The 60,948-nt window shown below is 39.2% G+C and overlaps 4 protein-coding genes across 4 annotated transcripts in view; 3 read left to right on the forward strand and 1 right to left on the reverse strand.

Moving 5' to 3' along the window:
* LOC116308450 (collagen triple helix repeat-containing protein 1-like) overlaps positions 1-6,805 on the forward strand; it is a 7,457-nt gene extending 652 nt beyond the window's left edge. The window contains exons 2-4 of the mRNA XM_089034156.1: positions 514-619; positions 3,816-4,091; positions 6,253-6,805. Coding sequence (XP_088890282.1) covers positions 521-619; positions 3,816-4,091; positions 6,253-6,624 — 747 coding nt within the window. The 5' untranslated portion in view covers positions 514-520 and the 3' untranslated portion in view covers positions 6,625-6,805. The remainder of the gene's footprint in view (positions 1-513; positions 620-3,815; positions 4,092-6,252) is intronic.
* A 2,954-nt stretch (positions 6,806-9,759) lies between these two features.
* On the forward strand, positions 9,760-14,347 carry LOC116308451 (collagen triple helix repeat-containing protein 1-like). The gene is made up of 4 exons (XM_031718871.2): positions 9,760-9,905; positions 10,389-10,493; positions 13,344-13,664; positions 13,858-14,347. The coding sequence occupies exons 2-4, from the start codon at positions 10,395-10,397 to the stop codon at positions 14,209-14,211; spliced, it is 774 nt and encodes a 257-aa protein (XP_031574731.2). The 5' UTR covers positions 9,760-9,905; positions 10,389-10,394; the 3' UTR covers positions 14,212-14,347.
* Positions 14,348-23,438: 9,091 nt separating this feature from the next.
* On the forward strand, positions 23,439-25,957 carry LOC148909504 (collagen triple helix repeat-containing protein 1-like). Its single transcript, XM_089034157.1, has 3 exons — positions 23,439-23,474; positions 23,873-24,193; positions 25,389-25,957. Exons 1-3 carry the CDS (start codon positions 23,439-23,441, stop codon positions 25,743-25,745), a joined length of 714 nt encoding a protein of 237 aa, XP_088890283.1. The 3' UTR covers positions 25,746-25,957.
* Positions 25,958-33,385: 7,428 nt separating this feature from the next.
* LOC116308446 (collagen triple helix repeat-containing protein 1-like) lies at positions 33,386-56,129 on the reverse strand. The gene is made up of 4 exons (XM_089033526.1): positions 55,992-56,129; positions 36,824-36,946; positions 35,461-35,565; positions 33,386-33,915 (listed from the first exon to the last, which is right to left on the reverse strand). The coding sequence occupies exons 2-4, from the start codon at positions 36,938-36,940 to the stop codon at positions 33,565-33,567; spliced, it is 573 nt and encodes a 190-aa protein (XP_088889652.1). The 5' UTR covers positions 36,941-36,946; positions 55,992-56,129; the 3' UTR covers positions 33,386-33,564.
* Positions 56,130-60,948: the final 4,819 nt, after the last annotated feature.

Here is a 60,948-nt window from a genome sequence, read left to right on the forward strand (position 1 = left end):
TTTTTTGTGATTCTCAACATGCATTTTTAAACTTCAGTGCCCTTTCCATTTTTTTTTTTTTTTTTTTTTTTTTTACTTTAGTTTATTGTCTTTTATTTCAGTGTGTGGTAGAAGTTATAAAATAGATAACTAAAGACCAAACTGGTGCTAGAGGTTTTTGGCTCTCCGACTGAATTCCTTCGGAAATATATGGCCCAATCTAATCGAATGAAACAAGCAAGCTGTTGACGGGTCCCTATCAGCACGAATTCCGTTTTGCATTCGTTAAGCTTCAATTTATCGGTTAATATCTATGCCCTGATGCATTTAACACGTTGTTCCTATTTCTGTAGTCGAATTTTCACTCAGCATACAGTCAATTAGGCTGAAAAGATAAATAAAGCTGAGTGTTTATCATGAGCATAAAGATGTTTAAGATGATGCTGTACATGTTGTTAATATGAGTCGTTAACGTTGGACAAGGCAGAAGTTGTAAACCTCTTTTAATCTATTTAATCGAATTTTCATTCACAGTACAGAAATGAGGTTGTTCGTGGTCGTGTTACTCGTGTCCTTATCTGTGTTCGTTTCTCCCGCCATCAAGCCGGCGCGTGGACAGAAAAACAAGCCAGTCGGACAGGTAAGCTGATGATGTCATTAACAATTAAAATTGAAGCCCGAACGATTGGCTGTTGACTTGAAGACCAGGAGAGCGAGAGGTTCATTGTTTAATTCAGTCAAAACGTACTAATTAGTAAAATATATGGATTAAAATAATTGTGAAATTAGGTTCAAAATGTGACTTTAAAAGGACGGTGCCATGAGTAGTATAGGTCGCATGGCACGGGCCGGAGTTTCGGTGAGGATTTACTAATTTTGGGTGAGGATGGGTGAGGATGGTTGAGGATCGGTGAGGATTTAATTATGTTCTAATACGTCACGCATTACGTGTATCATATGCGGTGGATTTAATTATTTTTATTACTTATTACCATAAAATGACGGGTAGGTATTGTGAAGTTGCCATGACGACCAATTGACGCCATGAGTTTATTGTTTGACAAGTTTGGACAAGTCTTTTGTTTACCAATCCAATTTATAGAGCTCGGGGATTTTGAATTTTTAACTCCAAAACTCAACCAAGCAAGCAAGCAAGCAAGACCTAAAAAAAATTACTTTTGAGAAACGCAATGGCTACGTTATTCCTGTTAGGCTCTCGAGGCTATCACGCTACCGTCAATGAATTCAAAGGACTAATGAAAATTTGATGACTATTGTATCCAACACAATGCACTTAATGACTCATAAACGATAAACACAATAAGACCTACTAAGTTCTTCCTAATTATGCAAAAATCAGCTGAAAATGATTAGTTCTGTTATCTTGTTCTATATTATATAAACAGCGTTCATTCTATTTCATACTGGACCGTAGTACAATGACTCTAAAATTCCCTAGCATTCAAGCTTATCAATGCTGTCATATCTCTTTTCCTTCAATCATTTTTGTCACGTGATAAACAAGACACGGCATCAAAACAATTTTATGAATGCACAAATCTACAGGAAGCCCATATCCGATTTAGTTATTGAAAAACACAGAAAGCCCATGGACAATTCTTATTCACACAGGCAGCCCATCCGATTTAGTTATTGTAAAACACAGGAAGCCCATGGCCAATTCTTATTTCCAGAGGCAGCCCATCCGATTTAGTTATTGAAAACACAGGAAGCCCATGACCATTTCTCATTTCCACGGCCAAGACCATTTGAAATACCAAAATTAATAACTGATTTTATAATAATCTTATATCTGCTTATTTTTTCTTTGATTGAGGGTCAATGAAAGGGCGATGAGAGGTCGATGCTAGGTCGATGAGAGGTCGATGAGAGATCGATGTAAGATTACCTCCTCTCCTCCTGCTATCAGGCTATCCATAGCTTAGCTATCAGGCTATCGATAGCTTATTTAGCTATCAGGCTATCAATAGCTTAGCTTCTTGGCTATCAATAGCTTAGCTATCAGGCTATCGATAGCTTAGCTATCAGGCTATCAATACCTTAGCTATCAGGAGGCTATCAATAGCTTAGCTATCAGGCTATCAATAGCTTAGCTTCTTGGCTATCAATAGCTTAGCTATCAGGCTTTCTGTGTTTTTCAATAACTAAATCGGATATGGGCTTCCTGTAGAATTGTTTTGATGCCGTGTCTTGTTTATCACGTGACAAACATGATTGAAGGAAAGGAGATATGACAGCATTGATAAGCTTGAATGCTAGGGAATTTTAGAGTCATTGTACTACGGTCCAGTATGAAATAGAATGAACGCTGTTTATATAATATAGAACAAGATAACAGAACTAATCATTTTCAGCTGATTTTTGCATAATTAGGAAGAACTTAGTAGGTCTTATTGTGTTTATCGTTTATGAGTCATTAAGTGCATTGTGTTGGATACAATAGTCATCAAATTTTCATTAGTCCTTTGAATTCATTGACGGTAGCGTGATAGCCTCGAGAGCCTAACAGGAATAACGTAGCCATTGCGTTTCTCAAAAGTAATTTTTTTTAGGTCTTGCTTGCTTGCTTGCTTGGTTGAGTTTTGGAGTTAAAAATTCAAAATCCCCGAGCTCTATAAATTGGATTGGTAAACAAAAGACTTGTCCAAACTTGTCAAACAATAAACTCATGGCGTCAATTGGTCGTCATGGCAACTTCACAATACCTACCCGTCATTTTATGGTAATAAGTAATAAAAATAATTAAATCCACCGCATATGATACACGTAATGCATGACGTATTAGAACATAATTAAATCCTCACCGATCCTCAACCATCCTCACCCATCCTCACCCAAAATTAGTAAATCCTCACCGAAACTCCGGCCCGTGCCATGCGACCTATACTACTGCCATGCTAATTGAGAATCAATAATATTTTTAAATGACTATGTGAATTGTTTTAACCTATCAAAGGGTTGTCAAATTCTGGTTAGAAAAGTAGGGATCACCATGCATTTAAAAAAAAAACAAGCTTAAAGAATCGTTAAAAAGTGATGACGTCATGATTTTACTAACACGAGAAAAAACGATTTTTTTTCAAAATAATTTAATAATTTTTTCATTTTAAATCCACCTAAATGACTGACAATTTGTTTCTTTACTGAAATATACCCCTACTACCATGACTCTGACAGTTAGCTTGAAAATATATAGCTTCTTAGCTTCGTGCTCCCTATTTTACGATCATTAGGAACATACAGATTGTGCCCATATTCTTTTAAAAAGCAATTATTGAGGTTAATTAAATAATAATTTGGCATTCACCTTATAATTTAATCAACGAAAAAATAATAGTATCCAGGTGTTTTTAAGAGATATTACGGATAAGTCTTATACCGAATGCGTGACAAGCGTTACATAGCATACAAAACGGCGTGACAACACTGCTTTTGGCGCGTTTGCACGTCAAGCTAAAGCATGACGCTTCTCTGCCATCCAAGCCAAAAACACAGAAAAAAATCTACATTTTAAAGCTTTAAAATTCCAAGAAGACTATTGGGTTAGAAGTGAAGTTACTGTTGACTTTTTACTTTAATGAAGAATGGAATTTTTCAAATATTTAGTACGTAATAAGGTAGTTTGAAATAAAATTGAAATCGACCGAGTTTTTTCCTCATATTCGGAATGGCTAATAAATACAGCGGTTGTCGGATGCGCAACGAACTCGGCTTCGCCTCGTGCAATGTTCAGCGCGTGCGTGTATTTGGAAACAAAGCACACTCACATAGCAGTCTCTAACGCATAATCAAAACATGAGCATCATACTTTTTAGTCAACGTCAAATTTTTCATGTCTGGCGGGTCGTCCTGGTATCCCTGGACTCCACGGTACACCCGGTGCTCCTGGACGAGGCGGACGAGATGGCAGACCAGGTACTCAAGGTAAACAAGGTCCTCGAGGGTTTCAAGGGACTCCAGGCAAGCAAGGACCTCCCGGAGCTCCTGGTACACCCGGTAACACTGGTCCTCAGGGTCTTTCAGCCTATTCGAACTGGAAAGAATGTTCGTGGACAAACATCCACGAAGGAAAAGACAATGGTCTGATCAGGGTATGTATGTAAATTTCATGAAAACATGCTCTTTTACCTAGTATTAGATTTAACAACCCTTCCTATGTTTTTCCTTTGTTTGCTGTGGCTTTCTTCACATTTAAGAATCCTTTATTAGATTCAAAGTCTTTTTGATTAATATTTGCGTTGGTGTTTATCTGACACAAAAGCAGTGTCCATCTCTTATACTTTGTACGTAAAGCCAGTATATTCCCAGATCATGAGCCAATGCCATTACTAGGAGCATACATACATACATACAACTTTATTTGTTTCAGCAGGTCTAAAAACTGGCAGCTATATAGCTGATGTGGACCTGCATGTCTAACTAACTATTTAAGGTGGCTGCCTACTTTTGAATGTTCGATTTGAGCCCACGATGTGCGCGCGCTCAAAAACCGCTGAAAAATCTACAAGATTTTATTGAAGAACCATACGCGTTTTGAGTTTCAACAGGGCAAAACCCTCAAATTTTGCACGAGACTCTCTATTTTTTAATAGCTCATTTGAAAAAAACTCCTAAAAATCTATGTTATATTAACATTTTAGAAAAGTTTAAATTAGTAACACATGAAAAAATAGATTTTTGTAGGGATTTTGGTTCGAGTTTATGAGATTTTTTTAAGAGCACCGAAACTACAAAATATGACAAATCAATGTATCTCTTTGTCTTTTTGTCGAAAATATCCATGTATTATTGTAGAATGATTGACTAGCCTTCATTCGTGCAATCATATAGTCGGCAAATAACTATTATCTTATGAATCTTAATTTTTTTCTAATCACTCCCGGTGGCGCAATTTGTACTCCAAAATCTCGTGCGTAGGCTTCCATTAAATGCTGATTATCTCGAAAACGAGCTTGGGACACCCTATTTTTCTTTAAAGATTTGGAGTCAGCATTAAATTTTAATTCGGAAAATTGAAGTTTAAAAAAAAGTTTAAATCAATTTCCAAAAGTAGGCAGTCACCTTAACTAACTATTTAAGATAAAAAAATCTAATAATTAATCTATAATAGAATTATAAAATATTCAATTTAAAAATGATATTCTACAAATATGACAATATCCTATGAAAAAGATAAATATATATATTAATAATGAAGAATAAATGAATGAGTAAATAAATACATAGAATTAATTTAGTGAGAATATATTTCGAAAATTATGCTTGATTTAATAATCAATAATATATATAACTATCATCTTTATTGTGATTAAAACAAGTTCCCTTAGAAAAAGTTACCTGGTCAATTATTTTCTTATTATTCTTAAAAACCTTTTTAAAAGCATTCAGATCTTTAATGTGGCAATCTTTTTTGTGACAATCTATGATCAGACTCTTTGATCTTAAAGACCTCTATTGCTATTTTACGTTTATATAGATATCCTAGATTCTGCCACTTAGATAGTTTTAGAATTTCCCAATCCATTGCCTTAGTAGATATCTTATGGATGATTCTCGCAGACTTAATATGAAGATCTTCTAATCTATTGAACATTGCAAGAAACAATTTCCCCAAACCCCAATCCCATATGTAACACATGGTATTATTGTTTTAAAATATATATCCTCTAATAATTGGGATGGCAAATATCTTATATTTCGTAAGGCACAAATTTGCTTGTTATATGATGTACAGACATTATCAATATGATCTCTCCATGTTAATCTGTCATCTATAGTTACACCTAGACATTTTGTTTTGTTCCTATATCCAATTATTGTAGTTCCAAATATGACGGGTAATAGGGGTCCTGTAAATCTGTTCCTTTTTATTATCATTGCATCAGATTTTCCAGAATGGACAGAAAGTTTGTTCGTAGTAGTCCACTGATACACTTCCTCAGAGACAGCATTGAGTTGACTGACTACATCATCGACATTATCTGCAACAACAAAGATAGTTGTGTCGTCCGCATACAGATGAATCTCTCCTTTTGTGACAGCGTCACAAAAGTCATTTACATATATGGAGAAGAGCCGAGGTCCCAAAAGTGACCCTTGTGGAACTCCATAGGTAACAGCACACATATCAGACTGCACACTATCTAGCATTCCTTTCCCATGCATACAATGTACTTGAGGCAGTGTATTCCCAGATAAGGAGCCGACTTGGTATGTAGAAAAACTTTTCAAACTTTCCTATGAACTTTTTCGTTCGATACCTTTATACACGATTGTCTTTTCTACAAGAATTTCACGGATTCCATCCTCCATATTTACTGGAATGGCGATTTCAGAATTAATAATTGTAACAAATGCTGTAAGCGCTGGTTCTTCACGTTCAACGGTGCTGAATGCAAGACCCCTCGTGCTATTGACGGTACCTTGTACATGGCAAAAGGAGTGGGTCGCAACATTCACCGTGTCCGCCATATTGAAGGTCACTGTGACAAGATCCACAAGGGACACGTTCGTGTGGGCTTCAATGTCGGGAACTGTGCCGGGTATGGAAATGCTGACGCCTATACCGGGTGGAATTCAAACAGTCGTCTGTTCGTAGAGGAAGTACCCAGACCTCAGCAGTGAGATCTTCCTTCCTTACCAGTACCTATAGCTAGCTTATCATACAGTATTCAATCAGTCTGGCTGTTAGTTCTATTGATGCCAGACTGAATTAATGGTGAATAAAAGGTCATGTAAAAGGACATTTATTAGACGTGAAACTAAGATAATGACATGTAATGTGATAATTGAAATAAATGACTGATAATGGGAAATAAAGCATAATTTAATCTCGCCTTCATAGTATGTTACTTGGGTTTGGGAGAACCTAAACAACATCCCAATAATTTCTATAGTGTAGTATTGGTCGGTCGGTCGGTCGGTCGGTCGGTCGGTCGGTCGGTCGGTCGGTCGGTCGGTTGGTTGGTTGGTTGGTTGGTTAGCTATAGGGGGATGCTAGGTAGTCTCCTCCTCAGCTGTCATATATCAGTTTCGGTCCCAAATCCTCACAAGGAAGAGAGCCCTTGAGGATCGGAGACCGAAACTAATGACATTTAGATGCGGAGGAGACTAAGGGGGAGGCTTCTACCCTACCTTGTGAATTTAAGGGCATAATTTATGGGGAAACTAAGCCTCTAGGTATTGGACTTCCATATTACAGTCGACCTGCAATCCTTGCTTTACATGGTTCAAATTCAAGTTTCAAGTATCAAGCTTATTATAAGTTAATAAGCATGGAATAAAAACTATCAAAAAGTCAGTACAATTCTAATAAAACTAGAAATGCTCCGAAGAGTTAAACCTTTCCTTGGAACTAATTATTTACTTCAATTACACAATTCCTTAGCAAAGCAAAAGATGGAATCTTGTTGTTGTGTTTGGGGTAACTTTTGTACAGAACTCCTCGACCAACTACTCTCAGCTCAAAAACGAGCGGCTTGGATTATCCTCAACGCTAATTATTATACACAGTCATTGACTTTATTTCAGAAACTTATTTTCATTCCTATTTGCAATACTATGCACTAAAGAATACTGACACAGATCTACAAGTGTTTGAACAGTCCTTAGCCCACCATTTCTGACAAATCTCTTGGGTAAACCAAGTCACATCTACTCAACAAGGGCTACCAAGAATAACATCCTTTCACTACCAAAAGCCAAGAATAAACGATAGGATAAGAAGTTTTGTTTTTTGGCTTCTAATGAAACTGGCATAGTTTTAATAAACAGTAGGTCTTAGATTCCCCTTTTTTAGCTTTAGTATATATATTATTCCTTCTAATAGTAGTTTTGAGATGATTAACATAATTTTGATGATGTTTTTTAAATTCCCCTTATATTATTTATTAGGTTAAGTTATTTCTTAGTGCAGTTTTCGTATGACTATGAAGCGTTCACGGCACGAACACGGTCGTGACACAGCAAGGGATACGCCAGACAAATCACATTGCACGAGAATTTACTCTCCATCCAATCAAATACCCGGAACACGGCATAAACACGGCGCGGACACGGCCACGCCAAGATCACGGCACTTTTAGACCATTCATATTGCGCGTGAAAAAAATCAGCCAATTAAAATTCTAGAAAGTATCAAGGTCACGGCACGTCACGCTTAGGGCACTGAGCTTTTCACAGTCATACGAAAACTGCACTATATGTTAAATATTTGTTTTTAAGTGTAAAGTTTATCGCAATTCAGCCTGCCCGTAGGCTGCAATGATATGTCTAATAAAGCTATCTATTTATCTTTAATAAGAAACTAGTAGAGTGCAAGCAATTAATCCGTGAAACACTAATTACTAAATAGTACAAAATAGTGCTAATTAAACAATAGAAAACAAAGGAATTTGCATGAAATTGTGCTATTTAGTATTACCAAAGTTTCATGGATTTACTGTGGTCACTCTACTGTTAAACTCCTTCTCAGCCTGATTTCTCACTAGATACCAATTAATGATATAACAACTATTTGCAGCTTGACTTGGGAAAGTAGCGGTTCTTTTATGCGGTTCTTTTTATGCTGTATTCAATTAATTTTGCGAAGTTGTATTCTAGAAGGATGAAAATGTCTTTCATCAGACAGACAGACAGACAGATTTTTTTATTCGGTATCGAGTATAAGAAAATACATAGACATTTTACCCGAGTAAATGTATGAAGGCAGTTGTGGACATATTTTGCTACTGCAACTGCTAACATTTTGGGCGGACTCATAAATAGCAGAAACAGCTCGTTCTCATTTAACAAAAGAGAATCATTGTTTATGTTTTTTATGTCCTTGAAGAGTTCTTCCCTTAGATTTGAATATAATGTACAGTGAAGAAGGAAGTGCCTCTCATCTTCTACACTATCTGGACAATGGAAGCACCTCCTATCTTCTGTTGTTTTTTTTTTTTTGTATTCCCTTGAATATCTTCCCTTTTCGATTTCAAGGTCGTGATTACTAATTCTCAATTCTCAATTGGGTTAATGCTTTTCTGCGTTCAAAATTCTTAACTTCGAGTAACAAACGAGTAATCTGTTTTTACCAGACGATATGCCCTTAATTTATTTTTTTGTCCTGGTGGGCCTCTCCTAGTTTTTTCATCGTTGAAGAGTTTCCCTCGCCAGACTTGAATTTCTATATCCGTTAACTCTTGTTTTAATTATTTTGAATGGGTTCTGACTTGAACAATGTTTGTAGTTTATTTCAAGCCAGATATTCCCTAAGCCGCTTTGGTCTAATAAAGATTTTACTTTACTAGACCAGTTATTGTTGTTTATTGCTAATGACTCTCTATATACAATTGCAGACGACAGTTTTTGGCGGTACTCAGGTTTTGTTATGTTTAGCCAGAACTTAACTGATCTTAATTTTTCATCTGTAATGATGAATATGCACCCCACCACCCATCTCCTCCAAAAAAAAAAAAAAAAACGAAAAAAATCTATACGACGTCTGATACTCACACAAAATCCTAACTAGGTTCGGCTTCCTGTAGGGTAATATGGGAAAAAAACAAAGCATAAAATTATCGAAAAATTGCAAATATTCCGACATTCTGCTCTCTAGACTTCAAATTGACTGCATTACTAATTGATATATTATACACTTTTTCCGCGTTGTAAATTAAAAAACGTAGTTCCAAATATAGTAACCAATGGGCGCGGTTGTTTAATGAAATGTATGGGGCAAACCATCAACGGTGTTTGTATTTAGTCTTTACTTTAAACAAACAGTGATGGAAAACTTGCTACAACAAGTATGACCACACGTTGACAATTGTAGTTTTACTTACCAGATGAAGCTAAGTATAGGTCATTGTTTGTTAGGACATCATTGAGTAAGGATACACACTTCACTACAAGACATCTTACTCGTAAGTTATGGGGAATTTCATTTCTTTAGTTGACCTGATAATTAATTTTATATCACGATGTAAGCTAAATATGATCGTCTGGTGGAGGAATACGAAGCATATTTAAAACAGTGTTTGAGTAACTTGACGATATTTATTACTCATTATCTAAGAATGTCTTGTTAAAGGGAAAGAACCATATCAAACAAACGTAACTCACGCATGCGGTTCTGTTGAGCAGCGAGCCCCAATATTTTAACGACACAGTGTAAAATACATGAACGTATCAACGCATGCCATAAACGAGAATGATGATTTTTTTTAGTTGTGATAAAATGGTCAATCGTTTTATGTGTTAGGCGCAATACTTTTTGATTTTTGTTCTCAGTTATAAGAGTGTTTAAGTTGTTATAAAAATTATGTTGTTAAGATGGAGCGTTGAACAAGGCCCAGGAACAATTTGTAAACCTTTTCTTATCTCTTTCACCGGATTTTCATTCACAGTACAAAATGAGGTTCTTCGTGGTCGTGTTACTCGTGTCCTTGGCTGTGTTCGTTTCTCCCGTCATCAAGCCGGCGTGTGGACAGAAAAACAAGCCAGCCGGACAGGTAAGCTAATGGTTTTGTTTGGAGTTATAAAATTGACGAATGGGGTTTCAGATCAAATTTTTCTAATTCATTTATCTATTCATATATTTATAATTCATATATCTTATATTGTGTGAAAACCTAGTTACTTCATCACAATAATCAATTCATTAGTTTTGATTGTGTTCCTTCTAAACTAATACCCGATAATTATAATGATAAAATAATATAAGATTGGTAATAATCGAAACAAGAAAACAAAAGCTATACAAACAAAGTTGAGAGTTGTGAGTTGTGAGTTGAGCGTTGAGCGTTGCGTGCATAGAAAATTGAAGGTAGTGGTATTGTGTGAGTGAAAAGTGTTCCCAATTAGTGCCAAAGCGCTTGAATGACTAGACATTTAAATAAAGATTTCTTTAGATTTTATTATTATTCAGCATGTTCATCCCATAATACATTCGGCTGGACGGAAATAATAATGACGTGACCACAGACAATTCTGTTAAATTTTTTTTCAAAAGAATATGAAGTACAGTATAAACCCGCATAAAAGAGCACCCATTTTTGGAGTTGAGGCTGATTTTGTTCTTATTTTAACGGGTGTTTACTGAAAAATCAGTCTGAAGGTGTTCTTAAGGTGTTCTTAAAATAAATGTTTCTAAAATATATAACAGTATTACTACATATAGCTAGACTACCAATACATGTAGATGATATCAATGTGTAAGTTCAAAAATGTTACTAAACATTTTTTGACTGCAATAATAACTGTATCAAAACAGTAGAAAAATAAATATTGTCAGGTCAGGCTTGGAGTCTGCTACTGGTAACACTGTAATCTAAACCCTCCCCCCATCAGTGTATACATGAGTACTGATGAGGAGGCATTTAATAGTGATTTTTGTTTTTTAAGAACACTTTTTAATATTTCAGGCTGATTGTGTTCTTATTTACATGGTACTTAAAACGCCCAAATTCAGGCTGGGTGTTCTTAACCCGCTTGTTCTTTTATGCGAGTTTTTACTGTACTTCATGCCAAGAGAAAATTAACAAAGAGAAGGAATCCCCGTGCCCCGTCATGAGCATTCTTTGATTGTATTTTTAGAATCTTTCATGCTGTTTTTAATTCAAGCATATTATTAGCTAAGATCTTGGTGTACCTGGTAAAATCAAACTCTTTATGTAATATATATATTTAGGCACTGCCTAAAAGCGGAGCTTCTCGAATGTGAACGAAAATGAAAGGTAAAAATAAGACCGGGAAAAAAATCTTGAATTATTTCTTATTCGAGATGAAGATAATTTCTCCCATTGAAAAACCATGCAGTGACATCGAATCGAAATGCCCTACATCGTTTTTGGTTTTTTTCTTTTCTTTTCTTTTCTTTTTTTTTTTTTTTTCCTTTTTTTTTTTTTTTTTTTTTTTTTTTTTTTTTTTTTTTTGCGCGAGTATACTCTCCCACTTAGGAATTTTGTACACAACTCTCCATCACCCTCAGGGGCTAGTTTTCTTCTTGGAAGATTTTCTTCGACAAAATTTTCCAAGGCCGACAGTTTTAGGCTTTGAATCTCTTTGACTTTTAAAAAAAACAAAAGATAACTACAGATAATCCAATATAATATCAAGTTTAGTGAAATTTACCTCGGATGTCTTTCATGGAAATCAAAAATCTGGAGATTTAGTGCAAATCAAGACTAAAAAACAGACTTGAAAACTGGCGGTTAAGGTGAGCAAAAAATAAGGTTTACTTAATTAGGTCTTTTACAGTTTTCCAAAAACAAAGCTTACATTCATTTAAACTTGACAAGCACAACTGAGACAAAATAGAAAATAATGCAAAAGGCAATGCAAAATACAAAATGACTAATTTCTTTGTAAGTAATATGGGGTTTGTAAATGTTTTTGAATATTTTTTAGCTTTTTAAAGTGAAAGTCTAGGTCTATACAATAACATCTCTCAACAACACAAATTTAAGCTCATTTTTATAATCATACTTGCTCGAACAGCTTTTAAGCTGTTAAAATAAACAGTTGAATATTTGGTAAAAATTTATATTTCATTCAAAAATAAATAAATTATCGGTAGATATATACAAAATTATTGAATGAAAATGTCCTCTTTGTTTTGCCGATGGGACCCCGCTATTAGTTCGTAACATTGCTATCTTTGCTTATGTTTTTTTTTTTTTTTTTTTGGTCTGTCAATTGCGAAAAATGGCCAAAGTTGTATATTGTAAAGGTACAGATTACAGTCAAACAAGCTCAAGCGTTGACCCCTAGATTCGATTAATGAAATCATTAGTCAATTATTCCTTTTATACGTACGAATCGGAATAATGCAATATTGCAATATTCAAATAAAAATTCAGTTCATGATCATTATTCGACTAGTGATTAAGAAGGTAAATCATCTAAATTACAGATACCTTCGAGCAGAAGTCGCTCTCTTATTTCATAAGCATACACACTAGGTTTGTAATTTCCATGCCTCAATCAGTACTTGGAGGATATCATCAGTAATTTTGTAGGGAACGCTCACTCCTTGAGCGAAATGGAGACACAGTTCCATGTCGTCAATAATGTTAGAGTAGTTTCTGGAATCCCCAACTAGACATTTTCAGTTGTCGCGAAATTGCATTATTGGAAAATCCGCTATTGCTGAGATGAACAATTTCCTGTCGAATGATATCAGGTAAAGGCTTTCCCGGCACATAAACCTCACAATGATTCATAATAATTACCAAGTTGACTGTACAATGAATACAACATACTCGGGTCGTTAATTTTACAGTCATGCAGCCCGTACGTTTATTCGCAAATGATGCACCCTTACATCAGTTTCGAAACCATAATTAAAACATTTTCTTTAGCCCAGGTCAGATTTTTCCTGTTTGGCGGGTCGTCCTGGTATCCCTGGTCTCCACGGTACACCCGGTGCTCCTGGACGAGACGGACGAGATGGCAGACCAGGTACTCAAGGAAAACAAGGTCCTCGAGGGTTTCACGGGACTCCAGGCAAGCAAGGACCTCCCGGAGCTCCTGGTATACCCGGTCCCAAGGGTCCAAAGGGTGACGCTGGTCCAAAAGGAGAAAAGGGGGAGCCTGGTGCGAGAGGATTCTCAGCCTATTCGAACTGGAAAGAATGTTCGTGGATCAACATCGACGAAGGAAAAGACAATGGGCTGATCAGGGTATGTATGCTTACTTTGGCAGTAGTTCATAAACCCATTCTTTAAAACTATATTTATTTCAAGAATTGATGTTTGATCCAGAAAATTTAATAACCATATTCCCAATATAGAATGAGAATCCCATATTTATGCTTAGTTTGATAATCTTCTTTAATTGAGAGTTACATTTCTTTTCTTTGACTTTTTACTGCAGGATTGTGTTTTCCAAAAGAAATACAATAATTCCATCCTCCATGTTTACTGGAATGGCAACCTAAGGATACATAATTGTAACGACTGTTGTAAGCGCTGGTTCTTCACGTTCAACGGTGCGGAATGCAAGGGTCCTCGTGCTATTGACGGTATCGTGTACATGGCAAAAGGAGTGGGTCACAACATTCACCGCGTCCGCCATATTGAAGGTCACTGTGACAAGATCCACAAGGGACCTGTTCGTGTGGGCTTCAATGTCGGGAACTGTGCCGGCTATGGAAATGTTGACGCCAAAACCGGATGGAATTCAAATAGTCGTCTGTTCGTAGAAGAGGTACCCAGACCCCAGCCGTAAAACTATCCATTTCCGACAAGACATAAGCCAGACTGATTACATGCGAAGTCTAGTAAAGCACTATAACAAGCACTTTGAGAAGTTGTTTAATCCATGCTGTGTTAGTTGAATAAAATAGAAATAGAACATACGTCAATTTTTGTTATTTATGTCTACTACGCACTAGTATTCTGCCACTACTACTACTACTTTTACTTTTACTACTACTACTACACCTTTTGCTGTTCATTAACCGCAAAGGAATATTCATTCAAGCGAAAAAGCATTATCATTAGCGCGAAGAGGCACACAATAACGCGAACGGAGTTTCAAGAGCGCGATGGAACTTTCATTAAGGAATTTAGCATAACATTGGACAATCATGAATATGTTTGTGCAGGTTCATTAGCGTTTTCGAAGTTTCATTAGCGCCTTTGTGCAATCAATAGACAAAACCACACATTCAATAACTGTTTTTGGACATTCATTAGCGCAATACATTATTACTTTACTTTTTACACGGGAATTGTAGGATTTTAGCTTACTTTACATTTTTTACAACCCATGAATATATAGAAAACATGGCGTTAAATATAAATATCAACTCACTACCTAAAATCCTACAATTCCCGTGTAAAAAGTAAAGTAATAATGTATTGCGCTAATGAATGTCCAAAAACAGTTATTGAATGTGTGGTTTTGTCTATTGATTGCACAAAGGCGCTAATGAAACTTCGAAAACGCTAATGAACCTGCACAAACATATTCATGATTGTCCAATGTTATGCTAAATTCCTTAATGAAAGTTCCATCGCGCTCTTGAAACTCCGTTCGCGTTATTGTGTGCCTCTTCGCGCTAATGATAATGCTTTTTCGCTTGAATGAATATTCCTTTGCGGTTAATGAACAGCAAAAGGTGTACTACTACTACTACTACTACTACTACTACTACTACTACTACTACTACTACTACTACTACTACTAGTAGTACTACTACTACTACTACTAGTAGTACTACTACTACTACTAGTAGTAGTACTACTACTACTAGTACTACTACTACTACTACTACTACTACTACTACTACTACTACTACGACGACTACTACTACTACTACTACTACTACTACTACTACTACTACTACTAGCACTACTACTGCTACTACTACTACTACTACTCCACTACTACTACTGCTACTGCTGCTGATGCTGCTGCTGCTGCTGCTGCTGCTGCTGCTGCTACTACTACTACTACTACCACTACTACTACTATTACTATTATTACTAATTGTGATGGCACCAGCTAACGTAAGAGGGCCCCGAAACTATTGTACCAAGTAGGCCTTGACAACACACGAGAAAATCTTACACATACAAAGTTCTCCTGTCGAAATCTTGACGGCCTTTAATCCCAATCTAAAGATCCACTAAAATACAAAGGACGCCAAGATATCGTATTACACAAAGTTCTATTTCCGGTCTATTATCGGCTGAGGCACACTGGTGCCGTTACAATAATACTCAATTTCAAATGGAAATAATAATATAGCATATTAGTTTCGTGCATCCCCTGAGGATAAAAGGTCAAAAGACGTGGGCACCATGTTGGTTGACATGATTAAAGACTCCAAGACCAAGTATTTGGTCCAAAAGACCAAAATGGCGGATACGACGTCATGTAAGTTGCAGTCCAAAAATAACGGGCATTGTTGTCAAGGCTATCGTTATGATATCATAGACACGGTCCAGTGGGGGGATGGGGGTACTTAATCTTTGAAGGAGTCAGCCTGGTTATAGTACATGGACGAGTGACCTCAACACTACAATGTCAAGTTTTTTTTTCCTTATGTATATCTTATGTATATGAGAATATATATAGAATATATATTTTTGAACTGCGGTGATAATGTATCAACTTGAGTTGATCTGCGCGGTATATCATCAAGTATTCATCAAGTATGTATACGTATCATATCACAAAACACGAACTTACTAAAGGTTGATCCATATAGTTTCTCTGCGCAAGCGCTTGAGAGATACATTGACTTGAAGGATTTCTATTTTAGTGACGTCACCAAAAGGTTTGTCGTAAGCGTTATCTTTCTTGACCAAAACGTTTCCATAATACCCAAATGACCGTTTACATTACAAATTGAATAAGCTCTAGGCTTATCATCTTTATCATCCGTTACCTTTAAGGTCCGAATAGTCAATAAAATAGACCTCCTCGGCTCGGGCGTAATGACCACGTGTCATTCCCAAGAGTATCCTTTCTTTCTTTAACGGTTGCGCTCGGTTGCACATGACACGTGCATGGTCTAAAATGGGACAACATTACACCCAAGGCGAGGAGGCCAATTGAAGTAGTTTTTTTTTTTTTTTTGCAAACAATGGTTCAAGATTCATTATCTTTTATATTTTCCGCTAAAACTCGTTAAGCATATCGTTTTATCTCAACGAAATCGTATCGAAAACTTCGCTTCTATGCTATCGTTTGCAAATTGTTTTCGCCCTTCCACACTAAAATGATCCTTACACAGATAAGATAGAAAATGATGCAATATCAACAACCACGCAAGCGAAAAACAGACTTGCCGGTCTAAATGACGTCAGCGTTTTCAAAAGCTTCAAATGAAACATCGTAGGCAACTGTTTCTTGAAGGTAATTTGCTGCATTTCAAGTCTGCGCTGTTCTAAGTTAAGCTACGCCTTAAATAACATGCAAACATATGTTTGTATACGGCCATCGGGTCTTAGCTGAGATGCCAACGCAATATGCGCATCGGCGCACACCAATACAGGGAGCCCACACAAACCGAGATAAGTCCCCGAATGAGATGCCAACCGTTTATACATATTATGTAAGACGCACTTCAGAATGGATCAGATTGTGTCTTATAAGTAAGGACGTATATTAGGTATTTTTCTATTATTAGCATATTTTCCCTGTCACTAAATGGCCCTATTACAATCTTTGCTCTCTCTATTTCGATCTCTCTCTTTATCAGTCTGGGAAATTTCGATTTTATTATTTTTTTAAGACAACGGTTTTGTTCCGTATACTACTGCTCTTCAACGTACTACCTATAGAAGAGAAAATGAACTAAGAAAAAGAATTCCCGCGTCCCAACATGAGCACTCTTTGGTGTTATTTTTAGAATCATGCAATTGATCGTTTTTTTTGTTTTTTTGTTTTTTTGTTTTTTTGTTTTTTTGTTTTTTTGTTTTTTTGTTTTTTTGTTTTTTTGTTTTTTTGTTTTTTTGTTTTTTTGTTTTTTTGTTTTTTTGTTTTTTTGTTTTTTTGTTTTTGTTTTTTTGTTTTTTTTTTTTTTTGTTTTTTTGTTTTTTTTGTTTTTTTGTTTTTTTGTTTTTTTGTTTTTTTGTTTTTTGTTTTTTTGTTTTTTTGTTTTTTTGTTTTTTTGTTTTTTTGTTTTTTTGTTTTTTTGTTTTTTTGTTTTTTTGTTTTTTTGTTTTTTCGTTTTTTTTGTTGTTGTTTTTTCGCACGCTTGCTGCGCGCGCTCTACCCTGTTTGCTCATGTTTTCTTGTGTTTTTCAACAACAAAAATTAACAATGTGATGACGAAATTTATCGTCAATAGGAGGACAGACACATAAAAACTGATGTCAATTTTTTTTTTACGATAACCAAAACGATAAAAACTTCTCATTTTTAGCGAACAAAACAATCAACAATGAGAGCGCGCCCTCATTGACGTCAGCTTCTCAATCAGCGCGCGAGAAATTTCGAGAAAGTTAGTGTAAGAAAGAACGTTACTGCAACAATACAATGAATCAAAAGTGGCTACTCATTTGAATAACTATTATTGTTCTGCACTGTCACTGACAAGCCTCTCATAACATGTGAAAAAGCTTTTATGTTTCCACAAAAAAAGAAAACAACAAACAAACAAACAAACAAAGCTAGTCAATCGCTAGTCAGTGCAGAACAATAGTTTTTCAAACTGGTCGCCATATTTTGATTCGGTGTATAGCGCACCATAATAATAGGGGAAGAGTCCACAAGAAAAAAATATCCTAATTTTTTTTTTTTTTTTTTTTATTTCTTCTTTGCTTGTTCGATTTTGTCATTAATTTTGAATTGCAAATTTACTGAAGATATTAGTAACATATTTTATCCCTGATGCACGGTTTTGGCTCGCGTCTCAAAAGTTTAAGTAAAGTTTCGTGCTTGATGTCTCTTTTGTTTTAAATGTGGTTGTTTTTACATTCTTTAGGAATATCAAAATGATTATCTTGAGCCAAAATACCCTTTCTTTATTTTTAACCGCCTATAAATCTTCATATTTTCTAAAATTTCGTAAATCATTGCTTTAGCATTTATCATCATTTTTTTCTTAAAGTTGTAATATTGATTATACATTATATCAAGATCCTTATAGATGTTACTACTTAATATACTTAAGCAAGCACCCTGGTTGAACTGAACGGTTAACAGTGAACACAAAGCACCTTCCAGATTACTGTGATACTACTTTTAGACAGAATGAAAACTGCCCATATTTTTAGTTTAGCTAATGCATGTGCCCTTTGCCTTGTTACAGCCCTGCAGAGGGGTCTATAGTGTGGAAGTAGTGCGCGAGTAAACGAAGTGCTTTTTCCGCATCAGTCCACAGCAACTTCAAACTTCAACATTGAAATACTCCTGGAAAATACAGGTTTCAAGAAGTATCAAGAACAATTGATAAAATAACTGTTACAAATTTTGCTTGTTATTGGTCGAGAAGCGTGCTTTAATTAGAACGTCTATCCTTATTAGTAATGTATTAAGAAAAAGGAAAATAAATTTTAAGAACGTCGCTTCGTCGTGCTTTTGCATATAAGATGCTTGACTCATTTAATGCTCTGCACTTGTTGAGTACTTTATAATTCAGTGCACAAAGTACAGCGGCTCTTTTTCTATTTTTTTAATCGACAGTGAAATTTGTATTATATCATGTGCTTATACAGAAGTTTATCTAATTCTAAAATTATTTTCTCATTATATTGCAAAATTAATCTTCAATTTTCATAAATTTAACTGCATTTAGGCATTTTCTCAGACACTTCAAGTGCTTTTTTCCATTCAGACCACGTGTCATTGCCTTGAGAATATTATAATATTATTTGTTCGAATTGTATCCATATTCATGTGCCTTCTCATGCGCAACAGTTAAACAAACAAATGATACTCTTTGGCGGGAAACAGCTTCATTGTTAGATGTCACCATGAATCAACCAATGAGCGCGCGCATTAAAGGGAAACATCCCAGCCATGGCGAAGGCAGAGGCAAATAATTGCATGCGAGATACTAAAAAATCACGATATTTTCTTATAACCGAGTTCAATAGTTGTTTTATCATTCAAAGTTATTCTTTTCGCTCTCTCTTTAATATGTGCTTTGTTTTGTTTTTACTGCGCATGAGTAGAGTATTAGTTTCAGCAAAACGGCTTTGCTTCATAATGCAAATGAGCAGAATGTTGTTTGAAGGTCTTTATTTTGCTGTTCTCTCGGCCAAACAGAACGACGCAATAAAAAAAAATTTGAATGATAATGCTTTTTATTGGAGTTTCTCGATGTACCACTAAGGTACGAGGCAACAGAACGTTTAGTTATTCTTTGTGATAATATCTCTTCACACAGTAGAAACAAGGCAATAGCACCAGAAACCTAATTTTTCAGCTAATCGTAGACGGACAGCTGAACAGCATGACTCTAGGTCATCCTGCAGCCGGACCCTCTATGACGGCGTTGCCTAGTAACATACGGATATATGCTATGACCCAGAGATGCATGCTCTAAGCTGGATGGCTTCTTCTTTTATCTGGTCTGCGTACTTCATCAACTGGCCTATAATTCATAATGACATACATAGTTTGTTATTATCGGTTATTATCAGCAGAACAGAGCTGAATAAGCGCTCTTCAAGTGTATTATCATTGCCAATAATATTTATGTGTGTGTTGGACACGTTCGTACATGAACGGTATGAAAGCGGAAAAACAACACAGTAGGGAGGATGCAATAAGTTGGAAACTATCCACGGGAGGCCTGACATTTGACAAGACGAATCATACATCTTTTGTTCGGTGATGTATGACTTTGGTCCCTACCCCACCCCCCTCATGAATGTTGAAATCATTTATGCCAATTAGCTTTCAAAACTCAGAAAATAAGTTCAACTTGACTTTCTTTCCTCCTTTACTACTAATGATATGACAGAACATGTTACGACATGTAAGGACTGGAGCTTCAAGCTCTTGTTAGTCTTTACTTAACTGACTGTCCGCTTGAGAGAAGTTCATTCAGTACCTTGGTGATCGACAACAGAACAAGATACTTCAGAGTAAAGAAACCACTTGAAGTCGTAGCAGGTAGGTCACAAGTTTTTTTTGAGATTCGTTAAAAAAAGGAATTTTTAAGAAAAAAAAGTTTCGTCACCTTTACTGCTTGAGTTTTAAAATAAAGGTTACACTGAGTACTAAACTCGTTCTCGCATCTATGACTTCGTCTCTGCATAGTTGATGAGAGAAGAGCAGCAGGAACTTAACATTTTCACAATAAATTTTTATGCCATTTTTTTCTCCTTTTACTGTTTTTTTTTTTTTTTTTTTTTTTTTTTTTTTTCGGCCGTTACGTCTCTTAAACGAACAATTTAATTAAATACTTAATATTAGAGTGGGTGAATTTTTTTTTGCTTCCATGTTTTTTAACAGTTTTTCCCTCACGCCTTTTCTAAATCAAATAATGTAATTGTATTTTTAGCTGCATGAAATGTTGGTTGACTAAAACGTTAAAATACATGCACATTCGAAATGGCCATGAGCGAAGAGAAACGGATCAAACGGGAAGAAAAACTGTTTTTAAAAATATTTTTCTTTTCTTGGAGTCTCTTTATTTCGTGACTCTCAACATACATTTAACTTCATAGTGCCCTTTTCATTTTTTTTTTTTTTTTTTTTTTTTTTCATTTCTTTAGTTTAATATTGTCTTTTATTTTAGTATGTCTTCGAAGTTATAAAATAGATAACTAAAGACCAAACTGGTGCTAGAGGTTTTTGGCTCTCCAAATGAATTCCTTCGGAAATACATGGCCCAATCTAATCGAATGAAACAAGCAAGCTGTTGACGGGTTCCTATCAGCACGAATAACGTTTTGTATTCGTTAAGCTTCAATTTATCGATTAATATCTGTTGACGCATTTTCACTCAGCATACAGTCAATTACGTTGAAAAGATAAATAAAGCTGAGTATCATAAGCATAAAGTTGTTTAAGAAATTCTGTACATGTTATTAATATGAGTCGTTAACGTTGGACAAGGCAGAAGTTGTAAACCTCTTTTAATCTATTTAATCGAATTTTCCTTCACAGTACAAAATGAGGTTCTTCGTGGTCGTGTTACTCGTGTCCTTGGCTGTGTTCGTTTCTCCCGCCATTAAGCCGGCGTGTGGACAGAAAAACAAGCAAGCCGGACAGGCAAGCTAATGATTTCATTAACAATTAAAATAGAAGCCCGAACGATTGGCTGTTGACTTGAAGACCAGGAGAGCGAGAGGTTCATTGTTTAATTTAGTCAAAACGTACTAATTTCACATATATGGATTAAAATAATTGTGAAATTAGGTTCAAAACGTGACTTTAAAAGGACGGTGCCTGCTAATCGAGAATAAATAATATTTTTAAATGACTATGCGAATTGTTTTATCCTATCGAAGGGCTGTAAAATTCTGTTAGAAAAGTAGGGATCACCATGCATTTAAAAGAAATAATAAAGGTTAAAGAATCGTTAAAAAGTGATGACGTCATGATTTTACTAACACGAGAAAAAACGATTTTTTTTTTCCAAAAGATTTTGATAAATTTCCATCCTAAATCCACCTAAATGACTGACAATTTGTTTCTTTACTGGAATATACCCCTAGTACCATGACTCTAACAGTTGGCTTTTAAATATATAATTTCTTAGCTTCGTGCTCCCTATTTTGCGATCATTAGGTACATACAGATTGTGCCCATATTCTTTTAAAATGCAATTATTGAGGTTAATTAAATAATAATTTGGCATTTACTTTATAATTTAAACCGGAAAAAAATTGGATCGGAGTATCCAGGTAGTTTTAAGAGATACGAATTTTTAAAGAATATCATTAGGGATAAGTCTTATACCGAATGCGTGACAAGCGTTACATAGCATACAAAACGGCGTGACAACGCTGTTTTCGGCGTGTTTGCACGTCAAGCTAAAGCATGACGCTTCTCTGCCATCCAAGCCAAAATTACAGAAAAAAACCTACATTTTAAAGCTTTAAAATTCCAAGAAGACTATTGGGTTAGAAGTGAAGCTATTGTTGACTTTTTACTTTAATGCAGAGTGGAATTTTCCAAATATTTAGTACGTAATGAGGTAGTTTGAAATAAAATTTCCGATGCAGCTCAAATGAAAACTCATGTTAAAGGCGAAATATGGCCATTCGCGGAGTTTTGATTCAAAAAAGATCCATAACATTTCATATGGGCCTTAATAGCAGCTAGTGCCCAAGCTCGCGCGGCCAAAACATCGAAATCATGAGATTTTTCACACCTTTTTAGCTTATAGCCCCGAATACAGTACGGTGACACCCAATTTTTTTTTCCAATTTTTACATTGCACATAAAACAATCTTTTAAATTCTTGATAAAAAATTAAATGTCCTTCCAAGGCAAAACATGGTAATTTTGACTTTTTTTGAGGTGATGTATACAAGAAATTCATGGAGTACCACTTTCAAATCTCCGTGAAATAGCTCAACCCATGCTGTCCCAGTGGAATAAATTGATGAAAAATATAGCATGAAGAGTATTTGGCTGGAATCATAAAGCAAATTAATAAAAATCATATACACTTTGTCGCGAAAGTTTTTTTCTGGAAATTTGATGTTCTATTTTTTAGCTCAAATAGGGCAAAAATTAGTCTCCCCCACAGCCGCTTTCAGTGTCGTCACGCAACGCTTTCTCCCCTGAATAGCTACTCAGGGGAGAAAACGTTACGTGACGACACTGAAAGCGGCTGTGGGGGAGACTAGGCAAAAATTGGCCTAATACCAACCCCAACAGTTCCAGAATGAGCACGGTGACCCCAATTTTTTTTCTTTTTCTTTTTTTTTTTTTTTTTTCATTTTTGACTATTATATATGTTAGTCTTTAAGTAGAAAAAGTTTTAAAAAATTCTATCGAAGCTAGGGAAGTGTGAGTGCCAAACTACCTTAAATATGATAATTTTACCTGGTTCAAAACAAAGACATTATGTAAAAAGCATCGGCGTTATACTCATGGTTTTTACAGTGTTTATACAAAAAAATACATTAAAGATCACTAGTATTTAGCTAATCCGAGCTCGAAGAAAAGACTGGGTCGAGTTGGTATTGCAGTACCTTCTTGGGCAGTTTTATGTGAAATATTTTCAAGATGGTGGCTATTTCGTCCCCAAAATTGTCCAAAAAAAAGGACACTTCAATGCCAACTCGACCGAGTTTTTTCTAATAAATAGGCTAATAAATGTCTAATAAATACCGCGGTTGCCGGATGTGCAATGAACTCGGCTCTGTATCGTGCAATATTCAGCGCATGCGTGTATTTGGAAACAAATCACACTCACATAGCAGTCTCTAACGCATAATCAAAACATGAGCATCATACTTTTTAGTCAACGTCATGTCTGGTGGGTCGTCCTGGTATCCCTGGTCTACACGGTACGCCCGGTGCTCCTGGACGAGACGGACGAGATGGCAGACCAGGTACTCAAGGTAAACAAGGTCCTCGAGGGTTTGACGGGACTCCAGGAAAGCAAGGACCTCCCGGAGCTGCTGGTCCACCAGGTAACACTGGTCCTCAAGGTCCTAAGGGTGACGCTGGTCCAAAAGGAGAAAAGGGGGAACCTGGGGCGAGAGGATTCTCAGCCTATTCGAACTGGAAAGAATGTTCGTGGACCAAAATCAGCGAAGGAAAAGACAATGGGCTGATCAGGGTATGTACGTAAATTTAGGAAAACATGCTTTTTTACCTAGTATTTAACAACCTTTCCCATATTTTTCCTTTTTCTACTGTGGTTCTCTTCACATTTAATTAGCTTCAAAGGCTTTTTGATTAATATTTGTGTTGGGTGTTTATCTGACACAAAAGGATCATCCACCTCTTATACTATGTATGTAAAGCAGCGTATTCCCAGATCAAGAGCCAATGCCATTACACCATTTGCTGTTCATTAACCGCAAAGGAATATTCATTAAAGCGAAGAACCATTGTCATTAGAGCGAACAGGCATACAATAAGGCGAACGGAGTCTCAATAGTGCGATGGAACTTTCATTAAGAAATTTAGCATGGAATTTGACAATCAAGAATATGTTTGCGTGGATTCATTAACGTTTTCGAACTTTCATTACTGTTTTGGTGCAGACAATAAAATACAACACACATTCAATACAGCGTTTTGGACATTTATTTACGCAATACAATATAAGTATATTGTGCTTTTACGATTGTACATTTTCAAAAACAAAAAAGTGAATTTATCCTTGAATGTGTTCTCTATTTAAACATCTTGGACGATATGTTTGCATGTGGTTGTACCATTTTATGCATTTCTGTGGATCTTCATAGGCTCTTACAAGACGCTATCTGACTTTATTTGGAATTTGGTTTCTTTGCTGAGCCATTGCAATATCCAAAAAAGAGGGATTAAAAAACTCAGAACTGACTTGATATTTATACCTGACGGCGCTTTGTTTGTGCGAAGTCATATTCACGGCTTGTAAAAAAAATGAAAAGACAGTTAAAATCCTAAAATTCCTAGAGGAAAATATACTTATGTTGTATTGCGTAAATAAATGTCCAAAACACTGTATTGAATGTGTGTTGTGGTTTATTGTCTGCATCAAAACGCTAATGAAAGTTTGAAAACGTTAATAAATCCACGCAAACATATTCATGATTGTCAAATTCAATGCTAATTTTCTTAATGAACGTTCCATCGCACTATTGAGACTCCGTTCGCCTTATTGTATGCCTGTTCGCTCTAATGACAATGCTTCTTCGCTTCAATGAGTATTCCTTTGCGGTTAATGAACAGCAAAAGGTGTACTAGGAGCAGTGTATTCCCAGATAAGAAGCCCAATTGGTAGGTAGGAAAATTTTAAAACTTAGTTCGATACCTTTATACAGGATTGTCTTTTCCGTAAGAATTTCACGGATTCCATCCTCCATGTTTACTGGAATGGCGATTTCAGAATTTATGATTGTAACGTCTGTTGTAAGCGCTGGTTCTTCACGTTCAACGGTGCTGAATGCAAGACTCCTCGTGCTATTGACGGTACCTTGTACTTGAGAAAAGGAAAAGGCACTGAAGATATTCACCGTGTGCGCCATATTGAGGGACACTGTGACAAGATCCACAAGGGACCTGTTCGTGTGGGCTTCAATGTCGGGAATTGTGCCGGGTATGGAACTGCTGACGCCCATACCGGGTGGAATTCAAACAGTCGTCTGTTCGTAGAGGAAGTACCCAGGCCCCAGCAGTGAGATCTTCCCTTCCTTACCAGTCCCTATAGCTAGCTCATCATACAGTATTCAATCAGTCTGGCTGTTAATTCTATTGATAACCAGGCTGAATGAATAGTGAATGAAAAGTCATGTAAAAGGACATTTGTTAGACATGAATTTAAGATAATGACATGCAATTTGATAATTGAATGCTGTAAGTAAGTTACTGATAATGAGAAATAAAGCATTAATCGGAATTCACAACAAGGGCCACACGCAGATAACCTATAGAAATTTCAAAAAACTTTGATTCTGTCAGCTTCAGAGCTAACCTATGTTCACAAAACTGGGATATTATAAGGTCATTTGATAATCTTAATGATATGTGGCTTGCTTGGAAGAAAATGTTCAATAGCGTAATTGAGAGGCACGCCCCGCTGCGCACGAAACGCGTAAGGGCCTTAAAATCGTCCTGAGACACGCCTCAGTTTTAAAACAGCGTATGCATGAAAGGAGAATTCAAAACATCAAAGCGGTTCGCTCGGGTGACCCTGAAGATTGGGCGACTCTCAAAAAAATCCGCAATTCTGTGAACTCCGAAATAAAAATTGCAAAACAAGCTCATTACAATAACGCTTTCTATGAAAATGAAAACAATTCAAAAAAGACTTGGAGCATCATCAATGAACTGACTTCACGTAAACAAACTAGTTCTCACATCAAATAAATCAAATTGAATGACTTAACAATTACTGACTCCCAGAAACTCTCTGAAGAATTTAATAATCATTTCGCCAGCATTGGACCAAAACTTGCTGCGAAAATAGATTCAAAAAATGCAAACAGTCGTTCTTATTTAGATTTTATTACGAGTCAATCACTTAGTGCTAGTTTTACATAATTGAAACGAACGAACGCCTCCACAGTCTTTCTCCTTTTGTCCAGGCTTTGTAAATCAAAAGCTACTGGTCTGGACAAAATATCTGCTAGGCTTCTTCGTGAATGTCCTGATATAATAGCGGAGGCTTTATGCATAATTTTCGATTGCTCCATCGATACGGGCATATTCCCAGACGAATGGAAATGTGCTAAAGTTCTACCATTATTCAAACAAGGAGAGCGAAGGGACATGGACTATTATCGTCCTATTTCAATAATCCCTATCGTGGCAAAAGTTGTTGAGACGATCATTTACGATCAAGCCTATGTTTTTCTTTCCAATGATAATCTTCTTTCAAATTACCAATCAGGGTTCCGATGCCTCCATTCTACGGTAACTGCGCTTCTTGAGGCCACAAATAACTGGGCTTATAACATCGATCGCGGCAATTAATGTTAATGCGGTGGTTTTCTTGGACCTCAAGAATGCATTCGATACCGTGGATCATAGAATACTGCTTCCAAAACTAAGAGCATACGGCTTTGGAGTCTCTGCAAGTAAATGGTTTGATTCGTATTTAAGCAATCGTAGTCAAAAATGTCTAGTAAACGGACATCTCTCGGATAGCCATTCATTAATTCGTGGAATTCCCCAGGGGACAATTCTAGGGCCCCTGTTATTTCTCATTAACATAAATGACCTGCGAAATTGTCTTGAATATTCCAAGCCACGTATGTAAGCCGATGACACCCACTTAACGTTTGCAAGTAATAATATCAAAGATGTAAATTGCTTTCTAGACCGAGACCTTCAGAAAGTTACTGAATGGCTCGTTGCGAACAAACGAGCTCTTAATCAATCCAAGACAGAATTCATGTTGATTGGATCCCGTCAAAGAATAGTATCGTTTGGTTCACTTCCATTTTTATCAATTGACGGGGTCCCCATAAAACAGGTTTCCTACACAAAATCTCTCGGTGTACAAATTGAACAAAATCTGTCTTGGAAGAACACATCGACAAAATATCCAAAAAGATTGCGTCCGGCATCGGAGCCCTGAAGCGTACAAGGCCCTTCTTCCCAACTTCAACTCTACAGTTTATCTATAGTTCTTTAATCCAGCCACATTTTGATTACTGTTGTGTTGTGTGGGATAACTGTAGCAAAACCCTCACTGACAAGCTTCAGAAACTGCAAAATCGTGCAGCGAGGGTTTTGACATTCTCTAGTTATGATGCTAGTGCCGACCCTCTCTTTCGGAAACTTGGATGGAAAAAACTAGAAGTCCAACGAAAAATACCAAAAGCTGTTATGGTCTATAAATCACTGCATGATCTCACTCCAGTATATCTGAGTTCTGTTTTTATCGATCGTAGAAGCATGACAAATTATTCTTTGAGAAACGTCGAGGGCAAACTAGCTATTCCTAGGCCACGCACCAATTATCTAAAGAACAGTTTTAGCTATGATGGTGCAGTGCTGTGGAATAGCCTTCCATGTGAGTTGCGGCAAGCGAGCACCCTGAGTCAATTTCGAATAGGCTGCAGCAACTTCTTCAATTAATTTTCTATACACGTAGTATATCCGGCACTCTGGCTGGCTGGCTGGCTGGCTGGCTGGCTGGCTGGTTGGCTGGTTGGCTGGTTGGCTGGCTGGTTGGTTGGTTGGTTGGTTGGTTGGTTGGTTGGTTGGTTGGTTGGTTGGTTGGTTGGTTGGTTGGTTGGTTGGTTGGTTGGTTGGTTGGTTGGTTGGTTGGTTGGTTGGTTGGTTGGTTGGTTGCGTTGAGTGTATCATAGCACTATGTTCCTTGCCCCAGGAAGACTACGAAGTCAGTGATTTTAAATAACGTATTTCTCAAAAGAATTGCTCCAGTTGAAGAGGTGGAAACAAACTAAGTCTACCTCGACATCAGTTTCCCACTGATTTTCTACGTGGAGAGAATTAAGGAATGAAAGCTCGAAGAAACGCTCTAAAAAGAAGGATCAAGACGCGGGAGAAACTCAAGCGTATAGCAAGGAATTCTTAGATTCGAGTTTGCTAAGCTATTTTGTTTTTCTTTAGCCTTTCCACTGTTAATTGTTTTGTTGACTTTCCTTTAAAAATTGTTCCTAATCGTTTTGAAAGTAACAATTAAGTTTCTTTCCTGTAATTAGTGTTTGAGTTATGTGTGCCATTTTCTACAGTGTTGTGGGCCGTCAGTCACATGGTACTCGTCGTGTGCTCGAAATTCTTTGACATCCAATTCTCCCTTGTCGTATCGATTCTTAGCTTCTTTCCCTAGCATTTCTTCGAACTTTCATTCGTACACGTTAATGTTTATAATCTCGAATATTTCGATAACCATCTTTCTGCATTCCTTTGAGATCACGGAATTAAATTTCTCCAGTAAAGTTGTAAAAAAAAACTGAACCCTTTATTGATTTTTGACATGAAGAAACTTTCACCTTATTACATCATTTAGCAGTGCTGTAGCACTAACCTGTTATTATTTTAATGGCCTTTTTGATATTATTACCTTTACAAAGTTTATCTAGACTATATATTTTCATATACTCCCTTTCTTCCCCTCGCTTCTAACGGTTAGGCCTTTTGTCATTATTCCCCACAATAACGAAGCCGAGCATGGAAAGGTATTGATTTTAGTTTATAAACATAGAAAGAACCACAATTCCGAACTTTTATATAAGTATAACTGGAACAGCAGTTGCTATAGCAACTGAAGCATGCTTTGCGAGTCACTGCTCCGTCTGCTTGGGACGGATGAGTACCATCCAAATGCCCTAGACAAGCAGTATTGCATTTGTTCATTGTCAAACAGTTGCTGAGCATTCGTTTGCCTGCTTTGCCATCAAATCTGTACCATCCGTCAAGGTGAGCGTCATTTAGAACACCCCCGCCATAAGAATAGTGTCGAGTAGGATCGGACAAGGTCTTATGATTTTTAGAGCGACACTCATCATTTGGGCATGCTAAGAAAAATGATAGTAAATGTTATTTTTCTGCATTTACTTAAACTTAGTACTTTTACAATTAAAATTGCATGACATTAAGAGCATTGGTCTTTCTCCCTTAATACATTCTTGCAAGTAAGCAATTTTCCTGTTTCTGCAAAGTTGACAACTCGAGACGTGACACGACATTTTTTGCGGCTTCCGATCAATCTAGAGATCTTGCAGTTGATAGGTGTAACGATTAAATAGCAAATATTAAATATAATCTAAATAATGTTATTGGGATTAAAGACATCTGACTTTATCTTATTCTTTTTTAATATTTGTACAAACGATTATACAAAAATTACTTAAACCAAAATAAACAAATAATCAAAAATAGGTCAATACTTCAATGGATCGGGTTTACTTGGTTGCCTGTGACAAATTATAAAATGCGTTGATTTTTTCTGTCTTCTGCTCGACAAAATGCAAAAATTGCGCAATACTTCCCATATAAGAATTAGATGACGTGTCGATAGCTTCATGTGCGAGTTCACATGCAGGCTATCTAGGAATCGAATGTGCGTATTCCTTGAGGATATGTGGCCAAAAATTTATATCTTTAGCTTTTTTATCGGGACATGAACAGAGTCCATCATTAAATAAAGTTGGCGACCTCAGTTCAATTCCACGTGGTAGACTTATCTTTCATCGCGGAGTTTTACTAGCAAGTCATTTTTACTTGTAGATTCTCATTCTTGTTCATTGATTCAGTGAGATTAAATGCTATAAGCGAACATAGAAAGCATAAAAAGGTTTGTTCCAGAGTTTTAATTTTGATTCGAACAAACACAAGAATAATTTTGCAAGGGCACTGAATCAATAAGCTTCAAAGTTTTTTGACGGGCTGCCGAACACGTTCAATAACAGTCAACAATGATTTCTTCAAGAAAATAATAAACGACAAATACTGAAGAACAAAAAGAATACCAATTCTCGAATGGAATCATGAGGAAAAATCGGCCTAGCTTACCATATAAGTCAAGCGCTTCTCAATGAACTCTTTGAAGAGTCATACTCTGTAAGATTCAAACATAGACCGGCCAGGCTACTTCACGGATTTTGCTCAGTCGAATTTGGTGTACACCTATTTCAAAAAAACGTCATCGCCAAAGGCGATAGGCGATAGGTCATTCCGACACATTGAATCAGTCTCAACAATAAGGTTCAAGAACTTGACGAGAAGAAGAAGAAGAAAAAGTCATTCCAGCTATTCTTGGATCATGAAATAACCTAATTTCATATTCCTTTTGTCTATCGCCTATAGCCTATCGTCTGTCGCCTTTGGCGATGACAACGTTTTTTGAAATAGGTGTCTAAACTTGTTTTGGGGTCCTAAATGCGATATGGATCAATTTTTGCACACAAAAAAAAAGTTTTACGGCAAGTTTCTTCCATCGGGTTCATTCACAACGGGCAAGTTTGGGCAATTTCATTTTGTCGGGTTATGGCAAGGTCAAGTTAACAAGGTCAAGATAACACAACACTGTTTATTTGCGTTCCACCACTTGATCGACATCAAAAGCGGTCAAAAACTCGATGTGCTGAATAATATAAGTAAAGTAATATCATGATCACCTCGGATTCTTTTGTCTTCCGATTGCTTTACGAACCCGAATTTCTCGCATGCATAGAACATGAGGGGAATTTAGAAGACAAAGAAATCCTTTGTCTTTTACTAAATTTCCCTGTCGCATATATTAAATGTAGGGAAATTTAGTAAAAGACAAAGGATTTTATTGTCTCGTCTCCCTCAGGGACAACTTAATGCCCCTGCAACTGAATCGATTACAACGTATCCTACTTATGATATTACTGCACGGTTTCCATGTGGGACCCGTTCTCAAATCTGCGCATGCTCAGTCATAAGATAAATTGAAAATGACAACTTGTTTTTAGATTCTATTTTTGTTTTATTCCACAAATTTTCCCTCAGGGAAATTTAATCACTAATTTCCCTCGTGCCATGGTATTATTTGCAAACCATATTTTCATTTCATGCAAATGCATTCAAAAGAGAGTTTTTGAATGCTTTCTTTGTTTACGCTTCCGTGACCTAGAAACCCGAACATCTAAAACCGCAATTTTTTCCTCGGTGATCATGGTATTACACCATAAAAACCTTCAAGTAACGAATTGTACGTACGTGCTTGTAATCCCCAGAAAAGCAAGGTTATCAGCGTCGGTATTTCATTTATCTTCATTTACCAGAACCACGAGTTGAATTTCCCACCTTAAATCTTAAATACATCCCAGTATGTTATCAATTGAGTGTGCTTTAGATAGTCATTTTTCTCGAATGACAAAGAACAAGATTTGAATTTTACTCCGCACACGCGATAGCCGCGCGGTTGAACTCCATACATTCCTTCATATGGACCTCACAACTTAAAGATCAAAATGACGGAAATTCCTTTTAAATTTCACAAATATTTTAGCATTTATAGATAACACAATAACCAAACGATTAAAATCCGCGAGTTCATTGTGAGAAATTTAAGTCATAACACCGTGAAAATTTGAACTTTGCTCGTAAATTTACTAACTTGCTACAATCTAGGGAAAAAAATTAGGGGTATGTGACCGAATTCCTTTTATATTTTGCCATGATCAAATACACGGAACACAGCACGAACACGGAACACTGGCACGCCAAAGTCACCAAGGTGATCTCGGAAAGCGCGCAATGCATGATTTTCTGACTTGAAAAAGAATCAATCCCTAACATGACAGCGCGCCTAGAGTCCTGGACGAAACATTGCCGTGAAGGACGCCATTTTGTTTTGAGTTGGATTTGAATATGTATTCTCTTGAAATATAGTGCGAAATATTGGTGAAAAGAAGTCATAGCTGCACGTTTGAAGTCTATAGTAATGTTTCAAGTTGTGTACAAGTAAAATTTTACAAGAAAAGCTTATATCAAGTGTTTATCCCATTTTGTAATTCGTATAGCCAACAAAGTTAACCTTACAAAGTTTTTTGTTGCGAAAATGACTGAAAACTTGATACGCTCAAATTGCTATTTAGTAGTAACGTGTATGTACGTATATTAATATTTTTAATAACAATAAGCATTTTTTGATTTCAAAATGTGTAGTATTTACGTGCTATTCTTATGTTTTATGTTCTTGATTATTACCGATCCACACATATCTTGTTTTTTCTGCTTCTCAAGGCGCGCACAAAGGTCTATTGGGATTGATTCCTTTTCAGCAAACGCGATTCGCAATCTGATTGGCTAATCGATTTCCGTCAGATCACCTGGACGGCACTGCCAGACCAATCACATTGGGTGACAAAAAAAATGCGCCAATCAAAATTCTAGAAAACATCCCTTTTCCAAAGTCATTTGAACTGACTGCTCTATTTTAATTAACAGATGCTTTCGACCAAATGAGCTATGAGCTATGTGGCTTTCTTGCTCAATCAAGAAAGGAATTTTGCCACCAATGAAATATTTTTTGTGGCGACTTTTTTTAAACAAATAGTGCAGTGTATCATTTGGAATCCAGGAAATGCTTTGGGCAAAAATTTCGACTGATAAATCATATTTTCAATCCCTATAGCAGTTTTATTTATAACCCCTACAACTGCTGTGTGAAGTTCAATGGAGCACGCAAGGATAGCCTCCTCCCTGGCAGAAAACGAGAAAAGCAGTGTTTGGAGAACATGAGCATGAAAGAAAGCGTGCTGTGTGTTTACCATATTGGAAATCAGCTAGTGAGTATGTTCCCGCTGTTAAATCATTATCATCATCATTATCACCATCATCATCATCATCATCATCTCATAAACAGATACGTTGACCAATCGGAAAGCAAGATTTATTACAGTTATTATATGAATTACATTAATTTATATTGTCACAGGTTTGTCCACATGATACTAGTTTGACTACATGATGCTTTGATTTACTTTGAAATTATTTTTCTACTCAAACGATCTTGTATCTTAAATCATCATTGACTCGCAATTTAAAAGCCTTCTACGGCTGGGGCCTGGTTACTTCCTCTACGAACAGACGGCTGACTGTGTTCCACCCGGTGTATGCATTAGCATTCCCATACCCGGAACAGTCACCGACATTGAAGCCCACACGAACATGTCCCTTGTGGACATTGTTACAGTGACCTTCAATATGGCGGACACGGTGGAGCCAAAAGGTACCATAACTTAAGTACACAAGGCCATCTATTGCACGAGGCGACTGACATTCGGCACCGTTGAACGTGAAGAACCAGCGCTTACAGCAACCGCTACATTGATTCACACTGAATTCGCTATTCCAGTAAACGTGCAGGGCAGAGTTACTGTATTTCTTTAGGAAAACACAATCCTGTTCGAATTAAGCAAAGCATGTAGTTACTATGCTGGCCTGAGCCAATTATGACGTGACTCGGCTAAGGCTTGCGTTTTCCGGCGCATTGTGGGATACTTTGGGGATGGTAACAATTTTAATTTTTCATTAAAGTTTGTTAAAATCTCGTTCACAAATTACAATTGATGGTAAATGCTAATTAACCGCCAACCTGGTTGGCTCAGTTGGTTGAGCATCGGACTTTCGTGCGGGAGGTCGTGGTTCGAGTCCCGGCCAGAACAACACTCAGGGTCTTAAAATGACTGAGGAGAAAGTGCTGCCTTTGTAATTGCATCAGCAAATGGTTAGACTTTCAATTGGCTCGGATGACCACTTTAAATGGCGGTCCCGTCTCTCCACACTCATCATTACTAACCAACATCAGAGGGACGTAAAAGAACCACTGAGGACGTAAAGAGAAACCCTGGCAGCGACCACCCTCAGTGCCTACACTTCATACTAACCATCTCTCATGCTTGTACATTGCATACAAATATTTCTGTCATTCCTAAATCAATGTAAAGCGCCTTTGATTATATCCATATAGAAAGGGCGCTACATAAAATCATAAATCATTATCATTATTATATTGGTAGCTGATCTGAATTTCTTTTTATAGCCAATCAAAATCGAGAAAATTTGCCAAACTTTGGTGTCATCTAGCTTTCATTCTTTTCAAATTATGGACTTATAGGCCACCAGATGAAAAATATAACGTTGCTAACAAGAGGTTGATAACAGTGACACAAAAACTAATGAATTGGATATTTTCATCCCAATGGTGGACAAGGGGTTTTTATTTTTCTCTGGTAAATTTTCACAGGCTTCAGGACACCTCAGATTTGCAGTGACGCCATTTCTACGTCACAATTTTGTGGTTGGTCTTCTTAAAGTGCTACTCTGACGAAAATCGGTCAAACTTGGATTCAGCTGAAACTTCCTAAGAATACTCTTTAAAGGTCCAATAATCACTGTATGAAGTGTTTTCTCGATATTCAGGACGAAAGTATGATATTTTTACGATTATACACTCAACATCAAACATTGCTACATATATTTCTTTGTATATAAATCCTTAATTTATTCTATTCCTATGAAGCCCAAAGGGTGGCTAATGTGCTTATTTCACATTACATGTGACTATGATTTATATTTTGGGGTGTTTGGATATTTCTTTCTCCCTTTACTACTGATATTTTGATCATAAACTACAAAGAAATATATGGAGCGATGTTCGATGTTGAGTGTATGACGTCACAGACTCCAAAAAATAATCGTAAAAATATCATACTTTCGTCCTGAATATCGAGAAAACACTTCATACAGTGATTATTGGACCTTTAAAGAGTATTCTTAGGAAGTTTCAGCTGAATCCAAGTTTGAGCAATTTTCGTCAGAGTAGCACTTTAACGAATATCGAGGTGATCTTTTCTAAATCCAATCTGCATGGGGTTTATTTTTACACAACTGCTTGATTTAAGCTGGTATACGGGGTTCACTTACCCTATATCATGTGATACCTACTTTGATCAGACCGTAGTCTTTGTTTTCGTTGATGCTATTCCACGAACATTCTTTCCAGTTTGAAGAAACTGAACGGGAAAGGCGTTTTCGTAGTTTCAAAAACCTCTAAAAATAATTATTTATGCAATTTTATACAAAATTAGAAGGGTAACTACACTGAATAGTCAGATTTTGGTTTTATGCTTATTAATTTTCCAATTAAACAAATTTATTGCTAACCTAAAAGCTTATACTCTGCTAATGCGTCGATCTCTCCTCAAAGCTAGGTTTATGATAAGAGATAGCTTAGTATGTGTCAGTGAGTTGAGTTTCTTTGATGCGTTGTTCTCTCCTATGTTGCGAGAATCAGTTTTCTTAAAGTTATCCAAAAATGATTTTTTTGGGTCTGCGATGGTTAAGTACGCTGATGACACTGCAATAGTTTCCCCAGTGTGGAAGGAGAATGAGACTATGATTAATTGATAATAGTACGGCACTAATACGTGATTTTATGAATTGGTCTAAAATAAATGGTATAAAAAGTAACAAAAAATGTAAGGAAATAGTTTTTTTGGAAAGTGAACAAAAGTGTCGACGAGTTTGAAGCTGTTTATAGTATACCACAATGTAGCAGTCTAAAAATACTTGGGGTTACTTTCCAGAGTACTTGTCGCTTCGAAGACTATGTTGAGGAGATATTATACAAATGTAGTAAGACCATTTATGTAATTAGATCATTATGTAGGGAAGAGTATACCCAAAGGGAAGTAGATCTGTTATTTCAAACACTGATACTATCGAGAATTAATTACGCTCTTTCAGTTTATGGTGCACCTTTGCCTGAACTTAAAGGTGTTCAGTATTTTCTCGATAGATGTTATAAACGTCGGTATATTTTACAGCGTCAGGATATCAGAAGCATATTAGAAAATGTAGATAAGAAAATTGCAGCCAAGGTTAAGAAAGCTGACAACGATCCTTTAAAAATATTAATGCCTATTGCCAAAATTAGTTCATATAATTTAAGAAGGTCAAATACCACTATGCCTGCGGTTAACACTGAACGTTTTAAGAATAGTTTTTCTAACAGATTAATTTATAAATATTAGTATTTTTAGTCCTTTTATGTTTTAGTCTCGTAGCGCACCACCTGATTGTATTTTATCAATGCAAGAGAATATTAAGTACTTCATATTCTCTTGATCAATGTGAATAAAGACTTATTATTATTATTATTAGTGTGTAAATGAGTGAAAAAGTGCGAAATTGCTAGAACGACGAGGCAATTGTAAATAAGAAAATTTTATTTGTTTTTCATATACTTCATGGAAATTTTGCAAAACTTTATGCTTCAAGCTAGATTAACGTAGGCGGAGTAACTTACGTCATGTCCCATAGATGTAGTGCTCATTTTGCTGGGCGCTGAACCAACCTCTGGCAAAGCCACGAAGACGGTCCAACAAAACACCAACATGATCGCGTAGATTGTACTGATTCTCATGATTATCTTTGGGAAATAAAATTAAATATCGTTAAGTATGAATAAAAGAAATAAAGATAATTGTTATTAGCTAGACAAGGGCACTAAGACACCAAAAGTGGTTGGTTTATTTTTATTTATATATTTTTCCTTCGATTAATTAAATCAAAAATCGTTTGTGACTCGCATTACTGTGTTTGTATTCCTTATAATTACTGCAAAATTCGGTTGTTCAACCCCAAAGGTACCAGCAATTGAGTCTATAAGAAACTAAGAGAGAGACTAAGAAAAGAGAATAAGAAAAGAGACTAAGAAAAGTCTATCTTCAATACCGACCTAGCTGTTTAGCTTCGTTTTTTAAAAGATAAAGCACTAATACAGGTCTTTGCACCATCACATGATGGCTCTCACCCTCCCCCCCCCCCCTTCCCCTAGGAAACTGAATTCTTTCATACGTAAATCAGATTAGACCAGACTCTCAATTGCTCTCTTGTCATGGCTGCCATCACGTGATGGTGCAAAACATGGTTAATAACAAAAAAATGTTAACATCGGGGAGGTGTGGCTAGCTGCTGGGATTTGATTTCCTTTTTTTTTTAGGTTCTAGTTTGGGCAAATCGACCTTTACCCTCAATAAACCCTTAGTACAATCTATAAAAAAATGAAGAAAATTCTAGCTACATTTTTAAAAAATTGAATAAATTAAGAAAAAAGCATGTTGAATATTTTTTATTAATATCTATCCTATTTTTCTTGAAAAAACAAGCAACAATACGAACTTTGAAACAGTAGACATTAATTTACTAAATACTCTTTTCGTAAATACATTTTTTGCTATATATCTTTTCTTCTTCTAAAATTTGAAGCATTGAACATTGAAGAATTGAAGAAATGTATTGATCAATAAAATAGTAATTTTCTAAATTTTAATTTTTAATTCTATTAAAATTAATTAATTCTGAGATTGTTATAGAAAATGTAAAGCGTTGTTGAACGTCTAGTTATTGAGTCTATATAAAATACCATATTATTAATTATCATCATCATCACTATTATCATTATCATTATTTTTATTTTTATTATTACAAATATTACACAAAATGCTTTAAAAAATCTAGTTGCCAAAGTGAAGCTGGATTTATGGTAATGAGACAAGCTAAATGTAAGCAATACGTCAGCAAAGGATGGCCTATAAAGATCAATAGACTATGAGTTTTAAAAACATATACACTTCGAATTCATGGAAAATCTGCTAAAATTTTATACTTCAAAGAATAAAGTTTTGAATTTTTCCGACAAAAATTTGAATTAGTCTATACAGCAGGTCTAGCAGGTCTATACACATTCAAAATAAGATCAAGAAAGTCTCCTCTTGCATAGGAGTGCAAGTACGATCAGTAGCAGCAGTAAGGGGGACTCGTGGAGGGGGTACCGGGAGGCCCGGGTATTGCCTCCGCCAAGTACCATGCGGCCCCCGCGGGTATTACCCACGCGATGATTCCTTTACTGCTGCTGTGTTTGCGAATCTATGATAAGAGTATATTTTTTTCCTTGTTTCGGGAAGATACGCCAAACTACGTGTAGGGTCGCAAACGAAGGTTAAAATATTTCCTAGATATAGATGGATGACATCAGGAGCATTCGAAACAAAACTATGCGCAGGCTGCGAACTCAGGTGTTGGATCGTTTGGACGCCGACTTCGCCTTCACGACATTTACAGAAGGAGACATAGAAGAAATCATGGACGACGAAAGAGCTGAAAGAATAATCAACTTAATGCCAGAAGGTAACTACCGTCTTGAATTGACGTTCATAAAGTATTTAGATGGCGATTGGGTGATAGAGAGGGGTCGTAATCCTATCCGGGCGTCTGGTAAGCAGAACCTGTTTGTATTGAACAAGGATACGAGACCTGGTGCGATGGTGGGTATAGACGCGTTGTTCTATGAAGTTGCTTATCCTGTTACTGTAGTTATCTACGGCGCGTATAAGAATGAAGAGCCAGACGTTAGAAAGCTCAGGCCGATGAGACATCCCGGCAACTGCGTGGGTAAGTTGGTGAGGGAGTTCTTTGAGGATTCTTCCTGTGGTGGTAAGTTAACCCCAAAGAGAAAAGAAGCCATAAGAAAATGGGAGCATGCTACTCATAGGGCTGGAGCGACGATAGATAACATCAAGAAGCTAGAAACCCTCTTAGAAAGGCGCATACATGTGAAAGATATCACGGATGGGTACATTTATCCTGGGACGCATAAGTATGGCGGTAGGGGTGCTCCTATTGTCATTTACCAACACAATGCGCATGCTTGGAGAGAACTAAGATTTCCTAAGAAGAAAGAGACAAAGGTCTACGAGAATTCTCCATTGGTGGAGTTAATCCATGAGAATTCTATTTGGCTGATGGATTCAGAAGGAAGTCAGTTTATGACGCAAGATGGTACACTTTACCGCCCCGAAATCGAACATCTACGCATCCAGAGCGCCTGCGAAACCCTTGGGGAAGACTTCTCAGATGAAGTGCTCAGCTCTCGCAGCTTGGACTTCTTAGCCGCGAAAAAGAGAAACGGCTGGAAACCAACCCCAAAAGAGTTCAAAGATATCTCCAAGGCCTGCGTAGAACACGGTCATGGAGGTCTTTGGAACATGGAATACAACGAAGACGAGTATGTCTCGTTAGATATGAAACATTGTTGCCCAGCATCTTTCAAGGGTTTTGGGAGATTGTAAGGAATATTACGATAGATACGGACATCCGGACTCTCAATTCTTTAGGGTGTCTCTAGACGGCAGCTACGACGCGCCAGCAACGGGGTTTGTCAGATTAACGTCTTGGAAGTTGGCTAAAGACTTGCACCCCATAATTTACGCATGGTACGGGAAGCATCTACAAGAGAAAGAATGGATACCAGTGCTATTGTTAAAGTTCTTAGAAGAGCGCGAACTCTTATGATACACAGCGCATGAAGCCATACTTTGCCATAGCGCCTACATGAAGTGGCTCCCAGAGCACAACCCAACCGCCCGAATTGTCATAGGCAAATTTACCCAGGGCGCCAAAGAAGGCGAGAAACACATGCAACGGCGTTTAATAACAGACGAAGGAGAGTTAAGCTTCCTCATAAAACGTGCCCACGATCAAGGAACAATGGTGTCTGTAGAAAAATGGGATTACCTCGTAGATGATGAGCTGCATAAATGGAATGCGCTGTGTTATTACCAGGACCATCGACCGCAGTATTACCATTTGCGTGCCAGCATGTTAGCCTACGCGCACATTAACCTTCTCGCAATGCTCTTGCGGTTTAACAAAGCGTAGCCACGGATTCCCTATACGTGAAACCGCACGTATTGGAAAAGATGAAGGAATTCTACACTGCCGATGAACTCGCAGAAAGTGGACAATGGCGCGTTAAAGATGAGGAGATAAGAGCCTGGAGGGCACGTGTAGAATATCACGGAGAACACACCCGCGGTTCCATTACGCCGACGGAAGAGCCACTGCCCTCAGTTGCGGACCCTATTTCCTACCAACGCTTCTCTTACCTTTACGGTACGGGAGGCAGCGGTAAGACGACGCGTGTGTTAGAACTCTTTCCTAAGATAAAGGTGCTAACGCCAACGCATCGTTTGGAAAGAGAACTCTGCGAAATGGGCCACGACGCGCAGACTTACCACAGCTTCTTTCGTTGGAATGGTCAAAAGTGGGTGCCGGAAGCGATACGCGACATACCTCCCGTGATACTTTGGGATGAAATCTGTGCCGTGCCCTTAGAAATCCTGCAGGAGTTCGTAGACTTCCTCCGCGGGAAATGCTAAGTTGTATTTGCCGGGGATCCATGTCAACCACCTCCTATAGCCGGAGAAATGCCTCATGAATGGTTAATAGAAATGGTAGACTATCATGAAGAAATTAACACAGACTACCGTAGCAAGGATCAAGTGAGAAAATTAAAGGCAGAATTAAGGGGCCTTAGCGACGCCGAACAATCTAAGGTGTTACGTAAGAGGGTACGAGCAAAGTCTTACGAAGACTTCCTGTATTCTTGGCATCCTGAGGATTTGGTGTTAAGCAGTAAGCGCGCAGCACAGTCGCGCACACAAAAAGATCTACTGAGAATACACCAGGAGCGGTTCCCTAGTCATTTGGTGCCCGTTTGTTATAAGCCGCTTGACACCCGCATGCAAAGAAGAGATGTCTTAGTACCCGGTACCGACATCCAACGGCAGAACGCAGTAACGCACGATAAAGCCTGGGTACCCATAGAAAATGTAGAAATAATTGCCTCCCATCCAGACTGGCGCTTGGGTTATTGCATGACAGTCCATAGTGCGCAGGGGCTTACCATAAAGGAAACCTTATGGATCATAGACCAGCGGCTGTGTTGGAGCAACCTTATCTACACCGCCGTAAGTCGCGTAGAATATGCCAAGCAACTAAAAAGAGCCTGGGGTCCGCAACTGCGCTATGATAAGACGCCAGAGGACGTAGCCAAAGAGAACATTGCTAAGAAACTCCTTCGCTACAAGCGGCACGACGAAGAAAAAAATATGACGTTCGACCTATGTGTAGACGACGTCTATAAGAAAGGGGCAAGGTGTGTCAAGTGTAACATACCGCTACTATGGAGGTTTGACCCAAATGACGATCAGCAGTTCTCCGTGGATCGTATAAATAATAAACGCGGGCATTGTAGAGGCAACGTAAGACTGACATGCCTAGAGTGTAATCGGGCGCGTGGAGCAGCACTACTCTGAGTCTTTGGGGACTATGAGCAGCTCTTCCTTGACGAATCCGCGACTTGGGCCATTTAGATAATACAACACGGGTTGCCCTTCCTTGGTGACGGACTTCGAAATCTCATACGTTTCCAGGGACCAGTTAGGATCCGTGGCTCTCTTACTGCCACCTTCGAGTTCCCCCGGCTGATAGAGGTATCTGACCACTATGTCGCGGGGGAGCTTTTTTTCCTTCAGTCCGACCGCCCTCGAACTTCTGACGTAGGACTTGTGTTCCACGTGTTTCTTTTTCATAGCATCCTTGGGTCTCATTCCCGTAGCCCTGGCCGCCTCGTTGTTCAAAGCCGCGACGACCTGGGGGAGCCTCTGAGTCCATTCCCTGTTGCGTTTGGAGGGATCTTCCAGCTCTTTCCAATACTGGTACCCAACGAGACGCTCGGCCAGGGTCTTATTGAATCTTTCAACAATGCTCTGACCCCTGTGGTATTCTGCTTCGGCTCTCCTAATCTTAGTGTCGTGGTCTTTCAGGGTCTTAGTAACCACACCCATGAACTCTGTCCCCGCATCCACTTGCAGCAGCTTAGGCCATTTCAAGGCGCGCTTATAAATCCTACCTAGGGCTTCTGCGACTTCCCCAGAATCCTTGCTGGTTATGGGTTCGGCGTCCTTGTATCTGCTTGCGATATCAACTACGGTCAAAGCGTACCTATAGGTCTTTCTTCGCACCTTGTCGTGCGGCAAGAAAAGCAAATCCGCCTGATGAACTTCATTGGGGGCATTTACGGTAAAGCTGGGCCTGGGAATGTACTTAGGCACGGGAAGATAAACCTGCCAGAGGGTTTGTTTTTTAAACCAATTCTTAGCCGTTTCTTCTGATACCCTGGCCGCGGTCGCGAGTTTCTTGATAGCTGACGCTCCTCTCCAATAGCCTTCAGGTACATAGTAAATTCTCTTGAGTTTGTCCTCAGTTCGACCCATTATATGAATTCCAAAACAAGATTGATCTTGCGTCCGTTGAAATCCACCGTCTGTCCGTCCACTTTAATGGTGATGTTTATGCTTTCTACCAAATTAGACAAATCATAGCACAAAGAAATGGGAGTGTATTCTACCAGGTCAAATGGATTACCTTTTGGCAGAAACTTGGACATAAGAGAAGACTTTTCTCCATTGCTGTAACTATTGACCAAGTCGCAATAGACTTCGTAAGAGGATGCGACTTTCCATTTCACGGGTATGGCCGTGTTGGTAATTGCCTTGCTTGAGACACCTAGTAAAGATCCCAATGCATCAGCTTTTCCTAGGGTTACCGAGAAATTGTTAGGAAGATTATGTTTGAAGGTCATTTCGTGTGGTAATCCCGTGGTGAGAGTATAACCGTACTTTGCTAATTCTTTTGCCAGCGTGATTGGGGTGTAATGTCCATTGGGTAGCATTACGCCTTGATAATTGTTAGACCCGTATGCTCGGTAACCATGCCATTAATTAAATTATACCAAGAATTGTACAAAGAGCAACTTATGAGCCGGACCTTACGTGCTTTGATGGGGGGATTCAGATAAGTGGTAAAGTTATTCTTATCGCTTTCCAAAAAGACGATCATTATATTAGATACGCCAAAGCTACGCCTCCGGCCAGCCCTGCGAATCCTACGAAGACCAATTCATTGTCTTTTTGTTTCTTAGAAGGCTGGTAGTAATTCTTGAACTGGGACTTTCTCATTCTAAAGTCGGGGTGTGCTTGCGCATAGAGCTTAAAGGCGTAGTCTGTATTTTCAAAGTTCTTATCCGCCTGCATCTTGTCTTGGTAGTTCTTGTCCAACCAATCCCTGTAAGCTTGTCTTTTTTCATTCCAAGCCGCCACGTTCCTTTGATATTTCTCCAGCGCTAAGTCGTGTCTCTTCCTTTCAGCGGCTAATTCTCCGCTGCGATCACCTCTAACTAATCTATCCAAATACTGACCACCATAATTAGCTCCGGTGAATGCTAAAGCTGCAATGACTCCACCTACGACCACGCTAGCCATTTATACATTAGGGATGTACTTTTCCTTCCGTAGGTAATCCTTTACCATGATAGCCCCGCCCACGGCAGCGGTCATCTTAGCAAAGTTAGCGAAGCTCTTGCTTGGGTCTTCAGTAAAGTCTTCTTTGAGCACTTTCTTACCTACCCAACCAATACCCGCAACAATGGAAGTAATAATAGCTGCCTCTTCAACAGTTTTCAATAACGCGGTTGACATTATATTACAGAGCGAGAAGGTTATTACGCATGGGAATGACCTTGCTATTCCATTACGGGTATTTTGCTTCTCTTAGGGGGCTCCTGCGTCACATGCACGGGTTCTACTTAGTAAGTAGAGGCTGCCTGCTGCTATAGCAACTCCTAATGCGCCAATGACGTACCCAGGATTAATAAAGGATTCGCCTTCGTCCTCCACCTTTTCTTCTTTTTTGGCTTTGTTCTTCCTGTTCATCTCTGCGAGCTTCTTCCCGGCAGCGACTCTGCCTGGAGATTTAGCCTTGGTAATCTTCTGCTCCTCTTGGGGCTGCTCCTCCGCCTTCGATTCGGCTTCACTCATTTATATCTAAGGACTTGAAGGACTTGATAAGTAACTTAAGGTGACCTGGGTAAGTACTTGAGAAGGACTTGATAAGTACTTGAGGCGACCTGGGTAATTCCTGAGGATGACTTAAGTAAGTACTTAAGAAGGACTTGAGGCGACTTGATCAGGTACCTCAGCAAGTGCCGCCTGGAAGACCTTTTCAACGTCCCTTTCCTTCTTAAAGTCCTTCCAAGACGTCGTAAGTTCCTTCAAGTCAACGTGCTGAGCTACGTGCAAAGCCGCAGAGCCGACTGCCATTAACTTACCGCACTTCAAAGACAACCACCCGCAGGTTATCTTTAGTTCTTGGGATATGACATAGTCCTCGCTTATGTCCTTCCGCAGTTGCTCCACGTCGTCTATGGGCAGTGCAAGTCCAAGTAATTTAGTTGCCAGCTTAATGGCGGAGTCTGCTACGGCGTCCGTGGTCTTACTTGCAAGGGCAGCCTCGTACCTCTTATGGAACTTCTTAACCTCCTCCTCTGACAACTTATTAACTTGCTCATGGGTAAGTTCCTTGCCAATCATTTCCTTGCACTTCCCCGAAGACAGAAGGATGTTGAGTTGTTCCTTGAGGTTACTTTCATCTAGCTGTGTGGGGACTTCATCTATCAACTGCTCAATCTCCATATATGTTAGGAATCATAGATTCCAACTTGATACGGAAACCTCAAAGAGAAGATCATCTTGGAATGTTGGTGCGTCTTTAAGTGGCGCATGTATTCGTGTAACTGTTCCTTGGATATTTCACCGCCATAGTCGCTTAAGATGGTTTCCAGGTCAGACTTGCTCGGAGTATAAAATACTACGAGAGATCCTATGTTTTCCCTAAAGGGCTTAGAGACACTGGTAAGCTGCTGCGAGAGCAACCAAACGCTAATATTGTCATGCCTGCCGCTAAAGGCGAGTTTAACGAGCTCCGACGTGCGTCTTTTTACGGCGTCCCCACAGGCAATGGCATCCAGTATGAGGAGTGTCTGTGTATCTTTAGGGAATTGTTTGTGCCAGAACTTAAGATGCCCAGATAACTCGTTAGGGTCTAAGATATCTACAAAGAAGTCGTCATCTTTCACTCCTATGCCCGTCCAGGTGCGGTTATTCACGTAGGTGGGACAAAGCAGCACTATGTAGTCAAATCGGTATCTAAAAGGTCCTAGCAGCTGCTGTACCACGAAATGGGTCTTTCCGCAGCCGGTGGGTCCTACTATCAGAGCGTTACAAGGCATGTGATTTGGTTCCATTATATTTAATGGAACCCATCCATATATTTCAGGCAACAAGTTGCCTTCTAGAAGCAAATTTATTTGCTGATACATATGGAGCCCGTGGAAGCAGTCAAAGCAATGGTTAACGTCGTCAAAGAAAAGTCAGACCTGGAGAGGACGGTCTAAATGCAAAGGGAGGAGATAGACCGGCTGAATGAACGCGTAAAGGAGCTTTATGAGGAAATGTGCGGCCTAAAGCGCGTAGAGCGGTTTGGCGCGCTGGTAACGATGGCAACGTGGGCCAAGGAGTCGGTCGTGGACTTTATGAGATATCCCATGTAGCATGTTGCTAAGGAAGGTCGGAAACTCCTTCAAAAGATGCCTCAGAATGTTAAATAGGGGTTAAAATATTGTTAAGGTTACCACCAAACTTTCCCAAAAGATACCTCAGAATGTTAAATGGAGGTTAAATTATTGTTAAGGAAGGTCGGAAACTCCTCCAAAAGATGCCTCAGAATGTTAAATGGAGGTTAAATTATTGTTAAGTATATATGGACTGCTTGAAATGTAAGAAGATATTTAGTACCAAACAAAGACTGCAATACCATGTTTGGCATGGGGTTTGCACAAAGAAGCCAATCAGTAAGGTCTGCGATGACTGTAATAGGGAGTTCAGCACTCTTCAGAAGCTGCAGCAACACGCAAAGAAGGGCGTTTGCCGTAGAACTACGCAGTGTAGTTACTGTGATAAGGTTCTTACTGGCCGCCAACGTCTTCAGACACATAAGAAAAGACATGAGAAGCAATACCAATACTTTGCAGAGAAGTACGATCTGGAAGGAGTGGATTGTTACCAGTGCGGTTATCTTATGAGTCGTTGTGAACATAAGGATGATTACCTAAGGAATCGAATAGACTACTTTAGGAAGATAAGCAGGACGCTACCCCGTTTTGACGCGTTAGAAGGTGTCCCATGGACTAACAGGGAATATTGGAGGCAGCAGTGTGAGAGATGTGGATGCGTAAGAGAGGAGGAGCACATATTCAACTGTCTCTTAACAAAAACTTAACCTCAGCTTAACATTTTGAGGCATCTTTTGAAAAAGTTTCCGACCTCCCTTAACAAAAACTTAACCTCAGCTTAACATTCTGAGGCATCTTTTGGGAGAGTTTGATGGGGTCCATAACAAAGTCTTAACCACCATTTAACATTCTGGGATGGTTTCTAGAAGGGTTTCTGACCTTCCTTAACAAAGTCTTAACCGCCATTTAACATTCATCCTTAAATATATGGACTGTATTACATGCGAACCCCCTGCAGATTGCATCGTTAAAAAAGAGTCGCCGAGCAGAGATACGACTGCCGACGACTCTACCTTAGACGCGTCTAACCACATAGAGGCGAAGGAAGGACGCACTTTGCGACGTCAAACGCCCAGCGGCCATCCTTCTTACCATACGACCTCAGATGCGTGAACTCCTGTCCTTCGATGACGTATCGGACGCGATCTGGCGCCCACAGGCTGTACGTGACACCCTCGTGCGCCAATAACAACCGTAGCCTATCGATATCTTCAAAGGCTACGTAATTTTTTATTTCGTAGGTAACGCCCTCCTTTAAGTCTCTCCAGTGTATCTGCCTCACAGCCTCAAACGTCATATATTCTATGGAATATCTTTAAATGCGTTTCCAGAGTCTGCGCGCTCTTAAAGCGCTTGCAGCACCACCTACATGGTAAACGCATTCCTTGTGCATACTCTGTAATGGCTCTGCAAATGTCGTCGTAATCATTGCTGATCATTACTTTATAACCATTCTGCTCATACCGCTGCAGCAGCAGGCATTGATCCTCAGATAATGCCCCGTTGCCTTTTGGAGTCTTCAGCTCTACGCAGAAACCACGGTATCGCACGTGTGCATTTAAGATAAGCAGGTCGGGTTGACCGCGTTGATATCCTTTCTGCCAGCACTTTATACGTTTGCCGTCGGAGTCCTGCAGTTCACCTAGACCAGGGGCCACGAGCATTTGGGGGTAAAACCTTCGGATGTAGTCCACCACCTTTTTATGTAGGTCGAATTCATTCTCTATTTTGAATACCAGCTTGTTTGGGCTGTCAAAGCGCCTTTCTATTGCGTATCGACCGTCCTTACGCAGCGCGGGTAGGACTTCCTCAAAGACCCAATCCTGAAACTTTACAGCCTTGGGTAGTTTGGAGCTGAATATCAATTGATACAGCCCAGGCTCGGTTACGTACAAAGAATGTGGGTGCGTAGTACAAGGGGAACGAATCGTTACCCTTAGCTCACCCAACCTTTTCTTGTGTTTCTCCGAGACGTGGTCACTAATAGCCTTATTGGTGTTTTCGTAGCCCAATGCTGCAGCCACTTCCTTCGCCTTAAAGTACAAAGTTTCGCCTTGCACTATGCATTGCAGTTTGGTGTTGTTGTTTTCGAAGACGCGTAACATGGTATATCTGAGAAATATCTTAACTTTTTTCCTTTTTTAGGATGAGGGAGCGCAGCGAGCGAATCAATATGCAACACTCCTTAGCTGATTCATTTCTACGCTTAGCTGCGCGTCAGACACCACGAAGACGTAGCAGTTTATCTTGTCACTGTCGCCCGCGGAGGCATTCTTTGTGCGCTTAATCTCCAAAGTAATACCGTCTTGGGTGTTTACCAGCCGCAGACCCTGACCGTGCATAGATTCATCGTTGGTGGTGCGCATGTCGATCCATAACGCATACTTATCCGTGAAGAATTCCTCAGGGCTAATTTGGTCGCCAAACTTACGCATTGCCTCCCTGTAGATAGCTGCAGGCTTTATCCCCTGGGAGTAGACATTGTTTGGAACTCCATTGACATTCACCCCTACGTTGGTAATGTTGGGGTTAAAGAACGCTTCGGAGTCGCGCTTACCAGCCTCATAGGGCTTGGCAAACACCAGCATTAACCCCGTGAGTCTGCGTCTAGGAAGGTTAATGCTTCGGTTAATAACCTCGTCCGTCTTATCCAAGAAGCTAAATGTCTTGTACATTACTACATGGTCGTAAAGGAATGCCTTTCCGGCGCTGTATTCCATGCCGGCGCTACGGGCCAGCTCTTCGCTGTATACCGTTTCGTACTGCAGCTCTAAGTTGGTGATAGAATAGGGGTGAACGGCTCCACTAATTGCGGTGGACATCTCTCCAAGGATGTTGGTCGTATCGGCCAGGGTTACTTCGAACTGTAACTCACTTAGCTGCCTTGGGTAATACGCACCATGGTTCGTAATCACTTCGAAGTCCAACGGGATGACATACTTGCTACCATAGGCCGTCTTTATTCGCTTCGCATCTGCTACTGCGGTTTCTCCGCTGGAGTCCGTGGGCTGCATCTTAACAGGCGTGCGGACCTTACGCAGGATGAGACTACCAATTCCTTGTTCTATCCTTTGCGCGCGGTCGAAGGCTGTTAACCATAGGTCCTTATAGGTGGTATACAGATCGTACCTATTTAAGTCCAGCAAGGATTCCCCAGCAAACTTGATTCTCATCTTAGAAACAAGGTTGCGGCCCACCTTATTGACGCAACACCTTTCATCCGCAGTGCTGGGCTGCACCGCTATGTCAAACCTTAACGCCAAGGTGCCAGGAACTAAGACTAGGTTATCCGTTAGACGGGGTACGCCTACATACAAGGTTTCTCCTGGTTTTGCGCTGGATGGCGTGAATGTGACCCGTTGAAAGGTGCGTACTGCCTTTAGTCCGCCAACCTGCTTAGGTAATACGTTGGGGTTTAACTTTGAGCTTATCATATATAATGGAAGTAGAAGGAACGGAATTTGACCCCCTTACCGAAGAAGGTCAAGTCGATATTAACGACGAAGAATTCGACGCATGGACTAAAGGCGCGGAGACCGACCCCCTAATCTACGACACAGCCCTAGAAAACAAGTATGGTAGTAGGTGGAGAAGGTTTAAGGCCGCCTTAAATCGTATGTGGGCATTTAAACACCCCCGCACGCCCGTCCCTACCTACTTACAAATGGAAGATTTAGGCCCAGTACCGGAGCCTCCTACGCAAACTTGGGCGGAAATGGTTACCATGCGTATGGATGAATCCTTAGAGGAAAATGTAGCCCCCGACTTTGACCGACTAACGGAGCTGCTGCCAGACTGGGATCACACCAAAGCCCAGCTGGAATTCGACGACAGCAACCAATGGGGTAAGGAAATAATCATAGGTAGGCTTTCAAATGCCGGCTCCAAGATCTACGTAATTAGGGATGAGAGAGGTAGGTACTTTACCGACCCTAAGATTCCTCCTACTTTGAGAAAAGCTATAGGGGAGCCCAACTTAATCGTACAACAGGGCTTAACCCAGGAGGAAACAAGAAGCGCCTTTAGTAGGTTATTAAGCAGGGCATTTACGAAGCTACCAGCGGCGGCGGGAGGGCAAATGGAAACCGTGGCAGATTTAAGGGCGCAACTAGGAAAAAAGAATGAGTTGCTCCAAGCCAAAGAAGAGGAAATCGCCGGACTGAATTCCCGGGAAAAGGAAATGGAACTCGAAATGCGCAAGATGCGATCCGAGCCCAACCCCACAGTCATTGCTGAGCAAACAATACAACAGGCGAAGCTAAGGGAAATGAGAAACGAAATGGCGGAAATCACTCGCCAAAAGAAGGCGGCTGAAAACACCATGAACCGAATTGCCACGGAGCGCGACGGCCTTTTAAAGGCAAATGCGGATGAGGAGGCTCTTAGGGCGGCTTTCCAAGAGCTTGAGGCTGAAAACCAAGACCTCAAAGGAAGAATTAAGGAATTAGAAGACGAATTCATGAGAGAAAACAAAGCTACCACCGAAAGTCATGCCGCCCAAGTTGCAGACTTTCATAATAGGCTCCAAGAGCTGTTGAGTAAGAAAACCACTGCCGAAGAAAACTTTCAATCTGCTATGAGCCTCTTGGCCGGCAAGGAAGTGGAATTAACGCAAATGGGAGAAGAAGTACTGGATGCTCATGCCCGTGAAAGGCGCGCCATAACGCAAGCGGCTGAAAAGGACCTGCAAATACAACAACTTCAACAGACCATTGAAGATCTGGAGGGGCAAATAAGACAACAACAAGAAGTAGCCGAGGACCAAACCCGCTCCGAAGAGGAAAGAGAAGCAGCCCAAAAGGAAATAGAAACCCTTCAGGAAAGGGTTGCGGAATTACAGGCGCAAAAGGAAAACTTAGAAAAGGAGTTGGGCCTTACCACCAAGGAAAAAGTAAAAAGAGCTCTCATGAAGTATGGTATTCCCCTTGCATTCGCGGTCGCTATTTCAAGCGTAGTAGGAGTAGTCTTGTCCGCGCTTAAGGCTACGGGCGCAGGCGTAAAAAAAACTGGGTTCTGGTTTGACGGACTTGGGAAAAAAGATGGCAGCCGGTCTTCCTTTGCTGCTTGGTAGTGTTCTTGGCCTGGCACTTAGGGCCGGCGGGGAACTGTTGAAGTTTGTGGGGAATAACATCTGGATCCTGGTAGTAGCTATTGGGGTGGTAGTTATGAAGAAGATGAAGGCTTAATCTTATCCTTCTCATCGGGCGGTGTCCTGCTTTGAGGATAATGAAAGACGGTATTAGCACCGCCCTGGTAATTCGGAACCAACGGCAACACACTCATGGTAGAAATGGGCTTATGATCCCAGGCTGCATTAGCGGGCCTGCGACCTATGCGATTTATCCCAAACTTGCCGTCATCAGAAGTGACTTGCAACTTAGCATATTTACAATTGGCTAGCATATGAAAAGTCACTGGCGTTAGGTCTTCAATGGACCTAGTGTAGGTCTCCATCGAAAAATGGGTAACTTTCCTGGCGTTCGTTGAAGTTCGATAAGGAAGCAGGGGCCTATTATTCTCATCGATAAGCCTAAACCCCACATTCGCATGCGTATTTGCATTAATGCTAATAGTGCAAATGACCAATGCAGTGCCCCCAACTTCAACCCACAGTCCAACGTCATGCCAAGCGCCGTTGTCATATCCCTCTTCATCTAAGCGGTGGGCATAGCGCGTTTCCCTCACGTATGGATTCATATATTTCAGCAAACATAGTTTGCTTCTAGAGACTCATTACCGTCAAAGTGCTGATGGTCATGTGGTTATAGACAGTATTCCTTTGATTTTCTATGCTATTTATGCAAACGCTCCCGGAGTCATCTACGCGCATTTGTAGCTTTACTTTCCCGTGGCAGTCGGCAACTAGGTGAAAAGTCCAAACGGAAAGATTCTCAGAGCTATTCGTTGGCGGCTCTACTGAGAAATGCGTAGGCTCTCTGTTGTTCGTCTTCGCGCGCATGGGCTGTAATACTCCATTGTCGTCGTAGAAACGAAATCCTACATTCGCACTGCTAACGGCCCCCAAAGAAATGCTGCATAATATTAACTTCTTTCCGGAGTAGTTCAAGTCCACGGACATGCCCGTGACATCAACCCAAGATGCTTGGGTGTATTTTTTCTCACCTGTGTAAGTCGTATAAACACAATCTACTCCAGCTACGTAGGGGTTGTTCATCGCCATATATAATAACTCAGACCAATGCTTGCGGCTGCTAGGCCGGCTTTTAATAAGTTATGGTCATATTCCTCGGGTATCGTAGGCAGGACCTTCTTCGATGGTTTCTTAACTACGGGTAGCTGCGTTTCGTGTACCTTCTGTGGCTTCTCTACGAAGTGAGGAATGCCCTTGGTCATGTCAGAGTTCACGTCATTCACCCCAAACTTCATATCCTTAGTAGCTCGTTGAAGTTTGTTGTTATAACCCACAACGGATCCAGTATTTATAGATAAATTACTGGGCATCAACCAACAGCCCGGGGCTACTGCATAGTCCAACCTTGCCTTAGAATCTTGCATAGCTAGTTGGTAACGCTGTACGCCCTTGCTAATGTCACCCTCCAAGATTGAACTTTCAAATAAGATCAATGCTTCGGCTCGCGTTTCTTCTGCGGCGCCGGTGTTTCCAATTATGCTAGATCGGGTATTTACCTGAGCTCCAAGGATAGAATACACGTAAGCTTCTATGCTGCGGTTCAAACGGGCAAGGCCAGCTCTAGTTAGTCCTTTGCCTACTTTGGGTATGAAATTAAGATATTGCTTTGCTTGCTCGTCGTTGGTAATCTTAATGATCAATGGATTAGCCCCTGCATACTTACCACCCTCGTCTTTGAACAGAGGCCCGTCTCTAACTTCCTTAGTGGTCTTAGCGTTTGGTTCAAAGAAGGTGCTACTGTCGTGAGTTTCCTTATGATATCCCGTGTTCCACCGTAGCCGCAACGCATGAACTTCCTTATCACTTAGCTCGTGTCCACCAATCCCCCAATAAGCCCAAATATGTCCCAGACCATTGTTAGCACCGGTAGTGCATCTAAAGTCTTTTCCCACAGCGCCAAACTCCTTGCAAAGACTGTTATAGGCTGAAACGTCGTATTTATTATCTTTAGGATCAAACACAGCATCTCCCGGCAATGCAGTAACACCCATTTCATGTAGTATTCTTCTAACCGTAAAGTGAAAATGAAACATAAATATCGAATTCTTCATCAAGTTTGCACTTACGCCGCAGCCGCTAGTGGCACACCAAACCGCAAAGTTTAGTTGCTGTGGCCAGTATCGCATGTTAGGACCTCTCAACCATTCGTGAGATTCCTTAGCGGTGGTATGAATTATGGGAACGTCTTTGAAGATATCTCGCACCTTTAACGGAAAGGAATGCTTATTAGAGATCCGTATGTTCAACGTTAGTCCCAAGCTTGGGTGTTCATCAAATGAAACCGCGGGTATCGGATAAGTACTGGTACCCAGCAATAATTCCTTTGACCAACCAAGCTTAGTAGGTTTTTCCTGCTTGGGCTTATGTTCAACATAACCAGGATTCTTCAGCTGATTGTCTATCTGATTGACCAGCGTAGGTTTCAAATCCTCATTGCTATACATTCTGGAGCCGTTAAAGTAAATCCCATCGGGTCTTCTTTCAAACTTACTAGGGTTTGCATGTGGAAGCATCTTCCTAAATGCTCTCCAATTCCAGTAATCCCGGTTGTCGTGATGTGGCTGCTCCTCAATGTCATTCCCAAAAGAGTCGTACATTAGTATATATAATGGATGTTATACCATCAGCACCGCCACTTTATCCTGAACTTCCTAAGGAACCTAACGAAATGAATGCCGAAAACTTCAGGCTCAATAAGGCAAACTTAATCCTGGCTTACTTAGAAGGGCAGACAAAACACTACGAAAAAGTTAGGAAGAAGTACGCCAGAGCCCGTAGTGCGCTACATAAGATTGCGATGCTTCGGGGTCCGTATCTGTCGTGTTAACGGGCTCCGGCGTTGCTACTTCGCTTACTGGACCGGGAATAATTGTTGGAGTTCCTTTGGCCGGCGTTGGGGCAGCCTGTGGTATCATTTCTGCTGTTGCTACGGGTATTATGAAACAGTTGTCAAGCAAAATGTCCAAGCATGACACGACAATAGCTCTGTCTAGGGCTAAAGTAAATACAATTACCGATCTTGTCTCAAAGGCTTTGCGTGACAGAAAGATAGACGACGTAGAATTCTCGCTTATTCTGGCCGAAGAGGAAAAGTACGAGAAATTAAAGTCGGACATAAGGAACAAAAAAACAGTCGTAAAAGATCTTTCCGAGGAATCTCGCAAAAAGATCTACCAAGAAACGAAAGAAGAACTTCAAAGAAAACTCGCTCAATAAATATTTGCTTTGAAAAAAACGTGACAGGATTTTATTTACATATCGAACGTCAGTCTGGAAATTACGCGTAATTTCTCATTCACTATCTTCTTGGAATCCATCCCAAGAGGGGGTGGTTGGGGTCTATTTTGTAAAATATTTCGTAAATTACGTCAGGGTAATAAGGAATATCCTTATCCAGCCGACAAAAAATCCACTCGGCTTTTGTCATATCAGAAACCTCGGGAATAGACTTACCGGTAATTTCAGACAAAAGATAGGGAATAGCTTTGTAATATTTCCCTAGTTTTAATTTTTTCAATGTCTTCCTTAAACTTTGCGGGGTTGGCTCTTCTAAGTGGTCTATGATTTTCTTCTTTACTTCGTTGTCTAAATATACCGGTCGATAACCTTGGATATGACTCATCCAGTCCCTAAAGTATTTTATTCTCTTATAAGGTGTTTTCTTACGACCTCCATTGGCGTAATACTGCTCTCTGGTAGCATTCGGTACGGCATTGCGAATGTTCTTACCACACTCGTAACACTGTGCCGACGTGTCATCTTCTATTTGCATTTTTTTACCACAACAAACAAGCTTCCTTGGTGGTTGGGGCACAAACTTGGGTTTCAAACACTTTACACAGAAGTCATAAACAAACTCTTTACATTCATGCATCGTATATAGAACGAATATCTTCGCAAACACAGCAGCAGTAAGGGAATCCTCGCGTGGGTAATACCCGCGGGGGCCGCATGGTACTTGGCGGGGGCAATACCCGGGCCTCCCGGTACCCCCTCCGCGAGTCCCCCTTACTGCTGCTTCAGTACTGCCATTCAAATTTATAAAACGTTTATCCAGCTCCACTTCGACTATTGTAGTACCGTGTGGAGTGGCTTAAGTCAACAGCTAAGTGATCGATTCAAAAACTTCAAAATCGCGCGGCAATAGCTATTGCAAAAACTAACTATGAGACTCGATCTAGCCAATTACTTGTCGACGGGACCTCAATGGGACGCCCTTGCAATTCGTCGAGATAAGCAAAAAGCAACACTAATGTATAAGACAATGCATAAGCGCGTGCCAACGCTGAAAAAAATTAATTACGACTTACGTAATCAAGAAAATACATTTTCAGTTCCTAAGCCACATACTTATTACATACATATTTATATTATATATTTTAGCTGTAATTGACTGATGTATTTTACCGTGGTTAAATAAAGATTCGGATTCAGATTCAGATTCAGAAAAAAATTGAGGGCCCCCCATTTTCCCATGAAATGGTTAACTAGTTTCCTCCAGTTTACCGTGGTATGTCATCTTATTCACCACGATTTTCGTCATCTAGTCGTTAAAATGTTGTCCACTCACTGTTTTTTTTTTTGTTTTTTGTTTTTTGTTTTTTTTTTTTTTTTTGTTTTTTTCTTTTTACAACAAAAAATGAAAAATTTACTACAAAAAAAGGGTAAAATTGAAAAGAAAAACGGGGTTTCAAAGCACCCGGCTAGAGACCAATTAGAAAACGAGAAAATTCACAAGAGTGGTAAAAATAACGTTCGATGAAAACAACCTTATAGAAAAAATAACCGATAATAGTGATCGAAGTTTCGATACCCATCAGATGTCATTATCAAGATTGGAAATTAAGTGAAAACGAAAGCTTAAATAACAAAGACATAGAGCCAGCCAAGAAAATTGCATACAATTGAGTGAAGGAGGAATGTTCATGGAATCACGGATAGGAAGAACGATCAAATCAGAATTATCACTTTTTTTACCTTAATTTCAGTTTCAAGAAACTATTGACTTACCTGCTAGTGGTTTCTTTGTTCTGTAGTATGTTGTTCTGTTGTAGATCACCAAGGTACTGAATGAACTTCTTTCAAGCGGACAGTCAGTTAAGTAAAGACTAACAAGAGCTTGAAGCTCCAGTCATTACATGTTGTAACATGTTCTGTCATATCATTAGTAGTAAAGGAGGAAAGAAAGTCAAGTTGAACTTATTTTCTGAGTTTTGAAAGCTAATTGGCACAAATGATTTCAACATTCATGAGGGGGGTGGGGTAGGGACCAAAGTCATACATCACCGAACAAAAGATGTGCGATTCGTCACGTCAAAATTTTCATCACCTCAATAATAAATATACCACGTTTCGCTGTATAACAACTCCACCATTTTTGCCGATTCCCTTCGTCGTTTGTCAAAGCGCAACAACCTCCAATCTGCTGACCCAGAGGTTTAAATTTTTTTTCCCCCACACTTGTCTGATTCATTGGTATATAAACAAACATATAAGAGAGGATGTCAGCAAAAATCGACCAAAATCAAATTTTGCCGGCAACAGCCAAAAAATCGAATTCGTTCATATTTTGGCATTAGGAAGACCTTGATGCGATATAAACCGTGGTATACTTCATTTGCCAAAATATCGCTTTATTTCCGAGAAAAACGAGAAAAACAAATTCGTGCATAATTGACTCTCTGAGAGAGTCAAAATATACTCCAACTTTGGGGGCCTCGCGCGCCTTGGCAAAAATATCTACAGACTCAATCTTGGGAAATTATTTGGGATAGTGTTTTAACATTAAAAAGATGGAATTTCACGGTGTTCGAATAAATTCATAGTGGCGAAAAATATTTATTCACCAGGGTACTTTGACTTCGCGTCAAAAATGAGGAATTTTCAAAAAATGATTTATCCGTGTGCTAAGTAAAATAAAACGTTGATATTAAGAAATTGAAAAGCTAAAATAATGTTCTAATCGTGGGTGAAGTCATTTTTGGGGGTTTTTGTTCTGCGATGAGAAATAAAATCTAAAAGTTACAGAAATTTTGAAGAGCTCAGACGGTCGGCCAAATCAAAGCGATTGACAAATTTGCATAACTTTTTGGATTTTTAAATCTTAATTTGGCTAAGTATCATAAAAACATCATCAGCATACAAGTTCAATGTAATATAATGACAAATACCGCAAGAATTTCGTTTTTACATTTGATTTTACCTAGAATTTAACAACAATTTATGCCCGGGAACTTCTGTTTACAATCATTTAGTGACTGAGCGGCAGGGCTGAAATGTGTAACGCGACAGATTTAGTTTTTGCAATTTAAAAATAAAGTCTTTTTCTTTTCAATTTCAGAGAAATAAAAGTATTTATTTGTTTGTTTGTCTCTTTAATTTTTCAAGAGAAATCGAAAAATGATTCAACCCCCGTTTCAATGACTTTTTTCGAGTGGGAAATTGATTACAATACAAAAACTAACTTCAGGGGAGACTTTGATAGATGACTGACACATGAAATTAAATTGCCGCAATTCTTTTGTATAATGCCGCAAACAACATCCATTCTTCAGTCATTAACGCTTTTATCCACGTTATGATTTGCTAACTTTATTTCCATGGAAGTTTGTTGCTCCTTTAAATCGATTATTGGTGGATTATGTGGTTATAGCAGAAAAGATAGGACGCAAGATGCTCTCGTTGTTCCCTTGCTTTCATGCACTAGACTTTGTTTGGTTTCTCTGGATTTGAAAGTGAATTCGATTTGATTCTTGGTCGTGCAGGACAGTTCAGACGACCAAAAGAAATAAATGATTGGACGATATGTCCCCATCATCGCTCAATACTTGGACTAGGGTGGACAAGGGGCTCTAGTACTAGATGTAGAGTTCCCGCATCGATCTCAAATCATGGCCAATCAAAATCGAAGTGGCCAAAGAGCGACAAGGGCATTGGAAAAGACGAGTCGGAATTGATATTCAAGAAAACAGGAACTTTTATTCCATCTGGAGCAGGTAACGTTTTTGCATGCTTATGATTTCTTCTCAAAACGCATGTTTCTATATCAGTCCCGTTAGCAGGGCCGTAACTAGGGGGGGGGGGGGGTGCAGGGTGCACGTGCACCCCCCCCCCCCCCCCCAAATAAAAGGTTAAGGTCCGCTCATCCATCTCCTTTTTTTTTTTTTTTTTTGGGGTTCTGCTTTCTTCTGGTTACCTTTTTATTATTATTATTTTTTATTATTATTTATTTTTGTTCTGCTTTCTTAAAAGAAACGATCAATGGTCCGATTTTCATGCACCCTCCCTGTAAAAGTTCTGGTTACGGCCCTGGAAGTAGTATTTTAAGTCGTAGTGTGCATTGTTTGGCAGGTATCTGCGTGAGTTGCAGGAAAAAAAATAAGAGAGATGGTCAGTAATATTGACACACAGAAATCTAGAAGTTCGTTTGTAGATGAGGAATGCATTGACGCGGAAACAGAGACACTCGAAAAACTAAAGCATTTGAGAATAGAGGTAGGTCTGCCAATCTAAGCCTTTATTTAAAAAGGTGCTAAAATAATCCAATCCATCCTTCTCATTCCATCTATTGTATATCCAACCAACCAACCAACCATCCATCTATCCAATCTCATTCCATCCATTCTTCTATATCTTCTATATTCCTTTTATATTCCATCCATTCTTCTATATCCCATCTATTCCATTCCCTTCATCACATTCCAGTCTATCCATCCATTTCAGCCAATCCTCCATACATCCATCCCTCCATCCAACCGTCTATCTCAGACCCGCATCAAGGAACGCAGCAAGGCCCACAGCTTAGAAATATGGGAAGGGGAGAGGGGGGGGGGGGGGGGGGGGGGGGGGGGAAGGTGGGAGACAAAACAACTTTTTTTCCGGAAGACCATAATATACTCGCCTAATATACTCAACTTTGCCTTGTACCTTTTTTTTAAAAAATAGAAGAAGCTGAGTGGGGGGTGGACCTGAATTTATCACATTCCATGCACCCTTATTCCAATTTATCCATACACCCACTTAAAAAATATAAAGATTTATATTTCTTTTCCCGGTTTTAGGAAAAGAGGAGTAAAGAGCAAAACGAAGAAGAAGAAAAAGAAGAGGAGGTGTTCTTTAAACAGCCATTGCCTTTAAGTCCAACAAATATTTCAATGTCTTCTACGTGGACGAATACGCCAGTGAGTCAATATCACGAAGAGGACATTTCTAGTGTAACTGTTGACGGTTCTTTTCTTTTCGATTTGTCACCAAGAGAAAAACTCAATGCTTATTTAGCATCATGAGATGTTAGTCCTGTCCGCTTTGTGCTAGCAACCCCATGGGACGAGGCATCTGAACGCTCGAGACGTTATTACAAAAGAAAAGGAAAACAAGTGGTTGCTTCATGCTTAGAGGAAGTTGCTCCTGGGCAGTCCGACAAGATCTTTGATTCTTTAGCAAAATCCAATCTTAAACATGGCGATACTACTTTTGATTTTTCATTGATGGAAGCCCTTTGTGAATGTTACAATAATGCCAATCATTGGAGCACTAGAAGACAGATCCTCTCCCTTATGGCAGATAAAGTAAGCTTCAATGATTTAAAGAGATGGATACCCGACATATCGATGTACCGCCTTAAAATAGCGCGGCATCATCGTTTACTTCATGGTCGAGGTTCTGTTCTCTCGCCCGTAAAGAATACGCGCATGTATATAAAACCCGAGAAACTAGAGCACTTTTTGACATTCATTACGAGCTCTCACATAGTTCAAGATTTACCTTTCGGAGAAAGAGTACTCAAGTTGTCGTCAGGCTGTGAGCTAAAAGTTCCAAATGTGGTTCGAACTCTCATACCGGAACAAATAATACGTCAATACCAAAGTTACTGCTCGGAAACAGGTTTTGACCCAGTAAGCCGTAGCACATTGCTCAGGATCCTCAGTGCCTGCTCTGCGTCCGTCCGCAAATCCCTTCAAGGGCTGGACTATTTTTCAGCAAATGGAGCCCAGTCCTTTGATGATCTAGAAGACGTGGTGGAGACACTCGGGGATAGTTATGGAAAGGGACTAACGTGGGCGAACATGACTAATGAAAAGCTAAAACAAGCGAAACGATACCTTAAAAGCGATTATAAGGTAAAACTGAATTTTAAAACTCAAGTATTAAAGCTAACACCACAACAAACACAAGAAAACTGACAAGACAAAAAACAAACAAACAAACAAAAAATGAAAAAAGAAAGACAAGAAGTTAATGCATTTTCCTCCTCCTGACGACTATCTTTTTATTTTATTTTAGGTGCATGTTTCAAAAAACTCGGTGGTTGCCGATCACTGCAGAGTGTTCGCTCTCAGTTCCCCTGACGACCCCTGCTTCGAAAAGTGTTGTGATCACGAACATAATCTAAAATGTGATAGATGCAGCATCTTCCCTAGTGCTCTTGAAGAAATACGTTCAGCCATTAAAGGCGTTGACTGCTCATTAGAAGAAAGAGAAGAGATGGAGTATACCATAGATCAATCCGCTCAAAATATCGATGCGTGGAAAGCTCATCTTCTTCCAACCATCAACCAGGATACCGCAAAACATGAAATATTGAAAAATATGGATGATCAATCAGTGGTTCTTGTATCTGATTGGGCCATGAAATTCGTACCGCGAAAGTTTCGCGAAAGCCAAAGAGATTGGTTTGGAAAGCGCGGGATTTCCTGGCACCTTACAGTTGCTGTAACGAAACCAAAGGATAATGACATAAACATGTTGACTTTTGTTCATGTTTTTGAAAGCTGTACTCAGGATAGTCCCACAGTCTTGGCTATTTTCGATGATGTCCTCCAGCAACTCAAGAGTATTTTATCAAGTGTAAAGTTTGTCTACATGAAACAAGATAACGCTGGATGCTATCATTCGGCACCAACTATGCTTGCTATAAAGCACATTGCTACGAAACACGGAATCTGCCTTTCTCGGATCGACTTTTCGG

Source organism: Actinia tenebrosa, unplaced genomic scaffold, assembly GCF_029948245.1.
Source record: "Actinia tenebrosa isolate PJP-AT-01 unplaced genomic scaffold, QUT_ActTen_1.0 PGA_scaffold2__45_contigs__length_23673736, whole genome shotgun sequence".
NCBI lineage: Eukaryota > Metazoa > Cnidaria > Anthozoa > Actiniaria > Actiniidae > Actinia > Actinia tenebrosa.

Coding starts and splice junctions, on each gene's coding strand:
- LOC116308446 (XM_089033526.1), bottom strand. CDS start 36,940: ATGAGAATCAGTACAATCTACGCGATCATGTTGGTGTTTTGTTGGACC. Junction 35,566..36,823: donor CTACATCTATGGGACATGAC/GTAAGTTACTCC, acceptor AATTATTTTTAG/AGGTTTTTGAAACTACGAAA. Junction 33,916..35,460: donor AAGACTACGGTCTGATCAAA/GTAGGTATCACA, acceptor TAATTCGAACAG/GATTGTGTTTTCCTAAAGAA.
- LOC116308451 (XM_031718871.2), top strand. CDS start 10,395: ATGAGGTTCTTCGTGGTCGTGTTACTCGTGTCCTTGGCTGTGTTCGTT. Junction 10,494..13,343: donor AAAACAAGCCAGCCGGACAG/GTAAGCTAATGG, acceptor CATTTTCTTTAG/CCCAGGTCAGATTTTTCCTG. Junction 13,665..13,857: donor AAGACAATGGGCTGATCAGG/GTATGTATGCTT, acceptor TTTTTACTGCAG/GATTGTGTTTTCCAAAAGAA.
- LOC148909504 (XM_089034157.1), top strand. CDS start 23,439: ATGATAATTTTACCTGGTTCAAAACAAAGACATTAT. Junction 23,475..23,872: donor GTTCAAAACAAAGACATTAT/GTAAAAAGCATC, acceptor CATACTTTTTAG/TCAACGTCATGTCTGGTGGG. Junction 24,194..25,388: donor AAGACAATGGGCTGATCAGG/GTATGTACGTAA, acceptor ACCTTTATACAG/GATTGTCTTTTCCGTAAGAA.